The sequence below is a fragment of the Prunus persica genome, chromosome G6, assembly GCF_000346465.2.
Source record: "Prunus persica cultivar Lovell chromosome G6, Prunus_persica_NCBIv2, whole genome shotgun sequence".
NCBI classification, from domain to species: Eukaryota; Viridiplantae; Streptophyta; class Magnoliopsida; order Rosales; family Rosaceae; genus Prunus; species Prunus persica.
The window spans coordinates 432099-484326 of NC_034014.1; the positions used below are offsets into that span (position 1 = coordinate 432099).

A 52228-nucleotide genomic window follows, 5' to 3' on the forward strand; every position below is an offset into this window, starting at 1 on the left:
TTTCTTTTTTTTTTCTTTTTTTCGTGCAAACGTCTGCCTTGGATCTACCTCATTCTCTCGAGTGCTACATGTGTATTTTACTGAGTCTTTAACATGTGTACGAAAAACGGAAGTATTATTGAAAGACACATACATACGTGTATAAGACAAGTATTAAACGTGAAAATGCTAAATGCTTTATACGGGTAATAACTCTAAAAATGTAAAAAATCAAAAGGGGACCATAGAGACTCAAGTAATGGCCTAATAGTAATGAATAATGCTCTAAATGAAAATAAGGGGAAAAAATTTATTAAAAAAAAGGGACCCCAATATATATAGCCGAGCGGCAATACTCTTTAAATATATTACATTTAACCGAATAGCCGCGCGGCCATACTATTCATTTAAAAAAAAAAGAAAAAAAAAAGACCCTAGTATCGCCGTGCGGCTGTACTATTTATTAAATTACATTAAATTAAAAAAAGGACCCGGCTCATAGCACCTCGGCGGCCAATTTTTTTACTTTATTTTTTTAGCCGCCATAGCCGCAGCACGGTTATACTCCATGTGGCTGTACTATTTGCTAAAAAAAACTTTTAAAAAAAAATTCCGTAGTAAGAACTAACAACATGAAAAGCACCATTGCACAACATGATCATAGTAGTTTAGAGGATTATCCATTACTATTAGGCGTACGTATTTTATTCGACAAAATATGGCCAAGTATGACTGAAAAGTTCGGCCACTATACAATATTTAAATATAATTTATTTAAATATTTAAATATATATTATTTATATTCTACAATATTTGAAATTTATGTGTACAATAAGTGAATTTTGTATAATCACTACAAGGAAAAACCTTTTTGGCGACCATCAACTTTGGTCGCTAAAAGTTGACATTTCGTCGCCAAATCCCTTTAGCGACGAAATTATTTCATCGCTAGCTTGGTCGCCTAAGGCTCGTGGCTAAAAGTACAAGCAACGAAAGGCGACGAAAACAAATTTTCGTCGCCAAAACCTTTACGCCACCAATTGGTTTCGTCGCCTTACAGTAATAAGTTGGTCGCCTAAAAAGACGAGTTCCCGCGAAAATACCAAAATTTGCCGCGAATTGAGGAAGGATTGGGCGACCAAATAGATTGGTTCGTCGATGATAGGTTCTGGTGACTATCAAATTTGGTCGCTAAAGCTTACTTAGTTGGTCACTAATATAGGTTTATTTTAAAATTTTAAAATTATTTTATTCATACTCTGTTTTGTGATAATATTAACCTTTTGTTCATTAACACATTGTAATTTCGAAAAACAATAAATTTAGATAAGTAGATCAATAGAAAATGACGTGAATAAAGTTCCTTTCATTCAAAAGTACACGAGTAAACTAGTTATTCAAGTACACATAACATATCCAAAAATAGTAAGACATAAACAAGTGAAAACTCTCCACTTAAAGACTGGAGGCCAAGCTCCATATATCTTGCCCTTGGTAAATCCAAGTTCTGCAGTAATTATTTCCCCACTCTAAGACTAGGTTTCGAATGAAAAAAATGCATGTATACTATGCCTTTATTCCAAGTTTTGTAGTCATGATCCTTACTACTTGTGGGATAGGGACTGATCTAATATCGTGGAATTCCCAAACCCTCTGCCAATTGTTGCTTGATCTTCCCAAACTCATCAATCATCTTCCTTTACAAAAGAAATAAAACAAGGAAATGCCAATGGTCAAGAAGATGCCAAAACCAAGAAAATTTTAAAATAAATATATATATAGAGACCAAAAACAAACAATTTTCGACAACACAATTACAAGAAATCTTGCCCAAAAGTTGAAATTCACAACCTTAACTAAATAATCCATTAAAAAGAGTTTGGATCTACATAAGAAAAACGATTATTGGTCATCAATATTTAAGAATGTTTGAGAATGGTATTTGAACAAACTTAATAAAATTTGAATTCATTTTTCATACCTCTCAATATCAACTGTCTAAAGCATACCTTTGTGATAATAACAAATACCACAAATGAAGAAGGAAAACAGTTCTGAAAAACCAATGTAAAGACTAATATCATGCATAGCACAAACCCATTAGAAAACATAAATCATAAAATCCAAAGTATAATCCACACCTTAACCAACATGGGTTGCATAACTTCTCAACACAATACAAAACATGTACGCCATTTTAATACCTTTAAACAACAACACCACAATGACATGGACAACCACTATAGCTGTTAATAAGAAAACAAACGGAACTGAGGTGTAATGAGAAGAAGAGGTTCTTAACTCAAATGGTCCTTTGTCCAAAACCAAATCCTTCCACCTCCTCAAATAATCTGACATGCAAAAACAGGATATTACCTCAGTAAAGTTAGACTCCTAAATGACATTTTTCTAAACACATTATAAGATAAAGAGAACCACAAACCCAAATAAGGCAATCACTCATTGGTTTTAATGTTTACAATGCAAATAGAGACACTGAATGACAACTTTTTCAGTTTCCACTAGAATACAATGAAGAAATGAAATAAAAAGAGATCTAAATGTAGAAAAAGAGGATTGAATTGAAATAAAATAACATGAAAAATTCTTTAAACACAAACAAAGGATGATCCTAGTGAAAACCTAGAAGTCTTGAAGATATTTCTTTATCATATTTTCAAGCCCAAGACACAGAGTTTGCTTAAGCACATTGCCCGACATTCCTAATTTTCTAGGCACTTCAATTTGGTCTTCAACCATTGCTAAGCAAAGAGAGAATTCAACAAGAAGGGTATGAAGTAGTTTTCATGAAATCATAGATGACCAAATAAACATTTTGTTAAACAATTTGGGCAGGAACACTTCAACTTGGGAAATTCACTAAAAATTCAGTTTGAGTCGACATAGTGAGAAACTTTCCAGATCAGAACTAGACACATAAAACTTCATCACATCAAAATTTCATAGCATTCGAAGTTAAAGAAGCATGTCAAAAACAAAATCCAAAACAGACTGGGCTGCAGAGTTTTCTGCTTCCTGCAACATAACAACTATTTTGAAAATTTGCCAAAAATCCAATTTAACTCGGAATTGTATGAAACCAGTTTTGAAATGCTCATTGAAATGTCTAATTATAAAAAATCCAGATCAAAATATAAATCCGAACTAGGTCTATTGGTCCAGGACATAACACAAGATCACAGATTTTTGCATAACCTCAGATTTCATCAACCAACCCAAATCTTTAAAAATTCACCACTTATCAGCTTTAAACATCAAAACACTAAATCATACAAATGTGGCTATTTACTATTGAAAGAGTATTAATCTGAAATTACCAACTACAATAAAAAAATATATAAAGGCATAGCTTAAATTGAATAACTAACTATGAAATTTTTACAAAATAATTACGCAACTTCTCCTGCACTAAACAACATGGCTAAACAGCAAAACTCTAAAAGAAATACGAAGTGTCTATAAAAAAACTTGATATATCATTGAAGAAACGTACAAGACTACAATGCAATATTGAGTTACAAAGCACAACCAATTAAAGGAAGGGAAAACAGAGGAAAACACTACCACAAAAACAGAGAGAGAGCAAGACAGAGAGGTTGACCTGATTCCATTCCACATGTATGGACCCAACCAATTCAGTAGAAAATTAAGTTCTAACAGGCAAGTGATGCATACGTATAAAATTTGACTTATAAATTTCATCACCATGAAAAACATAGAAAAGTACACATGAGTTTTCAATATAAAAAACCATTGTCAAGATATATGAACTCAACTACACTAGAATTTTTTTAACAAATAAAACCATATAAAGAATACATACCAAGAAAGAGATACAGTGGAGCATGCACCATGACCTTGCTATTACAGGTCTGAAAAACAACTAAGAAAAATCAGTTTCAATCTCCTTCAACCACCAAAAATAACCAATAGGCACTAGATCTAACATTAAAACCTTCAATGAACCATAAGTTGCAACCGTACATGACAGAAAATTGATGAAATTGAAAGAAAAAATTTACCTTTTCTAGTGGATTTCAGTTTTGGAAAGGGATTTAGCGGCCTATGGTTTGGGGGGATCTGGCGGTTTCGGTATGATGAGAGAGAAGCATAACCAACCCGGAGACATAGCAAGAGATAAGATAGAGAGGAAAATGAGAGAGACACAGAGAGAGTTAGGTTTTGGGTTTCTGAGAGGACTAGCCAGAACAAGACTATCGAGTCTGGTACCAGATTAATACTGTTTTAGAGAAATCCTAATTGAATACACCCTAAGTGGGAAATGAAAGGACACAGTTTTAATATTTCAGATATTTTTTCTTCACAAACCGCGACCAAAACAGTTAGTCGCTAAGTTACAGCAAATATTTGGGCGGGTCTCACGAATTTTTTTCGCGGCATCTCACATTTGGAGACGATGCAAGAAAACTTAGACATGAAACATTTTCGTCGCCAATAATTTGAAGCTTAAGGGCAACCAAAAATGCGTTTGGTTGCTAATTCAACACCTAGCGACCAAATATTTTCGTCGCCGTAACAAAATATTTTTTCGTAAATCAATTTATACACCCGACGAAATTTTTGGCAACGAATTAAAAACTTTTGTCGCATATAACCTCGTTTGGCGACCAAAATTGGGTTGGTCGCTAAAAATTTGGTCGCAAAAGAAGTTTTTCCTTGTAGTGAATACACGTGTATTGAACTTCAAGAATACGTAGGTACGTGTACAATACATGTATTGTATGTTTGCTTGTTAAAAAAAACGTGTATTTTATCGAATCTTTAAGATGTGTACAAAAAAAGAAAGTTTATTGAAAAATACGTACGTATGTGTATAATACGAGTATTAAACGGAAAAATGCTAAATTCTTTATACAAGTAATAACTCTGGAAAAGTAAAAAATGAAAAGGGGACAATAGAGACTCGAGTAATGGCCTAATAGAAATGAATAATGTTCTAAACTAATCTTGTTGATAAATGAAAAAAAGGGAAAAAAAATTATACTATTATAATGTTCTAAACCAATTGGCTATACTATTAATTAATTAATAAATAAATAAGGGGCCTAGTATAGCCGGCCAGCTAGCTATACTCTTTAAATATTTTATATTTAAAGGTATAGCCGCGCGGATATACTATTTAATTTTTTTTTAGAAAAAAGACTCGCCTAGCCCCTAGGAACTGATTCTCGATCGTTTCGTAAGCATGCCACAATTTTGAACTCATACTTGTTTCTTTTGCTTGATCATTTAAACTTATGTGTAACATACACAAAGTTTAAAGAAATCAACTGTAGGAGACTTAATGGAGCCCAAGGGATACATATCTCCAAGGACACCAAGACTGCTGCGGCCCATTGTATTCATACTCACAGTAGTTGTCACTAAACCTCAACTGTAGGAGTCTCCTTGGAGTCAGAAGGATCTACATATCTCCAAAAGAATGCCAGACTGCTTCCCATTATATTCATAATCACAGCAAACAATGCTGTGGGTAATGCAACCATCGGCGAGGTGAAATGAGAAGTGGCCAAAACCACACCCAAAGAAGAATTTTTCATACCTACCTGCGAGTGTCGAACATGTGAATGAAATGATTAGTGTTGCATGCCCACCAAAATTTATGAAAGTTTCGACATTTCAATCTGAGCATAAAACAATGAAGATCTTCTATGGACTTACAATAAAGTTTAAGAAGAGAATTTTTATATCTTTATTACCAATTTGACCAAAGCCGAAACAAAACAAGAACATAAGGATTCACAGAAAGCCAGATCATGTCTTAAGGTTTACATTCTATTTGATTAATAACTCAATTGATATTGCTCGTCGTTGTGCTTCTCTAAACCCGAAACAGCTGCTGATATATACCTGCAAATTAAGACTCTCCTTGATCGAAAAAGACTCCTCAAGTTGCACATTTGCACCGCAAAAACTCCAAAACAAACTAAACAAACAGGTACAGCACCACAACCTTAGAGAATATTTGTATGAGTGCAAACTCTGCCAACAATGCTCGTATACAAAACTAGCTTCTATCTTCATATGTCAAATTAAAATCCACATAGACAAAGAAGATTGAATATATACTTTCTTACTGCAATAGCTTTTATGGCTATGAAGTCATAATGACAGCAAACTATAGTTTCTCAACTGTTGCTTACAAATTATGAATATTTTGTTTTTTCAAAGTATAGTTAACTTCACTCTATAATTTATATATCAAACTTGACTGAAGCTAAATCAAACAGTAATAATACACTAATACAAGGCTACAACCTAATTTTTTTAGAATTTTTGAGCTTAAATTAGAGTGAATCTTTACATACTGAAAAAAAATGTGTACATTACCTTGAGCTTTTTCCACAACAACACACTTAACAATTAAAGTCACCAACAGTTTAAAGGCAACTTACCCCACAAAGAAACCAGCAATATGTACCAACAGCACAGAAAGAATAACCACCCCAATTTCTCCAGATAACACTAAGCATGAGCCATTAGAGACAGATCAGCCTGCAATTACAGCAACCATTGAAGCTTTGAGACGGACAACATTCTCAGAGAATACACTGGCCCACAAAATGAAATCTAGTATGTTTGAGAAAGAGAGCACATTTGGAAGGAACCACAGGCAAGACAATCATATTTTACATATAAGTAATTAAAAGATATTTATATGCACAACAAATGTACCTGCATGCAAGCAGTGATGCAGCTAGAACAACAAAAAGTGGTGCAAAAGGTATCACAATTTTAACCACTGCAGGAAATGCACTCTGCATATAAGAACCTAACAAATTGGAGCAACAACGACCTACAGATGACAGAATAGAGACCATACGGCCCAGCTGATGGATAATATAATATTACTGAAGTTTATTATATTTAACTTAACCTGCATGGTGCTGATTGACAGTTTGGCAGCATCCACAGGGACGTAAGTCCCAGCCAATATCTTTGTTAGTAGAGGAGGCAGGGATACTGCCCCAAGAGTTGTGCATACCGTCATTACAATAGACAGAGGAAATGGACTATCTGACCATGCCCCAGGCCCCCAGGCATTATTCAGTTGAATCACTCAGTGCAGCACAGCCATAAACCTTAAAAAAGCATTTAATGGAGTTTTAATGGCCTAGGCGGGCTAGGCGGGGTCTAGGCGGGCTAGGCTGGCCAGGCGGGGTCTAGGCGGGCTAGGCTGGCCAGGCGGGGGCTAGGCGGTCTAGGCGGGCTAGGCGGGTGTTGACGCCTAGAAGAAGAAAAAGGCCATTTTGGAACTCTAAGGTCTTGGACGAGATGACAATGTTGCTGAGGCGAGAGAGAGAGAGAGAGAGAGAGAGAGAGAGAGAGAGAGAGAGAGAGAGAGAGAGAGAGATGAGGATTGAAGAAGAAGAGAGGTTGCGAGTTATGTTTAGGGTTGAAAAGGGCCTGGCGGGAGAGAAGGGCCTGGGCTTCATAAAATATAACATTAAATGGATTTTACATTATGAAATCACTAAAGTAACCACTAATAAGTAACAAATAACCTCGATTAAAAAAAAAGGAAAAAAAAAAAGGTAACAAATAACAAATAAATATTTTAATATTTTAAATCAAAAAAATATTATACTATTTGTTTAATATATAATTTATATATCCTTTTGTTTTTCTTGATTTTGGTATAAATTTATAATTTATAATACTAAATAATTTATTAAGAAAAGCATAGGCACTCGCATAGACCCTGATTATTCCTCTAGGCGCTAGGCCTTTGCCTACCGCCCCCTTACTGTATAGTGATTTTTCGAACATTGGGATTAACATGTTGGTATGTCGAGGTGTACCAACACTTCAATTTATAACCCTGTAATTTTAACCGACTCCAATTCCCTTCTTTTTGTGTTCATAATTAACTAAAAATTAGTTGCATTGCATGGCGTTTAGATTTAACTTTTCTGGTATAATTTTTCTCAAGACTATGAACAAAGAAGCAGTTTCATCAGTTCCTTACTCTTGTCTTGAAACTAAGAGAACGAAAACTAAAGTGCCTTAAGAACCTCAGTCAAACAAGATCGATCGTTGCCCCCCTTTCCTTACTGTATTTGTAGTTGAGTAAGGAGTTTAAAAAGAAAAAGTAAAAGCAGCAGACCTGTAGTCCCATTATCCACCTTTAGAGAAATTTTTAAAGAAGGTTTCGTTTAACACATCTTGTTCAATTGATTGTGCAGTGGCTATATGTCTCTGAAGTATGCCATGGGCCGGATGTTTTCTGAAAAATCTTATGGCTACAGCGTCAGGTTCTTGCAATTGGAGATTATTAGTGGCAAAAAGAATACCAGCTTCTATTCCAGTGACCAACATATAGGCTTCCTAGCTTATGTAAGCTCACACTCTAAATCTTAATGCAAAATCGTATCTTTCATACAGCTTAAGCAACCTATATGAAGTTAAATGCAGCAGAGTTTAACAATTATGGCCAACATACATGAAATTTTATCAGGCATGGCACTCATGGAATGAAGGGAGGGGTTTGGAGTTGGTTGATTAAGTATTGGCAGATTTATATTCACCTTCAGAATCTCATGGATTTCTGTTTTTGAAACCCAAAGACATTGCATATGCATGGGTCAAGTTTCAGATTGGCAAGCACATGGAATTGCATACAATTATATTGGATTTTTGCCTCAGTTTAGGTGCACATTGATGTGCCCATTTTTTTCACAAACATGATCCAATTGGTATTTGGTATAACAAACACAAGCAACATATACAAGTTTTGGCATGCAGCTAGCATACCAAATTCACAAAATGTAAGTGGGGATAAAGGGAACCAAGTACTCTCATATGGGGACTTGGGGGATTTCTATTTGTGAGGTAAAATACCTCTTGGTCGAGCTGGGCTAAAGTACAAATGACCGAGCTGAGCTTTTGATGTATGATAGTATCTCTTTACATATCGAAGACGACTTGAGAGACTTCTCGGTGTGGAAGCGATGATGCCTTCACTACAAGATCCTGAGCGCTTCAACTTCTGGGTAACTTTATATTTCTGCATAGAATACAACGCGGACTAATATATCTCATATGTAAGAATGAGATGCCTAATATCAAGTACTAAATTTGAAGGGTGCAAAAGTCAATCGGGATGATCTTGTCCTGTTATTGTGCAGATGCAAAGATCTGGTGATGTTGGACGCCAGAGATTGTTCTGGTTTCAATGAGAACGACGATGAAATATCAAAGCTTGCGTCTCATATTAGTAAATTTATGTACGAGGGTTTTGAATTTCCTGAATTTCTTTGTGGTATGGACAATTTTGTTCTTCCTGTTGATGGATACTCATTTCATCTGCATGTGGAGGAGACGTGGGATGAAATGCTCAATGATTTGCGCGATGCGTTTAATGATTTGGGCAACGAGGAATGAAGAACTATTTGATTGTACTAAGCGATATCTCATCTTTTTTATATTTACAACACTAATGAGCAATTATATGTGTGTTGAGTGTGGTGTTCATCGTGTGTTTTTGGACAATGTTACTCTAATGAGGGCTTGTTATAAGTTCCTATCTTGATTTCATAATAAGATGTATGCTTAATTTGGAAAATGGCCATTCTAAATTCCTTCGCTACATTTTCTGTAATATCACATGCGCTCGCGATTGTTCTTCAACTTTGCCTCTGCCTCTATTTCTATCTTAACTTTCCCTTCCCACCAAAGGTTTTCCTAGCTAAATTTCTTTGCGGTTTAGGAAAAATTTCTTGGTGAAAGAATGTTGGTTGCACCAGCTTAACAACAAGCACAACCAGTAGAAAAATGAAATAATATGTTATATTTAAGAATGAGATGCTACTTCTCATCTAACACATGTTTTTGAATTCTCATTTAGAATAGTTCATATATCAATGTCATATGATCTCTGATACCTTCAATTAATTTCAAAATAGAGCTGCAAACTTCCCTTTGCTATCTCGTTAGATTGTTTTATATCCAATTTTTCATCTACATAGAATACAGCGTGAACTAACATATCTTATAGCAGAAGAGCATGGTCGTCAAGTGCAATGAGAAAAAAAAGTTGTAATTGGGTTTAGTTCATAATTACAACGGATACATTTTAGAAAGTAAATTGCTATACAAGCAATTTTATACTATGAAATTCAAAATTCTTTGATCCACAAAATGGTGTCGGATACCTTTTATTATTATTATTATTATTATTAATTTTGGTATTTATGGGTTTAACCTGTATTACTTGTTAGAAATAAAATTCATTTTTTATTCTTGCCCAATGGTTTAATAGCTAGAAATCATTAGAATTGGAGGTATTAGAAAGAAATTAAATTCTCATTCCCCAATATCGCTTGTATAAATAAAATAATTGAAGAAATAACTCTAGTCCACCCTAAACCCTAAAATGATATGACAAAATTGTATATTTGAAAAGTTATAGCCGCACGGCTGTACTTTCTAAATACATTCGGATATTTTAAAAGTATAGCCGTTGGGCTATACTCTTTAAATATTAATATATTCGAATATTTTAAGAGTATAGTCTTTAAATATAATCCAAACGAACACGAAGGTTGCACTCGCAAAGGACGGAGGTTGCAGACCCAGTCACAGCCATTTCGCTTCTCTATCAACTCAAGCTTCGATTTTCAGTTTCGACTACTTCGTCCTCTGGGTTCGACACCGAACAAAGACCCAACCTGCCTAGGAGGCCCGGCCAGCCGCCTAGCTCCCGCCTAGCCGCCTAGCTGCCCACCTAGGCCGATTTTCCGAACACTGCGAATGACTGAAAGTCTGAAACCCGAAATTGAAGAAGTTTAGCTGCAAATTTGAGCTTGAGTTTGAGATTGGGAAGCCGAAGCAAGCACAAGTCAAGTCCATAGAAGAAGAGATCATGAGACTCTTAATTCATCTATTTCCATTCCTCTCCCTGTTTCCCGCCTTATTCTCTTCTCTCTAGGCTCTCTCCCAAACGACATGTTCACCTCACCACACCAACGACAACTACGACAATTCCTCCCTCTGCCAACTCCACCTTCTTCTCTTCTCTCTTCGCATTGACGGCATGGCGCAGAAGAAAACAACACAAAATTTGCTGACTTGGTGTCTGTCTTCAGTGGAAGGAAATGATGAAGCTATCCTATCATGGAGTTTCTATGGTCTTGCCAATAACAAGGTACGGTTTTTAGGCCCCAATCTCAAATTCTGACTATTTATTTCTGGTTTGGTTAAGCAACAGATTGATTGGTTTGGTTCTTCTTGCTTGAAACTTGATAAATCATGCATTCGATATTCTTCCATTGATGGTTCTTCTTGGTTGGACCGCTTTTCATTCTTTGGATATTGCATTTCTGTTATAGATTTTGACATTTGATCATGCCCACTTGTTTGCTGATAGAAAAAGAAAAGATTATCTAATTCATTTAAGCTTTTATATTTGTTCTATTAGCCTCTATGTTTGTGTAGTGCTGATAGAAGGTGCATTTGCTAACGCATGGGTTGGGAATCTCTTAATTATATTTAATTAACACGCCAACATGAAATATAGTTTATCGAGCCTCCATTAGTGTAAAAGGACTGTAACTACATTAGCTGAAAATGCTTTAGAGGAAGGATCGACTTCCAGTTCATTGAGATCCCTTTGACTATAAAAACCAGGTTTTTGAGGTTGAGGCGATGACCCTTCACCACTCAGCATTACAACTGCAGCTGGCATGCTCGGTCTATCTGCCGGGTTACGCTGCACACGTGAAAGACCTACATGAATTGATCTCACAACTTCATGTAGATCACTGGAGTCCCCTACTGATGTATCAAGCACTTCAATGGACCTGCCTTCTGTGTATAGCATCCATGCCTAAAAGAATTGATCAAAAGTTCAAAACCATTGTGCTTAATTAAAAGAAGAAACAGAAACAAGTAATGAGTAAATCCTCTGTTCCTCTTCCTACTCGCTATCTCTAGCACCAACACACCTATTCTTCAACTCATTGAAATCCTCTGTTTCTCTTCATGTGTAACCTCATTCTTCAACTCATTGAGTCCTTGTCTAGAATGTTTTGAGAGCCTTTTCACAGCTATTTCTTGTCCATCTTTTAATGTACCCTGAAATCCATTAGCCATATATGATGACCAAAATCCGTACTCTGTTGTTTGCAAACGTTCAATATACGACTTGTATCCATAGTCCTGACCCAAATGACATGTGGAAACTGTCAAGCTAACTGTAGGGAGGACTATATTTGATTTTACCTTAAAGACTGATCCGAAACCACCTTCTCCAAGTTTATTGTTGTTTGAAAAGTTTTTAGTTGCACAAACAACAGCGGCCAAGTCAAATAATGGTAATTCCAGATCTTCCTTTTGGCCGGGCTTCAGTTCTCCTGTGAAGTACGTAGTGAAGTAAATAATGTAGCATGGAACCTTAGCTTAGAAACCAGAGAGGCAACAGCAAAAAATTTCTATAGAACTGAACCTACCTATCTTAGAAAATGGAGGGGCAGAAGAGTACAAAATCAAATAGCTTACCATATTTTTGTTGCTGGTTCTTCCTCACATATAATAGCAGGGTTAGGCCCAGGATCAGTAGTCCAGTAGACAATTCGCTTGGAACACCAATTGTATCTATAGAAGGAAGAGTAGCAGTAGGAATAGCAACACCAAGTCCAGCGATACCAGAAACAGCGGTGATTGGAGGAACAAGAGGAGAAACCACTGGTGCAGCTCCCAGGAATGGTGCCGTTGGTAAAGAAACACTGCCGGTGCTATTGACAGCGGGAGTGCCTAGGCTAGGGGACCAGCAATACTGCATACAAAGCCAATGTAAGACCAACTAAAACAATTCAAAAAAAGAATAAAGTGCTCAGAAAATACCAACCCTGATCCAGAGCCACTGCGATCCAATTTCTGCATGAGAATTGATCGAGAGCGGGCATTCAATGACTGTAAGATTAATAAAACAATACGTCAATCACCTTCAGTCAGGTCAACAAAAAAAAGGATGCAGTGCAGACACTCTTTCTATGCCAAACTATCACCCTTGGCTTTGCAGTGCTGATGTCTGCAATGCCTTGAGAGACAATGCATATCTTACTAGTTAAAGCAATAATCTACTAGCAAAAAAAAAAACAATCTTAAATGAGCAATCTTTCCAATATCAAAGGTTAAAAAGCTGGCAGCACGAGATGGTAGTTCAAATTATTTTTTGACCTAATTTTTCTCCTAGGAGTTAAGAAGTAAGAAATATATATCTACTCAAATAAATAGGAGAACAATAAACACGCAAGATACTAAGCCAATCGAACCAACTATAGATACCATAAGCATCAAGCAGCAAAAAAGCTTAAAAGCAATGGAGCAGCAGCAGCTTCCATACATTCAACAATTATTCCCAGACATTATTGAGCCAGAGCAAACAGTTCTTAGCAATCATACCACTCCACAAATTCTTTGTGTTAATAGAAAATAAAAACATAAAAGGAAAGATGTAACCAACCAAGCCACCACCTTCATCGTCATCAAAATCACCAGCATTTGCTCCAAGATCTTGCATTCCAGCTTGGTCTGTAACAGCTGACACCTAAATAGAAAAATGAGGACTCGGGTTCGGGTAGATGAACTCCCAAATTACTTAATATATGGTTTTAAGCAAAACCATCCTTTTGGGAAACCACAAGGATGCGCAATTACAGACCAAAATCATGCAAAATAAAAGAATATATAAAAACAAAACTTTTAACATTTTCGAACCTTGATATTATCTGACTTTTACTTTTGTATTTTCTGTAACCCATTTTACAAAACCCAACCCGTTAGTTTAAAAAAATATTTATGACCAAAACAAAAAACAAAAAAAACAAAAAACAAAAAAACAGATATCATCTTCTTCCCAGCGCCGCCTTCTCCTTCCTCTCTCTGTTTCGATTTCATCTCTCGATCTCTCTCTCAGTCTTTCTTCCTAACAAGCTGCACCTCAGCGCATCCTTAAGCGTCGCCGCCTCCTGCGCGCTTCAACCGCGCCTCGTCGGCGCTTCAACGACAAAACACCCGCCCAGGCCGCCTAGGCCTCGCAGGGGGGCCACCAGGCCGCCTAGGCTGCCTTGGTGGGCGCCCAGGCGCTGTCTAACTCTCTGGCGCCTACCCCTAACGAGTAGGGTGAAATCTCGGCGGTGTCCTCCCGCCTAGGCCGATTTTTCGAACCTGCTGAACCTCCCGCGGCATTGAGGCATTGACAGCATTTGCAGTGATCATGATCATTAAAAGGCTGATTTATTATTTTCCTATGGCTCTACACACTACACACAACATGTGGATATGGCAACATAGCAGCAGAGTTTGAAGTAGTGTAAATTGAGAATGAAAAAGAAATCTAAACCTGTCCTTAACTTTTGAGAATGGTTTTCTTCATTTTTGAACCACTAATATCAAATCAATTGTTAATCATACAGGCTGAAACAAATCCGCAATAGCAGATAATTATATTACAAACTATTAATAACATACAGGTTCCTAGAATTTTCATGCTTTGAAGAGCCTTGCTCTAAACATGATTTCTCTCAAGAGACTGACTCATTCAAAACTATAAAACTCAGAGAAAAGAGAGGAAAAGATTAGCAGCCAGCCAACCATCATCACATCACATCAGCCAAGGCAGAACAACTGCGAGAGAGTAGGAAGATCCCATAAAGCATCACTTCCATCGTACTCATTGTCCACATACTCATTCCCTCCATTCATTGCATAAATCGAAGCTGATATCTGCCTCTCTACCTTTAAGCGCTCAAACTCCGCCACCTCTGCCTCTGCTGCTGCAACATTACCAATGCCTTTTGTTAAGTCCATCCCTTCATGGGTTAGTGGAAGCTGATCAAACCCAGCTAGGAACGGCCATGACTGATCCAAATGAAACATAGCCGGTTGAAGCTCCCCAATGCAGTTGCTAAGGTCTGGTCTATATGCATCATCAAACGCTTGAATGTCCTGGCTTTTGTAGCAAGGCAGAGGAGAACTAGAATTAGCATTGCAGTTGGCTGATGAAGTGTCACTAAACGCTTGAATATTGCCGCTACAAATGCTAGAGCTAGAACTAATTCTAGTAGTTGTAGCAGCTATAGGGGTGGATTTTAAGCTGCTGTTGGGGGTTGGTGGAGGGCTTTGTTTTTGCTTCAAATTCAAACTTTTCTTGTGGTTGAGGAGGTTTCTGATTTTCAAAGAGAGTGGAGAATTGGAAGGGACGTGAGTGGAGAAGTTGGTTCGGGTGTTGGAGCCACGAAGAAGATAAGCAGCTTCATCATAAGCTCGAGCAGCTTCCTCAGCAGTCTCAAAGGTTCCCAGCCACATTCTTATCTTCTTTGTTGTGTCCTTGATCTCTGCCACCCACTTCCCTGATGGCCTCTGTCTCACCCCAACGAACTTGCATTTGGTCTTCAACTTGCTTTGTTTGTTGGCTGAGACTGAGACCCCATTTTCCTTTTGCTGCTTTGGGGCTTCTTCATGTTCTTCTTCCATGGCAGATATGTTGGTTCAAGAGATATTTTGTCAATGAATGAGAGAGCAAAATGGTGGGTTGTGAGTTATATAAGCTTTTGTTGGTAGTAGTGGGTGGCTCGTTTTCTTTCTCATGTCAGCATATGTCGATTTGAGTTTGTTTCTAACTGAGGATGACTGAATTATCAAGGTTCGCTCAAGACTAAATCATACATTAGTTATTTGGTTATTTTTACTTGTGTTTGTTCTCTCTGTCTCTGTCTCTGTCTCCATGGGAAATGCAATCCATTTCTTTCCTTCATTTTCTTTTCTTTTATAGAAAATCTTTTGCCTTTGCCTCCAAATAATATAAGCACCAAAACCCATAAAATGATAAGTTAAGAAGGTGATAAATAAGTATAGAGAAAATTAAAATATTAAATAAATAAATAAAGAAGATAAAAATAAGTGACAACTTGACAAGTCAAAGCATGGTTAGAAGTAGTAGGGCAGAGGGCGGGAGTAGTTGTCGTCACTCCTCACCACCACTTGGTCAACGGAACCAGGAAGCAAAATTCGTGAGAGCACGAAGGCATGACACATGGCGTAATAGAAAGGGAAACGACAGCTCGCATTGGATTTGTATACAAAGAATTTGATGGGAATCTCATTGTGCACGCTGTGTTTGGTGGAATCTTTCTTTTGACATTACACACCAATCACTTGCTGCATTGCGTTAACAAACACGCTGCTGCCTACAATACAAATTAAACATGTATTCATAAAAAGATAAAAACCAAAAAACAAACAGAGAATAAATTGAGTTCAAACCAATTCTTAAGAATATTAAGCTAATTTAATTGAGCTAGTCCAGTTCAGACCGAGACATCAAACGAGGATGACGCTCAACTTCATCGTTCGCGTCCAACACAAGCATTTTGCATCAAGTTAAAACGAGTTGAACCAACCAATAAAGTTTACCCAGCAACTCATTTTCTCATTTTGCATTCTTGCTTAAAGTAATGGAACCAGAAAATATGATAATTTTTGGGTGATCCTAAATTATGCGGATGTAATGTAACAAAACTTTGATTTATTCTGCACAATCAAATCAAAGAAAAACATGATTCTGCACAAAGACACTCAGAACTATTATACAGTGTCATTGCAATTAAAAAAAGGACCCAACACAATACCATACCATAAGCCAATTTATTGCCTTTTGGGATCAAGATTGCAAACATAATGAAAGAATTGCCATCGAAAGTTTAGTCAACGGATTCTCATAATGGAGGCGTAGGAAACACCAAAACACAAGACCAAAACTGATACAAGAATTTTCTCACCAACCACCCTCAGAACCTTAGGCACCACCAAAAACCAAAAAGAACAAGCGCACAAGCGCACAAACCACAATTACCTGCCTTCCTTTCTTCTTTTGGACTCAAAATTGCACTAATAAATTAACACTTGACACTTGCATATACACATCCTACAAAAAAGGGTCTGATTGAACAGATCGCAATGATGACTTCCACGTTTAATCAGATGCTGGCTCGCTGTAAAACTTTACGCAAAAATGACTGATGGGTACCATCTTATGGAAAAGAATTGGTGACAGATGCAACTAACACACAAGACAGGGATGGTGTATCTGAAAGCAGCAACATGCACATTGCAAGGCCAACATACTATGAGGACAGGATAGATTGCAGTGCAAGCTGTTGCTGGGGTTGTAAGGAGGACCAAGTGGAGGCCAAGGTAGCTGGTGGCAAAGTCTGCTGAAGCTGCCGTAATAGATTTATCATCCGGCTTGTAGTTTGTTCTGTTGCTAAATCCTTGCCAGCACAAAGAACCTACAGGAACAATCATACCCCTCAGAGGAAATATTCAGGGAAGCTTGAAGATGTATTACATTGAATGAATCTGCATTTAATGGTGTCATCTTATTGCGCAAATATATTGTTTTGCAGGTTACAATTATCAGCAAGATGAGAAAAATAAAGCAATTAGATTTAGGTTCTACTAGTTAGTTAATCAGTCCCCAATCTTGCCACATGAATATTGCTTAATTAACCAAGATGTTCATCTTTTTACCTATACCACATGATAATATGTACCCATAATTGGTCATGTCAACAACAATCACTAACAAAATATACGTATTCAAAAGAACTGATGGAATAGAATACTAAGCCATGCATTATTGAGAAAACAAGAATTTGAATATCATGATCTTCGGCCACTGGGAAAAACTATACTAAGCTTAAGAGTGCAAAAATATTTTATAGATCACAAACCTCGGCAAACACTGCGACAATTTTGGGAAGATACTGATTGTTGGGACCCAAAAGTTCCCTGTCAGACCTGTAGATGGATTACAACGGTGCACCTATATAAATTTTCTTGGTAACAGTATTCCAAAGCTTAAAGATATGAAAAGACAAGTAATAGGAGATGGCACAATTAAAACAAAATTGAAGCTCTACCTTTCTACCATAGAACACAGCTGATCATGAACAACTTTGGCTTCAATCAAGTCACCTTTAATCGGTAAACAGTTCAACCATGCAGGAATAACCTACCAAATGCCAGAAAATTGACAACCATAGAGCAAAGAAATTAAAGATTAACAGACCAATAAAAGCAAGATACCAATAAATTTAAAAAGAAAAAGATGACAAGCTATAATAGAACAGTAGTATTACAAAAGTTATTAGGGTACATTGTATGCGCTACAGTAGTACATAAACTTATTCTGGTAACTCATTCAGTACTTTTGTACATATGTTCCTTCACCACATCAAGGACAAAACTTCTGATAAATCTATTTATGACTAAATCAAACAAATGGAAGTACCTGAGCTGCATCAATACTGTCGCGATGAAATTGACATATTTTTCCTAGAGCAGAAACGGCATTATCATATGCCATTAGGTTTTCCGGTTGCACGGCATTAGGATGCTGAATCACAACATTTAGCCTCGAAAGAGCCTCTGGATAAAGCCACTAGAAAGTGTTACCTATAATAAGCATACAGAAATATTCCAACTATTTAAGATATGCAGGCAGAATTACCGCCAATAAGAGGTTTAATTACTGTCCCGCCAAACTCTGAACAGACACCAAGTCCATATACAGCTGCCTGAAAAGGAAAGGAAAGGAAAAATAAAAGAATCACATAACAATTATGAGAAAAAGCAACCAGACACATTAGAACAGTTTGGTGAGATCAGACCTGTCGAACATCAGGGTTATCGTCATTGCAAGCCTCCAATAGAAAAGGAAGAAATGTGTCGTAATATCTGATCCAAACACATCAGAACAAATATGAGTTCACAACAATAAGAATTATTTCAACCAAACAATTCTAACAGAACAAGCTTACTTTACAGCTGCCTCGCGACACTGCTCTGCAACATCATCAAAGATGCATATTGCAATCCTTCTCTCTTCAGGTGTTTTATCCTTGGCCTGCGTTTAGGACCCAAAATGATTAATATAATAAGAAAGTAACTAAAAGGTTGAAAAACAAAACCAAGCAACATAAAATAATAACTTAGGCAATTGTACGAATGAGCATGCTGGTCCCTCAAAATGACCAGGGCTGGCCCTAAGATTTTGGTGGCCCAAGGCAAAGTAAAAAAGAAGGCCCTATAAATGCAAGACTACTTACAAGTAAAAATAGGTGTTTTCATTTATACATGTGTATATAGAGTGTAGACCTTTTACAACTAGTAACAAAAATTAGGCCTTAAAAAAAAATTCATTTTACTTATGGAAATGTTTAAAAAATTTATATATAAAGCAATGATTGAACACAAGAAAAAAAATTGAAAGAGATTGGAAGAAAAATATGGCATTTTAAGTAGTAGAATGCACCAAAGGAAGAAAGAGGGGAAGAACAATATATGTTAATTATAACAACCACAAATTACTCATTCCAAAGTCATTTATAGTCGTCTTTTTTTTTTCCCAAAGATAGTCCATTCAATACATTTATAATCAGAGCATCAACTCATCAATCATCATAAAATAAAAATATAAAAATGTTATTTCTTCACGCTAGTAGGACTTGAACATAGATTTGGTTTGAATAAAATCGAAGAGAAACCATTAATGCAAGATGGAACTTCAGAAATCTTGATGTTGGCTTCTTATCTTCTTATATATACTAGTATATCACTGTACCTCATATTAAGAAACTATTTTGGAAGCAGCTTTTAAAAGAATAACAAAATAAATAAATATTTTGGGGCCCTCCTTGAGATGGGGCCCAGGGCAGTAGCCCTTCTCACCCTGCCTCAGGGCTGGGCCTGAAAATGATAATTAGAGGGAGTGAACAAGTTAACTCTTCAAGCTGGAACCTAAAAAAAAAAATTAGTGCTTCCTTGAGACAGAACTTACCCACATAGGTGTCAGATATGATGATAGCTCGTCAAAGAAAGGCAAGAAAGAGGCTTTAAACGTTTTGATCAAAGTTCCCAAGATCTCTCCCACCTGGTACCAGAAAATAGTGTGTAAAATAACCATGACAAAAATATCCCCAATATACAAACAACGGCCCCACAAACAAACATCAGTATTATTGATGTGCTACTGAGGGATTGTTTTTGAAAAAACTTACTTGATCAAAAACTTCTTCCTCTTGTTCATTTTCCTCTTTAATGAGCTCCCCTTCCTCAGCATCAAAATCTTCGGCTTTGGTCCTTTCTGCTCTTTCTCTTTTTCTACTTGAACTGGCAGTTATCACCAGCTTTATCTCCTCCACAATGGATCTGACCTGGCTTTCATCTAAAAGTGGTCCAGATATCTGAAAGAAAGGATACAAAGCAAGCATGAATGGATACATATTCAAGAAATAAGGCACAATATAAGATGGATTCATACTCAAATAAAATTTTATTCCGAAACAGTTGGGTGGCTACTTGAATCTTCCATGCAAACAAAAATAATAGAGTAACCATATGGTATTATACAGCACTGACTGCCACCAACACAAAGTTAAGGTCCAAAATCTTAATTACAGATTTAATTATTAAAGTTCTAGCAAATCAAACCTTTTTTTTTCATTTGAAGAGAAAATAAATTAAGAATAACAGTAGCAAAACAGAGCAAGGCAAGGAGTATCCATCATCCAATTACATTCTGGATGCGTCGTCTATTTGTACCCAGCAATAAGTAAATTGACAACGTTGTTCCAGAGTACTAGGGGAAAGAAATACCAATTCCATAACTACGGAAAATGTGAATTCATGCAGACTAAGTGCAACTTAAACAAACCAAGCCATAAAAGAAGTTTACTAAATTTCTTAAAAATAAGGCCGACCTGTAAGCATTCATTTAATGCGTCCAATATATTTGCACATATTTCTGTATCAGGTTCCTGCATACAAATTGCACTCACATTAGGAAAAATTTATATCATTACACCCCTGATCGAGGCTTAATTGACAGACAATAAACTACCTTGTGTAATGCTTCCACCAGAGCTGGGACAATGTAGTCAGACAATTGCTTTATATAGGTTTCATTACGACCTTGAGCTTGCCCTTTCTCTATAGCTAATTTTGCAGAAAGCAGTAGCTCCGGCATTGCTAGAAACAAAAAGATGATCTTTCTTAATCAATAAATGAAACAAACCTCCAACAACATGTGAAGAGGAATGGGAAAACAAGAATATCTAATATTAAAAACCAATACTACCTGAAACAGCTGCCTTCCTAACCTCTTCATGGAAATAAAATTTAAGAAGTGGAACCAAAGTTGGGGCAACCTATACAAAAATATGACCTTTTTAAGTATCATATGAGAGAAAGCCAGGCAAGAAAAAAATAAGGCCCACTATGAAAGACCTGATCAATCCACGGAAAGAATCCTTCTTTCAACTCATCAGCATAGCAACACAGCATATTGCAAGCTGTAGCTTTTTCCTCCAGGACACTAGTCTTGATTCCAATCCGTTTATCCCCAAGAGTAATTGTTTCCATACTGTAATAGAAAAGGAAACTTTTAGCAAGACAGCAGGTACCACTCTGCAGCAATAACAACACTACTGCTAGATCATAATATCTTATGCACTCCCTTACCAAAACTACACCTCACACACTTTCAACTACGAAATTGGGAATTTACACAGATAACCATCAAGAGTTTAAGCATATAAAAATGTTGATATGGATGTTAAAGCCATTATGGTTACCCATGCACACTAGTTTTGGGGGCATGCAGATAATGGTGTAAATGTGGTGAAAGCTCATAGGAGTCTACACTAGATCCAGCTTTCAGTAACCCTTAGGAAGGATACCAAGAAATAGGTAGTGATGGCACATTCAAGCACACTATGCATGTGTGTTCGTACTTTTCTTACATAAAGGGCAAAAGGTAATTTTAAAAAAAATATTGTACCTTTCATCATCAGAGTCATCAATATCACTATTGTCATCTGCAGATGTAATGGTTACATCTGGCTTAAGTTGAGCAGACTGAAGCAAAGGAGGCATTACAACACTCATGTAGGGGAGGAAATCTTGTCCTAAACACTTGCAAAGTCTAGCCCATGCCTACAGCATTGTAGATGAATTTTTATTGCAAATAATAAGTTGGTATTATAGCAATTTGTGTGCAATTTATGGGATAAGAGCATACTTGTAGCATGTAACTTGTAGTTGGATCATCTGTCTCCATTTGAGATCCTTGCAAAGCCATCAACACTTCCATGACCTATAGAGAAAATAGTAAGGATCAGTCTGTACTTATAAGCCTCAGTATATCAGTATATAAATTAGCTGACTTCAAACACACCAACAAGAAATTGGCAGCATTGCTCTAACTTATTTCTTAGATTAGTAAAATGACTGCAGCATTTTAACACGTTAAAATACTCAATTTTTTTATTTCTCATTCAAGAAATAGAAAAGAGCTTAATCATATAACTTGAATATTGTAGCATGCACAAGAGAAAGGAAAAGTTAACTTCTGACGAAATCAAATTTAAATTCGGGGGGAATATTAGGAAATGAATCAAAATAGCAAATTATAAATTTGATATGGATAAGCAGCTAAATAAATAAAAAATTGTAGTAGTCCATACTCTTGCATCCGTCCAATAGCCATTGATATGCAAGACATATGAATACAAATTCTAAAAGGAGTATGCTCCAATACAGGGAAAGGTGGTTTCAAATGTATAATGTCTTACCTGCTTAGCATCATCCCTGAATTTATCCTTTCCAACAGCCATACCAACCAAACTAATGCACTCCATGGATTTGGCGCGAAGCATACGATTAGATTTATCAGTTGCATTCATCAAGATAGCTTTTAGGTAAGGCATAACTGCATCATAGTATTTTTGGAAATGCTCCTACACATCCAATTACCATCAGATTGGATCATCCACAACAACAACAAAAAATCAACTAGAATAGTATATTATATAGAACAATACCTGAGATGAATCAGCAACTGATGCCAAAGCAGTCAAGGCTCCCTCTTGCACCATTTGTTTCCCATTCTGAACAAGACATAAAAATTTAGACAAGAGTAAAATAAATATTAGTACCACGAATGTGGTAACATATATAAATATACACACGCATATATATATACTTGTAAGAAGCACTTACCTGCAGAAGTACTAGCAATTTGCTCACTACTCCATCCAAATAAGGTGTTAAAATATCCGGAGTACAATTCTCGCTGAAGTTGAGCACTGCTGAAGCAGCATGTGCCTGCAGATATCAAATTACAAAAAGAAAGCAATGAATAGATAATCTTGCATGTGCAATAATGACCCTGACAACGAGCTGAATAAAGGGCATGCCAGCATATTCAATATCCTCCGGAGCCATCACCCTCGTTTACAAATTGAGGATATAAAGCAACTCAAACAGAGGCTAGTTTGCAAGTGTGGAAACCAACGGTATCCCACCAAACTAAAGCTCATCGCAATTTGTTTTCTAATGTACTTTGTAATAACTTTCAAAAGGGCCATACTTCCAAATAAATGAGACTACAATCAACCAGAAATATGCATTCATGCATGTATGACTTCCCAGCAGGTAAAAGATTCATTCTCCTGCCCCAATAAATAAAATAAACAGCTCAAACAGCAATGAAGGGCTCCCCTCAAGCAACGTGAGATGACCTAACTGCTTGAAATATTGATTTAAGCAACCTTATACAAATCATAATGCTCTACAGTGCCCAACTTGTAAAGCATCGTTAAGATGAGAAACTGCCTGTCAATATTCGTTTCATGGTCACCTGGGAATAATTGCACCTTAGGTTTTTTTTTTTTTTTTTTTCCCACTTTTCAAGTATTTATAGTTATAGTGCACCTTATTTGTAGGTTAAAGATGAAACTAGCTTGGAAAGAAAAAAATCCTTCACCAGTCAAACATTGAAACTGAATACCAATCAATTATTCAGAAATAGGACCAAATGCCGTATCCGGGAACTAACCTGAACACGAGGGTTCTGAAAATCATCCATAGCTGCAGCCAATGCTGGGAGCACCTGCTGATGATATTGAACTTGCAGATCTGGGCCCAAATCCGTAGACAACTGCCCAATTGCATTAATAGCTGCCCACCTTACACGAGGATGTGGATCTTGAAATGAGTTCAAGACCATTGCCACCACTTGCTCTAAATTTTTAATCATTACCTGCAACAAAAATAAAAAGGAACAGAATATCATTAACAATAATGTAAACGGCAATTCATTTTAGCTAGAAGAAAGAGAATCTGCACAAAAGTACTCTGGGGATGAACTTTTCTTATAGTTGATGATATAGAACTTTTTTTTCCTTTGGTAGTATTGATGATACAGAACTGAGACTGACCCCTTGAAAACTGCATCAAGAGTAGGGATATGCGAGCGTGTATGTGCAAACATTTTACACAATAATTGTCTTATATCTGCCATGAAAACTTTTAATTCATACTTGGTAAGTGTGGATGTGATAATCAAACCGGATAAACACGAGTAATTTGATTCTAGATGAGTGTCTCTCATTACATCTCTAACTTGTCAGCTACTCATGTTCACACAACAGTGTCTTCAACACAAGTCAAAAACCTCGGGCCTCTTATTACCAGATCTCAAATTCTACACTCCAACAGAAAAAGCATGCAAAGCATTCCATATGTGATTAATTGTGGTGCATCTAAGTGGTTGGAGTAACAACTATCCCTAGTATGATATAATAACAATTATGATAACAATCGATACCTTAGCGCAACCTTCGGCAATCTGAGCTAGTGCAATCAACGCAGCATGGTGCTTCTGCCACTCGGGGGCAGCCAAATATGCCGGCAACTGCTCGGAAGCGACTGGAACAATGGTATTCCCACCCAGGGATATAGCAAGCCGATCCAAACACTCCTGCCCCACACTGTAATTACTGGTCTCACCCGCTTCCTCATCTTCAGTCTCTGCTGTATTCCATGCGGGATCGTCCTGGATATCCAAAAGCATACTCATCAAAATAGCGAACAATCGGCTTATAAACTGCGGCAACTTCCTCATCATCCCAGGCGCGCGCTCTCTGGCCTCGGCGAGCGTGATGACGAACTCAATGGCCAAGTGCCTGGTCCCTTCTTCCAACGACTCGGCCTCGGCAATCTGCAGCATAGACCCGACCACCTCCACAATCTGCCGCCTGAGGAACCTGGGCTCGGTCCCGGCCAATTCGATCAACAACTCGAGAGCCTCCTGCGCTGTGGCCTCGTTCCCGTTGTTCAAAGCCTCCATCAGCGTCCTCATCATCGCCGGCAACAGGTCCTGAAACCTATCCCTATCGGCAGAGCTCGTCAAACACTGGATGAAATTGATGACGGCGTTCAAGGCCGCGATCTTCACTTCGGCGCTTGACGAGTTTCCCAAACTATGCAAGAACACGGAGTGCAATTCCTTTATATGCGGCACCAAGGTGTCGCCGATGTACTGCGAAAGCTGAGCGAATATCAAAAACGCCGATTCTTGAAGCTTGGGCGAATCGGAGGAGACGCATTGGAACATGAAAGGCAAGAGCTCGGGCCAGGCGTTATCAGGCAAAATCCCGGAGGCGAGCTCGGAAATGGTGTCGCAGAGCTTCTTGGATATGGATTTGGTGTCCTCGCGCTGAATACAGGTCAAGAGAATGGTTTTGAGATTGGATTGGGTGGTGGGGGAGAGGCGGGGCCAGAGGTACGAGTCGTCGCGAGTGAGCTGCTTGCGGAGGAGAATGGCGGACATGGCTCGGGCCTCCGGGGCGGGAGAGAACTGGAGAAGGTGGGCGAGTTTGAGGGAAAGCGAGTCGGGATCGGTCTGCTTGCAGAGGTTGAAGAGGAGCTCGGCTTGGGATCGCTGCTCGTTGGAGGAGGACATGAGGTGGGAGATTAGGGTTTGGAAAGGGGCCGGGTCGGGGCCGAGAATCGTCGCCAGTTGGGCATGCTGTAGCTGAGTCGAGTCGGCCATTGCTGCAACAAACAACCTCACCACTCAGTTACGGTTTTAGGGCTTTCTGAGGCTTTTGGCTGCGGATGAGTGTATGTGAGAGAGCCTGCAAAGGTGGCTGGCGCTCTCTCTCTCTCTCTCTCCCCTCTCACTTCACTATAGTTTTGATTTTTGGGGTTTTTTGGGAGAAAGGGTGCGGTGCGCTAAAAGTAGGAGTGGGTGTAGAGGAGTGGGGCTCCTAATTAGGGAAAAGCAAGCGCAAAGACTTTGATTATCCAATGGATCATTAGCTGTATGTCTTATTTGTGGGTCACTCATCAATCATGATTTATTTAAATTATTTTCTATCCAAATATATTTTTGGAGGGAATTTTATCCTTCGTGACGATGCAATTCTATTTTTAATTTCTGTTCCAAGTACCCGTGCCAATTATTAAATTTAATTTGTAAACCAAACCCAACCTTTCCACAAAGCACAAAGCTCCTAATGTTAATTTTTAATTCTTTCTTTCCTTTTATATTATTATTATTATTATTCTAGACATTTGCTTTTTATCATTTTCTATTTATTTGGTTACTTTGGAAGACATGCCATTTTCTAAATTTTCCCTCTTTATTTGCATGTTATTTTAATTTTTCGTTCACAGCGGGTTTGGATGAGGGAAATAAACTTAGAATTTTGATAAAAGTTATAATTTTTAAATTGACATGAACCAATTACTGTATTTGGGAAGAAAAAAATACAACAAAAAATTTAGAAATTTCGCTTGGGAAAAAAAACATGGAATTTGGTGGTCATAAATCTCAACTTTAAATTCTATCTAAAAAGTATTCATTTCTAAAATTACAAGAGATATTGAGTTTTTAAAAAAAGATAACTTTACAAATAAATGTTAAATTCTAGTTACCTAAACAAGAAACTTTACAAATTCTAGAACATTAATTTCCGTTATTTTAGAATCCATCATTTATGAATTCCTTTGCACTTTTAAATTTCCTCATCCAAACATATTTAAACATGATTGAATATATCGTAAAATTGAAAATAGATTTATAATTATGGGTGGTTGTGGTTGAGTTTGGATTGATTCCACTCTCAAACCACAATCAAACTGATTAATGATTAAGTGGTGTGGTTTAGTTTAGTTTTGAGCTCAAATCAATAGAAAACCAAACCAACCCAATCACAGTTGGACAAATTGGTTTGAGAAGTTTTACAATTTAGGTCTTTTTTTATTTTTTATTTTTGCCAAAGTTATTAAGGTGATAAGGGTTTCTCATATACACTGTCAATGTACCATATGGGTTCAAACTTGAAGTCACTGGTCTACAAGTCAAGACCATTTTCATTTTTCATAACATCTATTTACTCAAATTTCAAATTGTGGGAGCTTTTTCTTCTGGTAGCTACAAATGGGCTGGGCTGCCGTAAGGAGCGAATTGATGGAATTATCCCTTGTGTCTGAGTTCAAAGATCAAGCCCCAAAAATGCTTCGAAAAGATGGTGAAGCCTTAGGAAACACATTGGTTACCTTCACCAACAAAAATAACAATAGCTTATAGATAAATTCTTGGCTTTGCATGAGAAGCTTGTGGAATGGAAGCTGAGCATTCATGAGTTTAGCATGAGAGAGGGAAAGAGCTGTGATTTCTAGAAGAGAAGACAGGAGGAGATGGAAAAATATAGCTCGAAATTGCAGGGGTTTCAGGGATGAGAGATGATGATTGCTCTCAAGATTTGTGTTTATGGAAAGATAGGAAGAATATGGAAGCATGGGTGGCTAGAGCAAATTTCCAGCAGTTTGACGAAAGCTTCGTCAGGCTCTTGGGTGATTTGACATAAAAGAAAATAAGAAGCAATGAAAGAACAAGGCTTGAAATCGAAGGGTTCCAGAGATGAGAGATGATGCTTGCTCTGGATGTGGGTTTTGAGAGAGAGAAAGGAGGAAGATTGAAGAACAAAGCATGAAATTGAAGGGTTCCAGAGGGGATGTTTGCCTTCGATGAATTCTCATGGTTGCTGGGAGGCTTGCAACAACCAAGGTGAGTTGTCTTTGCTAGGTAGAAAGTGGCTCCTTTTATAGGCACTAAAAACCTTAATTTTATCAAGCCACCCTCTCCCATTTTCCTTCACTTTCTTTCTTTCCATCTTATTTGGTAAAACTTCCCTAGCCTGAGCATGTAGGCATGAAGCTTTTTGGAGTTCCAAGGTCCTTAAGCAGTTGGACTTCTCCATGTGGATGAGGAGCCACCCACTTTTGTTTCTTGTTTTCTTACCAAAGCTTGAAGAGGAAAGAATGGGTAAAGGTGCTAGTCAAAAAAGGTGACCAACACATGAGCTTGCTTGGTTTTGATGGTTTTGACAGATATGCTAGATATTTTCCACGATACTAGGTTGGGCTATTGGTATTTTGTTTCCAGCAGCCTGTGAGTTTGCTCAGGCTACTGGAAACAGCCTATTTGATCAAAGTGCTGGATATTTTGGCTGATGTGGGATTTCTCCAAGTGTTTGCAAAGCCATTGGATATTTTCTTAAGCTATTGAGCCACTCATTTTCTCTCAGACTTACCCATATGTTTTGACTCAAGAAATGGACTCGAGTTTTGGTGCTCCCAAGCAGCTCAAAACTTCCACTTCTTTGCCCATCAATGAGCCTCATGAATGCTCGTAACTATCCATACCACAACCCGCTCAACAAATCCGGGAATTTGCGTGGCTTGGACCCACTTAAGCTTGTAGTTGGCATGTTGCTTAAATAAGGATTTTTCACTTGGTGTTGTACTGGGCCGAAAATATATTTGGGTCTAGCCTTGGATTTTTTGGGCCTCAACACAAATCTAATAATCATTTGAAACAAAACACAATAATTTTATATATACTTGAAAATTTAAATAAACACATCAAATAATTTTCATCTCTTATAATCTTATGAAGTCAAAATCATCGACCTAAACAATCTTAACAATGTTGAGCACATAAAAATGCAACTTTGAATTCACTAGTCTAATGTCTAAATATATAACATTCAAAATTCCATATAAACAACAAAGTAACAATCTAATTATATTAAAGCTTGATATCTATCTATGTGTTAGATGAAACATAATAGTGTGATAACGAATAAAAAGATGTCAAATGCCACGAAATAATAGAATGAACATAGACAATTCGGCTTGCTTAAGATGGTTTTCATATAGGCCAAATCAAATCAAACTAAACTAATTATGACCCGATTTGATTCAATTCGGTCCAAAATTACACTTTTTTAGTGTTAAAACAAATTAAATTGGTTAGATTGGTTTGGTTTGACCGGATTTTTGCCCACATCTATTTATGGCCGAGTCGTAGTAGAAAGTTTTCATATGGACCTATAAAATGGGCCGGACCCTAAGTCCTCGAGGTTTGGGGCATGGGTCATTTTGACCAGCAAGGTAGTCGGGCCGATACTCATTTCCCACTTCATTCCTCTCATGGTCAGAGTGTGCACGGCTGTTTGGGTAATGGGTTAAGTCTGATAGTCCCGATATTCGTTCTTACGGCCAACACCTGAGGAAGGAGCAGCTGCAATGAAACTGCCGGAGCTCGCCGTCTGACGTACATGCCAGTGCTGTAGGCTAGTGGGCAGGGAGAACAAGACGACTGCGTTTAGGCCTTCAGCAACCGTGTCTTTTGTAGCCTCTCAAAAATAACCAGCGCCATCGTGGTTGCTCGTTGGAGCACCCAAAGTTTCCAAAGCCATAGCTGGCTCCTTCTCTCTCACTCACTTACTGGTTATTTGAGGTAACAAGCTCAAATTTGGCAAGTATGGAATTCCAGTAAACAACATTTTCTTTTGAGAAAAATCGATTATTTCTTTTGGATTCTGTGATAGGGCTCTTGGGTTTGGCTTTGCTTCTTTGGGTCCTCATTCAATTTTTTGACATACCATTTCAATGCATTGCATATTGTATTGCACATTTCTCCGTTGGAGACAGTTTAAGAACGCACACACTATATACATTTTGAATGCACTCTAGTTGTTTGTAAAAAGTCGTGAATGGCAGGTGCGCTGCAGACTTTGGAGTTCATTTTTCGGTGAATTATGGTACTGTGAGGCCTAGTCCGACGCACCGAGGAGGACAAGGAGGAAGATGCTTAATAGGTTGGGTAGGCGTTACTTTTGCACTGCTGCTCCACAGCCGTGGCTATTTGTGGGTTTGGGCAATCCCGGCAATAAGTACAAAGGAACTAGGCACAATGTACTATACCATACCATTCATTTAGAGACCATACTTTGAACTTTCTTGTTTTGTTCTTCTTCTTTTTTTGTTTTATGAACAAGTTTCAAATTATCTCCTTTTCTTTTGGTTTGAAGCAGGTGGGGTTTGAGATGATTGATGTTTTTGCTAATTCTCAAGGAATTGAAATGAGCACGGTGCATTGCAAAGCTATCTTCGGGCAAGGCATGTAAATATTTGCATACTTTTCCTTGGTTGTTATTTTTGTTTGTGAAGTTCATGGAACTTTGGTATGCCAGGTTTCGTTGGTGAAGTTCCTGTTTTTCTTGCAAAGCCTCAAACTTACATGAATTTGAGTGGTGAATCTGTAAGTGACTGATATATTTCCTGTTAACATCTGATGGAATTTTGTTTTCAAAAAAGGTTATTCCTTAATCGAGTATTTTCTCTTTATGTTTATTACTTCTGTATAACTGGGAATGGGAGTTAATCTTATATGAAAACAGATGTGATATTTGTACTCTGTATTCCATTCCATTCCTTCTAGCACACTTATAAATTTATATTTCTTTCTGATGTTTAACTGATTCAGTTTTGTATGTTTGAGCTATTGATACTACTGATTATGTTAGAGAAAGAATATAACAGTGTGTTCTCTTTATTCAACTGTTCTGCAGACAGGACCACTTGCTGCTTATTATAAGCTACCTCTCAATCGTGTGCTAGTGGTACTTCCATTCTCCCATTTTAAAGTTTTTATTACTTGATAGCATCTCTGTTTTAAAAAAAAATATATCTTTATTGTATTTGTTTATTTATTCTTGTTTGTAGTTCCACGATGACATGAACTTACCATGTGGGGTACTTCGTCTTCACCCAAATGGAGGTCATGGATGCCACAATGGGTATGATCAAAATATTCTACTTTGATATTTAAGCAGATTTACTTCTAAAGTTCAAAATGATTAAGTAACGTTGGAAATGTTTTGTCAAACTGTTAGAACCTACTTAAACCCAGGTGTTTACAACAGTTAATTAAGTAGCTGATTAGTGGCATGCTTTATCACGAGGAGGTAATTATATAGGATATATACATTAGAATGGCTCTTGTGACCTAGTAAGACCATCACTATTTCGTCTCTTAAGAGTAAGGACCATGGCTATTGTGGTGTTGCTTGAGTTCTTCTTGCCAATTTCCAATCCTCTGAGTAGTGAGTAGTACTGAATAGTGTTTAATTTTGTCCTCTCTTGAAAGGCCTTTCAATTTTGCTTCCCCCACCCCTTGTTTCAAACTAAAGGAGCATATGTGGAATATCATTACCTATCTTTTGAAGCTATTAATTATTCAGGGTGAAGAGTGTAATGTATCACTTTCGTGGGAACAGAGAATTTCCTCGGCTAAGAATCGGTTAGTTTGAATGTTTACATTTTTGTATTTTTGTTGTTGTTATGATATCTTTTGCAGTGCTAGAAATATGATGAATTCCTTGTTAGGTATCGGGAGGCCTCCTGGTCAAATGGATCCCAAGGCATTCTTGCTCCAGAAATTTAATGCAACGGCTCAAGGACGAGTAAGTACATGGTTGTTTTGTATATTGAGTCCTGCATTTGATGGAATTGGATATTCATTTGGTGTTTTGAAGTTTTGAATGATGCTTTGGGCTTTATGATGTTAGATTGATGCTGCTTTACAAGAGGGAGTTGATATATTGAAGGTGCTGTTATCTGAAGGTTTGGCAGAGAGTGCGAGACGCTTCAACTCAGAGCAAAAATACAAGCATATGAGATTAGAGACTACAATGGCAACATGAATTTGTAAATGAGTATATATATATATATATATATATATATATATATATATATATATATATGATTGATTTGATTTTTTAGGACCAGTCTATCTTTCTGCTTCAAGTTTCATTTCGTGAATGAAGAAGGTAGAGAGAGAGAGAGAGAGAGAGAGAGAGTGTGTGTGTGTGTGTGTGTGTGTGAGACTCATCATATCTCAAAAGTTTTGTTTTGCATTGACTGGACTCAATTGTCCATGACTGGAGGTTCGCATCTCCTGTGCACGTGGTGCATGAGTTTATCGTTAAAACAGCAAATATCCAATTCGCTTTACAGCGGAGGCTGGAGAGTGGCTCAGTCTAATTTGTTATTGATTTTATGTCCGATAAAAACATTTGAAAAAAAGAGAGAAATAGTGACTGACTGCCCAGAGTGCTTTGTGGGCCCAATCTTCAGCCATCCTCGCTGTCTCTTGCGGCTTCACTTTATGACCAAAGACCTCCACACGCATTCAAGGAAGGTGGACTCAAACTCTCCCCTATAAACACTCAACTCAAAGGCGTCCTTCTTTTCATAGTAACTTCATAACTCTTTTTTGGAAAATTGAACTTAAAAAATAGAATTGTAAGATTCTTCTTTATATACAAGAAATATTGTGAGATGAGAGTTTAATTTATTTTTAGAATCTTGAATGTATAGATAAATGTTCTTAATCATTTTAGCTATAAGTCCTTTTATTATAAAATAAATCTTTTAAAAGGAAAAAAAATCTACTCATAAAAAAGTTCATGAAATAAACTGGATACATTTTATGGCAAACTTATTTACCTTAAAAAAATAGAGTGAAAACAACCTTATTGAAAATTTAAAAATAAAAATCCTTATTGAAAATTTAAAAATAAAAATCAAGTCAACACAAAAATCAAGAAGAAAATAGGATTTGTAGAGTTCATATTATATACACTTGCTCACTAAAGCAGAATTCCACTTGTATGAAAGTAAAATCATTAGGGCACTAAAATAAAGCAGAGAAGAGTGAACCATGGCCGTGATGTCCAGGCAGTTGAAAGGCGCGTGAGGAGTTATCAGTTCGTGCTGAGCATATTATTATTACACCATACCCCTGAAATCTGTCCGGACTCGCATCCCACACCCATGCTCCCCTCTCAATACCAACAAACTTTTAAAAAAAAAAAATTTATAAAAATTAAATCTACACAAGAAGAAGGGCAGAGAAACAAGATCAGAACGACTATTGATAGCTACCCAATCACCATCTTCTTCCATCCCCATAGATTTCTAAGATATCACTTGCCGACGGCATTTGAGTGCTATAGCCTTACCCTACTCACTCAGAAGAAGTCGAGGCAGCTTTGCTTCAATAATGAGAAACCCATCGTCATCGTCATCGTCATCGTCGTCAAAAGCGGCGGCAGCTGCAGCGACAGCAACTTCAATACCAACGAAAATAACATCGTCGTCGTCGAGCAAGGCGGCGGGGACCAGTGGTGGGAGCAAGACGCCGTGTTGTATCAAGGTGGGTTTGAAGAGAGGGCCGTGGACGCCCGAAGAGGACGAGCTCTTGTCCAATTACATCAATAAAGAAGGTGAGGGCCGATGGCGGACCCTACCCAAGAGGGCGGGGCTGCTCCGCTGCGGCAAGAGTTGCCGCCTCCGCTGGATGAACTACCTCCGCCCTTCTGTCAAGCGCGGCCAGATCGCCCCCGACGAAGAAGATCTCATCCTTCGCCTCCATCGCCTCCTCGGCAACCGGTATACATATATATACATATATATATATATATATGCCCATCATCATCATCATCATCCATTCTACACACACATATGTATAATTACTTATTGATTTCTAGGGTTAGGGTTTCACTGTTGAGATCGAGTGTTTGAATTAATGAATTATATGTATGTATAGGTGGTCTTTGATAGCTGGGAGGATCCCAGGGCGTACGGACAATGAGATAAAGAACTACTGGAACACACACCTGAGCAAGAAGCTGATCAGCCAAGGCATAGATCCCAGAACCCACAAGCCTCTAAATCCAGATATTCACTCCTCGGCTACTGTTGCTGCTGCTGATATGGACAGCAACATTAACAAAGCAGCAACAGTTTCTTCTTCCAAAACCAATCGCTTCAGCTCAAACACCAACCCTAGTCCTCCTCCTACTTCTGAGCCTTCTGAGCCTGTGGCTCATCATCATGGGGCAGCTCCCAATACTAATGGCAATAATGGGAATATCGTCACAAATATTGCCAACAAGGAAAATGGGTACCTTGTTGATGATCAGGAGCTGGGCACCGTGGTCCATGGCTATGCAAACATGACGTCTTCTGATCACGCTTCTGCGGCGGCAATGGGAACTTTGAGCTTGAGAAGCAACGGCAGCAACAATGGAGGAGCACTACTTGGGGGGAATGAAGAGGACGATGATATGAATTGTTGCGCCGACGATGTCTTCTCTTCGTTCTTGAATTCATTAATCAACGAGGATCCATTTTCTGGCCAACACCATTTGCAACAACAAGTACTACTTCAGAACGGGAATAATGCACATAATGCAGCTGCTGCTGATGGTTCGGATCATCATGTTCCTTTGGTTTCTAGTGGTGCTGGTGCAACTGCGCCATCCACTTTTGGCTGGGAATCTGCTGTGCTCATGTCTTCTGCTTTTATCCAAAACGATCACCACAGGGTACTCAATGATCAAACGGAGTAGAAGCCAGCTAGCCCGCCCCTGTTCGATCCATCGCATGCACTGCGCAGATTGAAACAAACACAACAGTTGCTTAATTAGTTTATTTATGGAAATTAGTTCTAGGGTTTGGATCAATATCATATATATAATATGATATGATATTTGTATGATTTTGTGTGTGATCTATTTATTCGACTAGTATGTACTTCATCCTCTCTTGATGATGATTTTGGCTTTATTTGTGGCCTACATCAATGTATGTTCATGTTTGTATTGTTCTATATGTATTGTAAACAAGCATTAGATCGATGTTGAAAGTACTACTTTTGAGTGAATTAATTTGTTTTCATGTTTTGTAATTCACTCACATTTCTATCATTTTGTTTGTAAACTCTAATGACCCGACCATATATATATATATATATATATGAAGTACTATACTCATCATATTCTCAGTGTAGACGGATTAAAAAGGGCTATAAATACTAAGATTACTAGTTTATATATATCCCAAGTGAATCTTGTTTTCATGCTGAAACCTTGTTAGGCTCATAATGTTTGCAATTCCAAAATATAAAAGACTACGTCTACCAAACTTGATCTTCTCAACAGATTAAGTGCTCATCGAGGTGTATGCATATGTATACAATGAGTAAATGGATTACACATGCTAGCTTGAAGCCAAATAAGTTTCAACACAGAGATGTTGCATGCATGAAGATCATTCAAATTATAAACTATCACAGTCACAACTGAATCATCAGATATACTTAGCCAAAACACAAAATAGTTTTGTTCACTTCCTCAGGCTCAGATATAAAACTCGATGGTGTTGGAAAATCATCAGCACCAAAAGTTTAAGATATAAGCCATACAAGAGAGAGAAGAGTTGCAAACCAACAAAGAAATTAATGAGAAATATATGAATGTCGAGGTTTCGAACTCAAGACCTCTTACATACAGGATTTTGATACCATGTTAGACAATCAATATATCATGAAATCTTATATTGTTAAAGAATAAGCCTACATTAATTATGTCAAGCTTACAAACAGAACTATTGATGTCGATCACTGCAAGAAAAACTGGGGTATATAGAGGCACTGATGCAGCTCAAAGGCCACATTTGATCTTTCAAAGCTTACTTACATATGTAAACTAATGTCGAAATGAACAAACGAAAGAGAAGAAAAGATTAACAAATTCATATTTGAATGTCGGATGCATGCATGGAACATTTTGGCAAACTTTCATGAGCATATATATACATATGAATTCTTGCTTTCTTTCTATTGATTGAAGGTGAAGGATCGTTTTATCTGAACATATATAGGTACTCAAACCTACCTCATCATCAGAACTTTAGATGAGATTAATTCCATTAAGGGCTTGAAGCTAAAATATCTTATTAATTCGTCTAATCTGGTCAGTATATATGCATTTTGTGATCTATTTTTGATTTGTAATGTGCATATATTTACATAACATGCTTTGACATGTATATTAAGAGTAATTAAGTTAAAGCATGTATATATTAAACTTTATGTAGTATTAATATATCAGATGTAGATTGGTGTGCTAATCTCTAATCTTGGGTATGGAAAATACGGTCATACATATATGTATACATTTATTCTTGTACTCAAAGAAAACTGAAGCATGTATTTGTGTAAATCAATGTCAGGGTATACATAGATGCCTTAATTAGTTTGCGATTAACATGTCATCGGTAGGTAATTACTTGAATAAAATTACAAATTAACTTAGACTCTATTGTACATGTAGCTAGTAGTATAACTATAAAGGCTATATTAGCACAGTGTACATTCAAAGAAGTGCAGTTGAACCTAGGTATATAGGTTAATCTGAAGGTCAGCGTATTTTCGGAACTAGCATTGGCATATACTTTGAGAGCTCCCCATGCATGAGAAATACAATACCTGGACATTGTGAAATTAATCGATAGAACTGAAGAGGGAAAGGAAAATGGCATTTGGGTGGAGCTTTGGAAGAGTGAGAAGCATAATCAAGATCAACACTCTGGACTTGGTGCATATGTTATTTGTATAACGGATAACATATATACCAGATAATTTTCTAGTTTGGTTCAAGCTAACCTGACGATTACTAGCTGAAAATTGGTCATATATATACCTAAAACACACCGACTTCTATCCTTCCAAAAACAATCATTTTACGTTTGGTGTCTAGGATTAGATTGAATTGGATTATTTACAAGATTATCGAAGAGTAAGAAATTTAAGGATTTTTCATTTTGTGAGGATTACTAGGGATAAGTTATAAGGTGTTGACATCCTACTATTTTGGGGGATTGGAAATGAATAAGTTTCTTTCATGACAAATTCATTGTACTTTTAACAAAATGTGAAAGTTGACCTTCATACCTTGAAGTCGAGTATATATAATTGTGAAAGTTGACCTTCATACCTTGAAGTCGAGTATATATAATTGGAATTATTCAATCTAATCCTATGCACTAAACATGACCTTATACAGTTAGCTTAAATTTGAGCCATTATAAGTAGTGAGTGAGGGAACGCTTGAGTCAAGCGGCTTGACCTCAATGACTTATATATATATATATATATATATATATATATATAGAGAGAGAGAGAGAGAGAGAGAGAGAGAGAGAGAGAGAGAGAGAGAGGTTTAACTGTTAATACTTTGTAAAATCTTTGTAATGTTTGAACATATATATATATATATATGTTTGTAGAACAGCATTAATTCTTGGGTTGTTTTATGTATCTACCATTCTCCATGCACATTGTTCTTAGACTCAACTATAGTACTAAGAACATATGATGACGAAGAGCAAGAGTTTTTTTTCTTTCTCAGTAAATATGCATTCAATCAAGAAACACACATATGATATATGTATATATCAGTAAAGCCAGAAGCCATTCATTTAATGTACGTACGTATATGCATAGTTTGAAGCAGTCATATCTATTAATTAAGGATGAAATGAAGAAAACTTACTATGATCGGCACGACGGATCAAGAATTAATCTGCAGTATAATTAACTTTCAGTCTGGTACGTATGATCAGTTTGGTAATTCTTCCATCTCCAAACACAATATATGTCTGCTGACGTGACGATCGCCAGTGCCCCATCAAGAGCCTCCTGCATAACCATGCATATTCGGACGATGAAAATCAAAGAAGCAGTATATTTATTATTTGCATTCTCAGCACAATTGAGTTGATTCATGTTATAAGATGCCTCACAAAACCAGCTATTATATACTCTTAAAACATGCTCTAACTATGTCAATTTTGAAGAAAGAAATAGGATTTGAATCAATCATATATTGACCCACCCAAAACCCAGACAAATAAAACAAGGTAGACAGACTGGGCTGGTCCGGAACACCAATCTTGTTGGGCCATAGACATTTGCCCAGATAATTATTTTAGCCTAAAATAAATTGTTGGTCGTTGTCTTTTCTTTTCTTGGACCACAAAATTATTCAACACTCACCCAAAAGTTGTTGCTTGGGGGGGAATGCAAAGCTCCCTCCCACCTACTTTGTGGATTTTGACTACTAATGGGAAGAGAATAAAAACAAAACGAAAATGATTTGCACCTTACAAATATAGAAAATAATTCATATACCAATTATTAATTTATTTATTTATTAAAATAAAACCTATTAAGATTTAAACAAAATAGAGGACAATAAATAGTGGCATGCTTGGCTCCTTAAAGTATTGTTGTTGTAACTTGTAGAGCTATGAGAAGCTTTTTCTTTTTTTTGGGGGGGGGGGGGGGGCAAACTATGAAAAGCTATTTTGTTTGTTTGTAATGTCATGGTTTGACCAAAATCCAAAGGCTCATATCTGACCATCCACTCAAACAACCAGTCATCTCACTCCACCAGGCGATTGGTAGATGGTTGACCATTCAGTAGGTTGTAGTGCAACTTCGTTGACCCTCTACCTGCTTGTGTTTTTTTTTTCTCTTCTTGTCCCTATATATTATTACTATTTAAGCTTATATTCTCTTAATTTGTGTTTCTTTCCATGACACTGATATAATATATAAATCCTATACTTTTTTTTGTGGTGGTGGGGGGGGGGGGGGGGGGGGGGGGGTGTCAAGTATGACCTACCAATCTTAGTTAGAGCTTTTCAGTTCCTATGAATAGCCAGTACGCGGGAAAGCAATATAAATAAATTGTTTTATTGTACTCTCTTTCTTAATTGATCACAAAATAAAAACGCGGTTTCACGACACAAGTCACAAGCGGCTGTTATTTTAGCTAAAGGCTAATAAAGTTTGTATCATTATTAAAATTAACTATTAATAAATATTATGGTTTTCCTGTGAGCAAACTGCAGAACTATATCATTATTAAGATATACAAAAGTTCTTTGTCCAAAAAAAAAAGAAAAAGATATACAAAAGTTGGTGTATTTTTTTTTTCTTTTTCCTTTTGGTTTTGTTGGGTTCAATCGAATGCATTAAAAGTCAAATGGCATCATGTGAAAGATAAAACAATAAAAATAGGAGGGCAATGTGAGGTGGGGTTCAAACCAGCTTTGGGAAGTTGTCTTATTGTGGGTCAGGGCATGGTACTTACATTTCAAATGCGTCCTCCAATGGGGTTGAATGAATTGAACTCACTCTTTCATGTATTGCTCTTGTTAAACTTTGAAATATGATTAATTATATAATGAGGTGAAATATAATTTTCCTTTAAATATCGCTACTTTGAAATATGATCATATGATTTTCTTTCAAGAATTTGTTCATTTGGATTTTATTTTTACCTGGTAATATTATTATTAAAGACAGAGACAAACCAAACCCTGTGTAATTTTCTCCCTACCTCTAAGATGCCTTGCAAATGCTAATGCAAATTAAGAAAAATAAGAAGCCTCAAATCTAAAATTACCAACAACCAAGAACAACGAGGGAATGTGTCGTGACAGTTTGCTTGCTCGTTTCCAAAAAAGAAAAAACCAACATATAGAAACAGAGGAAACAGAGTGCGCATTCGCTACAAAATTTGAGACAAAGGACATCCAAAAATCCATAATAAACTATGTATGGGAAGCCAAACAAGCAAAAGCTACCCCATGCATAAACAACTCTACTGCAAAAAATACTTGAACATTTCACAAACTGGAACAACCGAGTTTCTTCAGAAATGAAAGCAACAGACCATTTTTCTATACTATTTTTCGTTGTAGATTCCGAAACCATTTCATTTTACGAAGAACAACATAAGAGAAGCTGAATGAAAGCTGTTGATGGCTTACCTTAAAGCTGTGTGGTGCCTGAGTTTGAGCCTTTTCGCACAAATGCCATTGCTCCATGAGCGCACAATGATAAAATGGGGTCATGGAAATCTTACTGACTCGAAAAAAGATTAAAAATAAGGTTGAAACTTGAAAAAGGCAGAAGAAGAAACTTCATGTAGTAGAAAGCTCTTTCGATAATTTTCAGTATCTCCCACATGTTATAAGCACCCCTGGGTTTTAGAGGGAAGGACACGTGCCATTCAGATGTTGGTGGTGACAAGTTGCAGCACCCAAGAACCAATGCAATGGCTGCACTAGGGCTTATAGTTGGGATGGGAGGGGTTTGTTTGTTTGGGATTGACCGGTAGATTTTGTATTGTCTGCGAGAAGATTACCGGATGCAAACGTAAAACCCAATAAGGACCAACCAAACGTTCTAACCCACATAAAAGAGGTCAGATTTTGTTAGACAGACCAAACTTTCTAATCTCTTTTTGCTGCCAAATAATACTTCCCTTTCCGCATCTGCCTATCAGCTCACCCTCTCTCTCTCTCTCTGATTTTTTTGAAAGCACTGCTTTTTCTTGAATTTATTGGGTCATTATTATTTATTTGTACTAGGTTAGAGAACTGAGGCTTTCTCTGCAGTCTGCAATGAACTGCTGGATTTGGGGATTTGAAATCAATGGAATTTTTAATGCAATAAACCCTACAAATTTGCCAAACACTTGGGATGATTTTCAACACTTATTTTTGGATTGCATATGTAAGTTAATAATGGGTTAGTGGGTGGCTAATCAGCAAACAAGTGTTGATTTCATACATTTAAGGAGGAGGATATAAAAAAGTTATGCAAGAATACTTGGAGCATGCTCCAAAATGGGCTGTGTCTATAAAAATTGTTGAATGTAATGTACTTGCATAAACCATAATGGAAAAGAAAGCATCATCAAGAATCAAGAATCAAGATGGTACATACATATGCAATTGTAAGGAAGGGAAAATGAATGAGGATATTTGGCCCCAATCAACAACCCACAGTCGGATTTTATTTTTCTCAATTTTTTGGGCAAAATATAGTGAGATTGTTCAATAAGTCAAACATAACTAAAAACAGGATATGTAACCTACCATTCTTACAACTCAACATACAATTTTGAATCCCACTCAGATCAAATCAAAGTTGATGAAACATTCAACATTCTTATGATTATGCTATACTATCAAGAATAATACATTTGCCAAAATATTAGTTTTGTATTTTCTAGATTTTGATTGTTGTTCAAGTACTTGATGCCAACACAAGTTGCAGCGAAATTTTTGTTTTCTTTTCAGCTATGTCAATTACAATGTGTCTCCATCAAACATTTGTATAGGTTACAAAGCAAGCTCTTAAGTTACAAAGTATAAGCCAACACGGGTTGGTTTAGTTGGTAAGGTCCCTGCACTGTTGCTCCACCAGTGTTTGAGTCCCATTGTCAGTAATTCCGTGTTTGGTAGGTAATATGTAATTTCCTTTGTAAATTCAAAAAGATCTGGGGTTTACCTTGAACCTGGGTGTCGGGGTAACCTCTCCCTTCCTAAACTTTTCTGAATAAAAAAGTTATAAATTATACATGAAAAATAATCTACAAATTGATAGCTTGATAAGCATAAACATTTTAGTATTTTATTTGGGAAAACAACTGAGGAGAATGGAAACAAAAAATCTATTTTTAAAATTCTTTTACACCTCAACTGGCTTAAAACAAAATTTTCTTTTACATTGCCGTGTTGTTTCCTGTAATGCAAAGCTGACATTTGGCTTAAGCTTAAGTGCTTAACTGGGAAGCCGCTTTTGGCTTTAAAATTTGAATTTTCATATTTACCCATGCGCTCTCTCGTCGCCCCCAATTCCAATTTCTGTATCAAATTAAGGATTGCGAGTTTGATTTGCCATTTTTCAAAATTCAAATTCACCGAAGGCCTCAGCCCCAAACCAGCTTCCCTGTAATTTCAAGTAATTTGATTTCTCTCGTTCTCTCTCTCAATTACTTTTTATGTTTAGGCTCATGAGCTACAACAAATCTAATTTAATCTCCAATCAAAGCTCAGATTTTTATATATTTGAATTCCGACTTTAATGCAATGTAGGTTGTTATAGACTTCATCCTGGGTTCGGTTCATTGCATATTGCTTCAAGTGTTGTTGATTCGAATTGTTTAAAGTCTCATTACAGTTGATTGTAACAAAAATAGTTAATTTATAACAATCGGCAGGGCCTTTTTCTCATAAAGATGAGTTTTTTTTTTAATGAACTTAATTGCAGGCAATTGAAATAAAGAAATGGGTGAGTGGAAAAGGCATAGAATTCTCATGGTCTCTGATTTTTTCTATCCCAACTTTGGTGGTGTGGAGAATCACATCTATTATCTCTCACAATGCCTTCTCAAGCTTGGTCACAAGGTCAGACATACAGTCTCTTCCACTTTCTGGGTTCAACATGTGTGCTTTTGTATATGTACTTATCTAATATAACTGAAAAACAATAGTTCAATGAAACTGCTGATTTATTTATTTGTATGATCTCATATTGCTTTTCCATCACAAGGATGTTGAGGCCCCCATCTAGGTAATGGGGGCATTAGATGAACCACCATTTTGTTTTGGAGTAATGGAAATTTTATCATGATACACGACTTGAATGATGTGATAGCTAAGGTGTAATGAGGAGTTTCTCTAGAGATGGGGGTGGGTGCCAAATTATATATTGCTGCATACTCGTAGTTGTTTTAATATGATTGGAACATCTGAGCTGCCAAATGTTTTGAGATATAAAAAAATGAAAATATTTCGTGGCACAAATCAGCTTCCTTTGTTCTATTAGTTGTTGACTAGATGAACTTTCATTGTTTGATTGTTCAGGTGGTGGTAATGACTCATGCCTACAACAATCGTTCTGGGGTGAGATATATGACAGGCGGGTTGAAAGTGTATTATGTACCATGGAAACCGTTTCTTATGCAGAATACTTTTCCAACCTTTTATGGGACACTTCCAATAGTAAGGACTATCCTTATTCGAGAGAAAATATCCCTGGTACATGGACATCAAGCTTTCTCAACTCTTTGCCATGAGGCTTTGATGCATGCACGCACAATGGGGTACAAGGTCGTATTTACTGATCATTCACTCTATGGTTTTGCTGATGCGGGAAGTATACACATGAACAAGGTGTTGCAATTTACATTGGCAGAAGTAAGTCAGGCCATTTGTGTTTCTCATACAAGCAAGGAAAACACGGTGCTACGGTCAGGTTTGCCACCAGAAAAGGTCTTTGTGATACCTAATGCTGTTGACACAGCTATGTTCAAGCCCGCACCAGAGCGTCTGAGTAGTCATGAAATTGTAATTGTTGTTATAAGTAGATTGGTTTACCGAAAGGGTGCAGATCTTCTCGTTGAAGTCATTCCAGAAGTATGCCGTTTATACCCCAATGTGAGTTGTTTTCACATAGCATTCAATGAAAATATTATGCTTCTTATCATGTTTGCTCATTCTGTGTAATGAATTTTAATATTGGAAAGGACTTGAATGTGTGCGCCAATAATTCTGTGATTGTATATTGAGATGATCATATATTCATCACTTGTCAGCTTACATGCAAAACAATTTTGATGTGTGAAGGCCTAACCTAAGGGGGATGTTTTTGATATAAAGAAAATGTTGAGTGTGGTTTGGAGCATAACATCATTGGATGTAATTATTAACATGGTTAATTAGCATTCAATCATCTCATTCAGAAATATGTGGTAAGGTTCGTTTCATTGTTGGAGGAGATGGACCGAAACGTGTGCGGTTGGAAGAGATGAGGGAAAAACATTCTCTTCAAGATCGAGTTGAGATGTTAGGTGCCGTGCAACACTCTCAAGTACGATCTGTCCTAATTACTGGCCATATATTCTTAAACAGGTAATATCTTCTTTCATTTTATCTTTTTTAAATATCTGAAGAACAATTTTTGTAGCTACACCAACTCAGGCGAAAAAAATTAAATCGTTGGGAATCTTGTAGTTTACTACAACTGGTGGTCAAATTGTCTTTATTGTTTGAAGTTAAACAGTGGCGTTATTAATACTGGTGATACTATCAATACAATTTGAAACATAAGTAAATTAGGAGTTGCAATTGCTTGCAGATACATTGGAGCATAGTCATACTTCTTTTTCTGACTAGCTAACTGTCGAAACTATGGAGAAAGCATCACAGGTTCACAACTATAGTAATATATAAATGTGAATGAATTTGCACCAACATATATTCAACTTCATCTATGTCTGTCAAAAACGTTACCTTCTGTTGTAATTTTTTTGATACGATTTTTCCCTTCTGGCAGTTCTTTGACAGAAGCTTTTTGCATAGCGATCTTAGAGGCTGCTAGTTGTGGATTATTAACAGTCAGTACACGTGTAGGAGGTGTCCCGGAGGTATGAACTTTGAAATCTTTTTTCTCTACATAGTTAATAAACTAGTATTTTTCTTTCTTTCTTAAAGCTAGGATAAATTCCATCTCTTAGTAGAGTCGAATTTGTGTTAGATTCATTTGAACTTAGTTAACCCCATTTCTGTACGTAGGTACTACCAGATGACATGATTGTACTTGCAAAACCAGATCCTAGTGATATGGTTCAAGCAATAAAGAAGGCAATATCTATACTTCCCAAAATTGACCCACAAGAAATGCACAATCGTGTGAGTGTACTCTTTCAAAAATTGTTGTCTTTAGGCGCATTGACTACTTGTACAGTGATTAAAATATGCTTCTTTGGTTCTTTGTTGGTTTGTAGATGAAGGAGCTGTACAATTGGCATGATGTGGCGAAACGGACAGAAATTGTTTATGATCGTGCTCTGAAATGCTCAAATCAAAATCTTTTACAACGACTCTCACGGTGTGCTACTCAAAACTTACGTCTAAATTGCATGCTTGTACAGATGTGGTTATGAGTCTGAGTGCTTAAAACAAATTTGTTGAGCATAGAGTGTGAACCAACTATTCTCTTCATCACATCAATGGTAAAACTGTAAAAGCAGAGTTAGTGACTGCAATACCATTGTTCATCTTGTCTTGCTTGAGGGGATGATAATGAGTTTTTCTTTACAGTTTAGGGAGACAAGGATGCGCAGGTGGTTGTTTTTTCAGTTCAAAGGCTAACTGTTGTATCTCTTGATCCGTTAGCTTATTAATGATTGCAAGATGGAGTGGAGAGGGAGCGCTTGTGTATTTGTTTGGTAGAAACTGTGTCACAGTGAATTTTAGTTAAGCTGCTTGAATTGGACGTCAAGAACTTGATTAGGAGGCAGTGATGGATTTTGAATTTAATTTCATTATTTATTTATCTTGATGTTTTGAGATTGCATAAATATGTCAGGAGCAATTTCAGGGTTGCTAATTGCTTAATTTGTTTATTGTAGATACCTCTCATGTGGAGCTTGGGCGGGAAAGCTTTTTTGCTTGGTTATGATCATTGACTTTCTGTTGTGGCACCTGTTGCAACTATGGAAGGTTGTAAACTTTCTGTGCATGTTCTTTGGGTTTCCACTTTAATTTGTTTTCCCTTTTTAATTATATTACTTTCATTGTCCATTAGCCTGCAGAGGATATTGAAGAAGTGCCCGATTTCGTTCTATCCCATGATCAAGATGAAGGGATCTCGCAGGACAATGAGAACCAAAGCTTGAGATGATTGCATTTAAAAATTGGAATTGTTCCCTTCATTTACAGCATGAAATAGATGGACCTTAAAAAGAGGATGAAATGGATTGACCTGATCTCTTTTTTATGTTGTTTTCACTTGGTTGGTAGTATCAAATTAGTCCTGTATGTAGTGAAGATTTTGTCAAGAAGACTGAAAGATGCTTGTCTGTTGCCTGCATGGCAACTTTGGAACAAATTTTGGCCGGAATTTGGCCAGATTGGCTACTTTCTTTCAATTGTTTAGAATTACCTAGTAAAATTTTGGCCTAGGTGTTGGTGACGACATAGCCCGATTTTTGTACTAATTACTCATCCTATTTCAATAATATATTATCGCCCTTCTTTCAGAAAAACGAAAATGATCCTTCCAGTTTATTTCACATCCAGTTTCCTATGATTCTTGAAGGTCGAAGCCTCTTGGTTATATTTTGTTTTCCTTAGGGCAGAGATTCCACTGGAGCATGTACTTTGAAAGCCTCATGAGGTCACGTTCTGTCCTTAAAAATTCAACCTTAACCTTAGTAAAGAGAGGATGCAATGCAAACGCAAAATGCAGGGCCTACAAACTTGTGTCTGGCCAAAAGAAGATAAAGAGGATGCATAGCAAAATCCAAAACGTACATGGCAATTGACAAGTTGGGTACGTGGAGCAAGCCTAAACACTAAACATGAAACAGGCTGACCTCTAACCGTTGGTTGAACGTTCATCTATGGCCGCCATGTGAGCTTTGTACATCACACTTGACACTTCATCAGTCCATTGCTCTCTCTGTCTCTCTCTCTGTCCCTCGTATCGAAGCCATGGCAAGCACTACCTCTCCCGCTCTGTCTGTGTCAAAATTGGATTTTCCATTTTTGTCCTCTCAGAGAAACATAACTTTCAGCAAGGAAAACCTTCATCAAGTTAAGATGCCTCGTAGGATGTCTAAGTTTTCTGGGTTTGAATCAAATGGGTTTATCTTATTTTCTTCTTTGAGTGGTCAAATTGGTTTGGGCAGCTTTCCTAGTCCAGAAGCCACTGCGAACAACAATGCGCCTGAGGTCCAAGTTCAAAGCAGGTACCATGCTTTCAGTTCCTCTCATGCTCTAATAATCCTTTATATTGGTTTAGAGTTTTGCATTGTTCTAAGTTTCTGTTTGGTTTTAGAAAGTAGGAATTCTTGAAGCAACTGTGAAGTCCTTCATATCCGGTTCTGGGTTTTTCTTTCAAGAGATGTATATAAAGAACTTTCCTCTGGTTTCTCGGGAACCAAACGGGACTTTGGGGATCAAATTTTATGTCTTTAAGTTAGCTATGCTGCCCTTCATATGAAATTTAGTGAGTAAGCTGTTTTTATTAAATTTTCTACAAGGTTAGACTCTAATTTAGCTTTATACTCCATGGATCATACAATGCATAGTTGTGGAAAAATTGGCATAGTGGTGTGAAGTGAAAAAAGATGCGACAGAGGATAGCTGAATCATAAAACATCGCATGAGCCCCGAAAACTAAGTCCAACTGTGGTAAAGGGAGCTAATATGGACTAACCAAGAGAGGGGGAAATGAAAATTTGGATGAGAACCTCAAGTTGGAAGTCTCATAAAGACTACATCTTGCCATCTTTCTACAGACACTCCAATTTCCACTTTATTTGGAATCTCCTGATTTCAACTGAGACATGGATTGGGAGTTGCTCATGTGCTTTTGATTCCCACTTAATATATGAACCAATATAGTTTTAGTGATCAGCTAATGAGAATAATTTGGATACTCATGTTGCTTGTTGCCTGAAAGAGTGTTTCTATTTTCAGTTGCTATTGTATCATTGATTCTTTATTTTATGTTAATTGTAATTGATATAAGTATTTGGCATATTTTTTGGCTGACAGTGGGTTTAAATTAATGATTGTCTTTCTTACTTTCTAGTGTCATTTTTCTTTTGTGTGTTGTAGTATATGGAACTGGAGGGGTTATTCTATCCGCTATCAGCATGCTGGCAACAGTGGCCCGGCATTGGTATTAATTCATGGTTTTGGAGCAAACAGGTCTACATCATGCACACATTACTTCTCATAAGCAGACAACTAATTGCTATAGGTATTACATGCGCAAATTGCTATATACAGTCATGTTTTACACACAGGCATGAGACATATCCATTTTTCTTAGTACGCATGGTATGAACTTCATTAAATTTGAAAATTAAATTTACTTATGTAAGGTTTTGCACTTTTAAGTTTGTTGCTTACTTATCTTGTAGATAGTTGTGACAGAGTTAAGTCCTTGCTAATTAGATTTAATAAGTCAGATCTAGCTGCTGAAACTGTTGTTAGTGCTTAAGATAAGGACCCATGAACAGACCAAAGTCTAATCTTTCTGGGTTTTGGTGCAATCTAGAAGCTAAAGCTTCTTTTTGGGCTTTGTATTCCCCACAATTTTTGAGTTTTCATGCATAACTTGCATTTTAAATGTTCCCAGACTATTTGCAAGTTTCACACTTTGCCATATGTTTCAGAGTTTTGTTGTATGATCTCTTTCATTCCATGCTTAACTTGTCAAGGTCAGTACCTATGACACACTTGTTTTTCTTTACAGTGACCATTGGAGGAAAAATATTCCAGTTCTTGCAAAATCACATAGGGTATACTCAATTGATCTTATTGGTTATGGGTACTCAGACAAACCAAATCCTCGTCAATTTGGGGAAAGTTCCTTTTATACATTTGAGACATGGGGCACCCAGCTAAATGACTTTTGTATTGATGTGGTCAAGGATGAAGCATTCTTTATATGCAACTCTATCGGAGGTGACCATCTCTCTCTCTCCTTTTGGTATGAGTTGTAAGTTTTTATGCTTAACTAGTTCTGGCTAGTGATAAATGAAAATGATCAAGAAAAAAAAAATACATATAATTTATGCTGTCTTTGTTGATCTAATGGCACCTGTGAGGCTGTGAAAAGATCCTGTGATAAGATATTATGCTTTCCATCATGTGTTGGTTAGACATGCCTTAACAATAAATAACATATTAATATATTATGCATTCAGATGCGTATATGGAAAGATAGTGAAGTCTTGGATCCAAAGGGGGTCACCATTAAAGTTCATTTTTTGGTTACTTATGCTGCAATAAACTTATGAAAGAAATATTTTGGTAAAATATACTGCCCTTGCTTTCTTGCGTACCATCTTCTAATACGCTGGGTTTACATTCAGATATCAATATTTCCCACAGTGATAAGCCATAATCTACAATGTTGATGCAATACTTCTATATGATTCTGTGCTTATTACTAAATGGAATCTTTGTTCTTTAGAAACTATTTCTTTGAATGACATCAACAGAGACATACCCTTATGAGTTTTTTTGGGTCTTCACACTGGACTTGTTGGTCTTCAGGCAGCAGTTATGGAGCCACAGTTATGTAAGGGCGTAATGCTCTTAAATATTTCTCTTCGTATGCTTCATATTAAAAAGCAGCCTTGGTACGGAAGACCATTGATTAGATCATTTCAGAACTTACTGAGGTAAAGCTGGATTAAATAGTTTGTTTGTCATGTTAGAGTTCGTTAGTATAAACATAGAGTTCAAGTCATGATGTTGTGGCAGAAATACTGATGTGGGCAAATATTTTTTCAAAATTGTTGCCACACCAGAGTCTGTGAGGAATATCCTTTGCCAGGTATTTTACGATATCGACATATTTATTTTTTGATAAGCTGCTAATATTGAAGTATATAAACCAACATTATCTGATTAGCAAAGATAGATTCATAGCATAGTACAAATTACGAAAATGATTTTTTTGCAAATAGTTAAATTTTGGAATCTTTTCGATTCATCCACATAAGTCTTTCTGGATCTTAATTGGTATAACAGACACTTCAGCTATGATATGTACATATTCACTCTAAGTGGGAATCTAGCTTGAATGTCGTTGTGGTTGCCTATGGTGGTGTGTGTTTGTTAAGCTGTTATATCCAAATTATCTTGTTTTTATAGAACCTAAAAAACTCGTGAACACTTGCACTCTTCCGTTTTGTTTCTTTGTTTAGGTTTACTGATACGAATAATTGCATTTCAGTGCTACCATGACACCTCCCAGGTAACAGAGGAACTAGTTCAAAAAATCCTTCTTCCAGGACTTGAGCCCGGTGCTGTAGATGTATTTCTGGAGTTCATTTGTTACTCAGGTAGCCCCCTTCCTGAGGAACTATTGCCTCAAGTGAAGGTTAGTGTCCCAGTAAACTGATTACAGTATCCTTACTAACCACTCACACCAGTCAAATTTACTATTACTAATGCATCAAGTAGCTTCAAGTTTTTAATTTTTCTTCTCTGTACAGTGCCCTGTTTTGATAGGATGGGGTGAGAAGGATCCATGGGAGCCCATTGAACTTGGACGTGCCTATGGGAAATTCGTTTCTGTAGAAGACTTCGTTGTTCTTCCTAATGTCGGCCACTGCCCTCAGGTCTCTCTCTCTCTCTCTCTCTCTCTCTCTCTCACACACACACACACACACACACACAGCGCTACAAACACTCAGGTTATAATTTGTCTGTATATATAAGCACCAGAGTAGGTATTTAAGAGCTGCCTTGGAGCAGAATGGTAATAATTTAGCTCTCAGAAAGGTTTGTGAACATGACGGCTATTGGAGTTTTTTTAAATGTTTGAAAAGATGTATGGATGTATATGTGCTTTTGTAGCACATGCTAAAATCTGGCTCGGAGAAACTGGTTTCTGTTGTCTTGGGGATGAAAGATTAGATCAAATGTATAAATAGGGAAAAGAAGTGCTAGCGCCCAACCATGAGCAGATATAATTAGTATGAATTCTGATAACTTTCCCACTGACAACGAAAGCTGATTCATAACTTGTTAATGTTCCTGATCCTGAAGGATGAAGCACCCGACCTAGTGAATCCACTGGTCGAGTCATTTGTGGCACGCCATGCTGCACTCTCAGCCAGCATTTCCACGGCTACCTGATCCGTGGCATGTCAGTTTGTTGCAGTTTCTTTGTGCAGCAAAGGCCATTGCTAGTCAAAACTTAATACTTATGCCCCAGAAGCAGCGGCTTACAAACAGTATTGCAGATGCTTTTGATGTTCTATTGATGGCGTCATCGTGTGGCATCTGAATAGAATGTTACGAGTACTTGGAATGGCACCATAACTAGTTTTATACTCTACTCTTTCCCTTTTACCAGGAATACCAAGTTTCTATTAGGTTTTGCTCTTTGTAATCACATATTATGACTGTGTAAGACCTCTTTAGTTAGTGATGTATCAGCTTCACATTGAGGAATACTTTGTATATGTTTTACAATCACATTGAAGGATATATACGTCGTATATACGTATTGATCTTGTCTCATATATTGCTATGGTACGTCATCTTATTTCCAATACATTGTTGACAATGATGATTTGAACACTTGAGAGTTGAAATCATGTTTAGAATGCAAATGGTGCTTAGTTAATTGATTTTACTGTTTTTGTCCTGTAAAAGCATGACATATTGGGTCGTGACATGTTTATCATTTTGGTTCAAATGGTCTCTCATATGTATGCATTCATGTGGGGCTGCAGTTGTTAATCAAACTGTTTTGAACTCAGGGATGCATAAGACAGAATAATTAATGCCTACTACACTCATTACATCAATAATTTGGTTTAAATACATAATGATGAGATCTTGTACATAAGCAGGAAGATTGACCCTTGTCTTTTTTGCTTGCTTTTTACTGCTGACTCAATGAAATTTTCCCATGATGGCACTGGCATGGCACAGATGGAAAAACTAAGATGCAGACTTTTTGTCAATCTGTAGCAGATTATTATCAAGGATTTTAAAAGCCAAAAAGTCAGCAATGGCTTCATAATTAAATGGAACAGTGACAAACCAGAGAGACATTTCACCAACAAGTTCATTGTCCCGTTTAGCTTGTTTTTATTGTGTGTCTGGTAAATTTAATGGTGACCGTTTTCAAAATCGGGTTTGTTTTTTCCTCACTATTTATTAACTTTTACTGGTTCCAAAATCATGATTATTTACAAAGCAATGCGCCTAAGAAAAGGTCAATCTAGACACTATATTTTCTTTTTCTTATATTATACTTTTGGGTGCCTTGTGGTTCCTACCATTTCATTATTTTTTATTTCTTTATAGGTAACCTGCCAAAGCCCAAAGGCACTTAACATGATTAGTCAGGCTCAGGCATCATACTAAAGCATGAGATCTATTTCAATTAACCCGTGGTGGGCCCCAAGGTGACTGCATATCATCATCATCTATGATGCACGCTTGAACCTTGAACCCCATTTTGATTTAATCATGCCTATCTTAATTAAATCATGGATGGTGATGTCTGCATCATTGAATTGATCGAATATGCTAAAATATTGATAGTTAGTCTTTCAATCTAGGGAGCTATATGTGGGAGTGTGCTATAGTTTTCAACCTCACATTTACATCAAAGAGTTCAAGTTAATGTTCTGTTCAAGTCTTTTGTAATGTTCTATTTCTGAGTAATGGAACTTGTCTAGGCCAAAAAGAGTTCAAATTTTACTTTCATATCACTCTCGTTTGAATAAGATAAAATATCTGGATA

General features: G+C 37.0%; 6 protein-coding genes and 1 long non-coding RNA gene across 12 annotated transcripts; 4 read left to right on the forward strand and 3 right to left on the reverse strand.

The window, feature by feature from the left end:
• LOC18771957 (ethylene-responsive transcription factor RAP2-11) lies at positions 14377–15756 on the reverse strand. The gene has a single exon (XM_007206747.2). The coding sequence runs from the start codon at positions 15496–15498 to the stop codon at positions 14632–14634; it is 867 nt and encodes a 288-aa protein (XP_007206809.1). The 5' UTR covers positions 15499–15756; the 3' UTR covers positions 14377–14631.
• On the reverse strand, positions 16624–26094 carry LOC18772811 (importin-5). The gene is made up of 20 exons (XM_007204894.2): positions 24695–26094; positions 23924–24127; positions 23086–23190; positions 22908–22973; positions 22659–22823; positions 22106–22180; positions 21866–22020; positions 21313–21448; positions 21164–21233; positions 20927–21054; positions 20787–20843; positions 20085–20270; positions 19865–19957; positions 18846–18931; positions 18696–18762; positions 18536–18602; positions 18317–18453; positions 17946–18037; positions 17757–17823; positions 16624–17312 (listed from the first exon to the last, which is right to left on the reverse strand). The coding sequence occupies exons 1-20, from the start codon at positions 25919–25921 to the stop codon at positions 17148–17150; spliced, it is 3348 nt and encodes a 1115-aa protein (XP_007204956.1). The 5' UTR covers positions 25922–26094; the 3' UTR covers positions 16624–17147.
• LOC18772288 (peptidyl-tRNA hydrolase, mitochondrial) lies at positions 29345–33121 on the forward strand. 3 transcript variants are annotated; one of them, XM_020566096.1, is made up of 9 exons: positions 29346–29680; positions 29944–30138; positions 30258–30342; positions 30417–30484; positions 30795–30845; positions 30949–31022; positions 31467–31525; positions 31612–31688; positions 31794–33121. In XM_020566096.1, exons 2-9 carry the CDS (start codon positions 30031–30033, stop codon positions 31926–31928), a joined length of 657 nt encoding a protein of 218 aa, XP_020421685.1. In that variant the 5' UTR covers positions 29346–29680; positions 29944–30030; the 3' UTR covers positions 31929–33121. The 3 variants fall into 3 exon arrangements, with proteins under 3 accessions (XP_020421687.1, XP_020421685.1, XP_020421686.1); XM_020566097.1 differs by having other exon boundaries at positions 29955–30138; XM_020566098.1 differs by lacking the exon at positions 30417–30484 and having other exon boundaries at positions 29345–29680; positions 30799–30845.
• On the forward strand, positions 32848–34997 carry LOC18773093 (transcription repressor MYB5). The gene is made up of 2 exons (XM_007205236.2): positions 32848–33678; positions 33836–34997. Exons 1-2 carry the CDS (start codon positions 33290–33292, stop codon positions 34638–34640), a joined length of 1194 nt encoding a protein of 397 aa, XP_007205298.1. The 5' UTR covers positions 32848–33289; the 3' UTR covers positions 34641–34997.
• Positions 34572–40198, reverse strand: LOC109949787. The gene is made up of 3 exons (XR_002272053.1): positions 39913–40198; positions 37626–37771; positions 34572–34679 (listed from the first exon to the last, which is right to left on the reverse strand). It is a non-coding gene; the product is annotated as an uncharacterized LOC109949787 (long non-coding RNA).
• On the forward strand, positions 41667–45983 carry LOC18773549 (phosphatidylinositol N-acetylglucosaminyltransferase subunit A). 3 transcript variants are annotated; one of them, XM_020567471.1, is made up of 9 exons: positions 41670–41893; positions 42203–42339; positions 42799–43371; positions 43691–43845; positions 44270–44360; positions 44509–44625; positions 44721–44824; positions 45348–45438; positions 45524–45983. In XM_020567471.1, the coding sequence occupies exons 2-9, from the start codon at positions 42220–42222 to the stop codon at positions 45617–45619; spliced, it is 1347 nt and encodes a 448-aa protein (XP_020423060.1). In that variant the 5' UTR covers positions 41670–41893; positions 42203–42219; the 3' UTR covers positions 45620–45983. The 3 variants fall into 3 exon arrangements, 2 of the variants coding, with proteins under 2 accessions (XP_020423060.1, XP_020423061.1); XM_020567472.1 differs by lacking the exon at positions 41670–41893 and having other exon boundaries at positions 42210–42339; positions 42799–42972; positions 43088–43371; XR_002272356.1 differs by lacking the exon at positions 45524–45983 and having other exon boundaries at positions 41667–41893; positions 44509–44623.
• On the forward strand, positions 46081–50989 carry LOC18774759 (uncharacterized hydrolase YugF). 2 transcript variants are annotated; one of them, XM_020567475.1, is made up of 8 exons: positions 46081–46688; positions 47563–47655; positions 48206–48417; positions 48995–49139; positions 49222–49294; positions 49697–49843; positions 49959–50084; positions 50515–50989. In XM_020567475.1, the coding sequence occupies exons 1-8, from the start codon at positions 46432–46434 to the stop codon at positions 50602–50604; spliced, it is 1143 nt and encodes a 380-aa protein (XP_020423064.1). In that variant the 5' UTR covers positions 46081–46431; the 3' UTR covers positions 50605–50989. The 2 variants fall into 2 exon arrangements, with proteins under 2 accessions (XP_020423064.1, XP_020423063.1); XM_020567474.1 differs by having other exon boundaries at positions 49959–50619.

Coding starts and splice junctions, on each gene's coding strand:
- LOC18773093 (XM_007205236.2), top strand. CDS start 33,290: ATGAGAAACCCATCGTCATCGTCATCGTCATCGTCGTCAAAAGCGGCG. Junction 33,679..33,835: donor CATCGCCTCCTCGGCAACCG/GTATACATATAT, acceptor ATGTATGTATAG/GTGGTCTTTGATAGCTGGGA.
- LOC18772811 (XM_007204894.2), bottom strand. CDS start 25,921: ATGGCCGACTCGACTCAGCTACAGCATGCCCAACTGGCGACGATTCTC. Junction 23,191..23,923: donor TTCAGAACCCTCGTGTTCAG/GTTAGTTCCCGG, acceptor TGATATCTGCAG/GCACATGCTGCTTCAGCAGT. Junction 19,958..20,084: donor AGGAAGAAGTTTTTGATCAA/GTAAGTTTTTTC, acceptor TTCTGGTACCAG/GTGGGAGAGATCTTGGGAAC.
- LOC18772288 (XM_020566096.1), top strand. CDS start 30,031: ATGCTTAATAGGTTGGGTAGGCGTTACTTTTGCACTGCTGCTCCACAG. Junction 31,023..31,466: donor GGTCATGGATGCCACAATGG/GTATGATCAAAA, acceptor TTAATTATTCAG/GGTGAAGAGTGTAATGTATC. Junction 31,689..31,793: donor ATGCAACGGCTCAAGGACGA/GTAAGTACATGG, acceptor TTATGATGTTAG/ATTGATGCTGCTTTACAAGA.
- LOC18771957 (XM_007206747.2), bottom strand. CDS start 15,498: ATGGAAGAAGAACATGAAGAAGCCCCAAAGCAGCAAAAGGAAAATGGG.
- LOC18773549 (XM_020567471.1), top strand. CDS start 42,220: ATGGGTGAGTGGAAAAGGCATAGAATTCTCATGGTCTCTGATTTTTTC. Junction 43,372..43,690: donor TATGCCGTTTATACCCCAAT/GTGAGTTGTTTT, acceptor ATATGTGGTAAG/GTTCGTTTCATTGTTGGAGG. Junction 44,626..44,720: donor CACAAGAAATGCACAATCGT/GTGAGTGTACTC, acceptor GTTGGTTTGTAG/ATGAAGGAGCTGTACAATTG.
- LOC18774759 (XM_020567474.1), top strand. CDS start 46,432: ATGGCAAGCACTACCTCTCCCGCTCTGTCTGTGTCAAAATTGGATTTT. Junction 49,140..49,221: donor TCATTTCAGAACTTACTGAG/GTAAAGCTGGAT, acceptor ATGTTGTGGCAG/AAATACTGATGTGGGCAAAT. Junction 49,844..49,958: donor AACTATTGCCTCAAGTGAAG/GTTAGTGTCCCA, acceptor TTCTCTGTACAG/TGCCCTGTTTTGATAGGATG.